Source organism: Taudactylus pleione, unplaced genomic scaffold (assembly GCF_031769625.1).
Source record: "Taudactylus pleione unplaced genomic scaffold, aTauple2 ptg000046l, whole genome shotgun sequence".
Classification (NCBI taxonomy): Eukaryota; Metazoa; Chordata; class Amphibia; order Anura; family Myobatrachidae; genus Taudactylus; species Taudactylus pleione.
In genome coordinates, this window is record NW_028284448.1 from 11,888,503 (window position 1) to 11,960,591 (window position 72,089).

A 72,089-nucleotide genomic window follows, 5' to 3' on the forward strand; every position below is an offset into this window, starting at 1 on the left:
CCCCTGTACAAACTGGCTCTATTTTACCTGAGTTGCCCCCCCTCCAGTGTGTACTCCGAAAGAGTGTTTAGTGCAGCCGGGAACCTTGTCAGCGAAAGGCTTAGGAGGTTGCTTCCACAAAATGTGGAGAAGATGATGTTCATAAAAATGAATTATCAACTCTTCCAGGGAGACCAGCCTCCAGAACATACAGAGGGACCTGTGGTGGTGGATTCCAGCGGGGACGAGTTAATACTCTGTGAGGATGAGGATGTACACAACACTGAAGAGGGTGAGGAATCGGTGGATGAGGATGAGGACGACATCTTGCCTCCGTAGAGCCAGTTTGTGCAGGGACAGATTAATTGCCAGCTTGTTTTGTGGGGGCCCAAACGAACCAATCATTTCAGCCACAGTCGTGTGGCAGACCCTGGCGCTGAAATGACTGGTTTGTTAAAGTGTGCATGTCCTGTTTATACAACATAAGGGTGGGTGGGAGGGCCCAAGGACAATTCCATCTTGCACCTCTTTTTTTTCTTTGAATTATGTACTGTTTGGGGCCTAGTTTTTCAAACTGCAATCCTGTCTGCCACTGCAGTGTCACTCCTAGATGGGCCATGTGTTTGTGCCGCCCACTCGTGTCGCTTAGCATAGTCATCCATCTACGTCGGTGCAACCTTTTGGACATAAAAACACTATTGTGAGGTGTGAGGTGTTCAGAATAGACTGGAAATGAGTGGAAATTAAGGTTTTTGAGGTTAATAATAGCATAGGAGCAGAAAAATCAACACATTCTGTGATTTTAGCTGTTTTTATGCTTTTTTAAAAAAAAATACAGATCCAAAACACAAAACCCAGAACCCAAAACACCGAAGGGTGGTTTTGGCAAAACCAATCCAGATCCAAAACACGAAGAAAGATCCAGATCCAAAACCAAAACACAAAACACGAAAAGTGGCCGGTGCACACCCCTAATATATAGTTATGTGCATAAATATTGGGACATTGACAGAATTTTCAGATTTTGGCATCTATTCACCACCACAATGGCTTTGAAATGAAACAAACAAGATGTGCTTTAACTGCAGACTTTCAGATTTAATTTGAGGGTAATTACATCCAAATCAGGTGAACGGTGTAGGAATTACAACGGTTTCTGTATGTGCCTCCCACTTTTTAAGGGGCCAAAAGTAATGGGACTATCAACTCAAAAGCTATTTCATGGACAGGTGTGGGCTATTCCCTCGTTATTTCATTATCAATTAAGCAGGTAAAAGGTCTGGAGTTGATTCTAGGTGTGACATTTGCATTTGGAATCAGTTGCTGTCGACTCTCAATATGTATGAGAACCAAAGAGCTCTCACTATCAGTGAAGCAAGCCATCATTAGGCTGAAAACTCAAAACAAACCCATCAGAGAGATAGCAACAACATTAGGTGCGGCCAAATCAACTGTTTGGAACATTCTTAAAAAGAAAGAACGCACCGGAGAGCTCAGCAACACCAAAAGACCCGGTAGACCATGGAAAACAACTGTGGTGGATGACAAAATAATTATTTCCCTGGTGAAGAAAAACCCCTTCACAACAGTTGGCCAAATCAAGAACACTCTCCAGGAGGTAGATGTATATGTGTCAAAGTCAACAATCAAGAGAAGACTTCACAAGAGTGAATATAGAGGGTTCACCACAAGATGCAAACCATTGGTGAGCCACAAAAACAGGAAGACCAGATTAGAGTTTGCCAAACAACATCTAAAAAGCCATTACAGTTCTGGAACAACATCCTGTTGACAGATGAGACAAAGATCAACTTGTACCAGAGTGATGGGAAGAGAAGAGAAGGAAAGGAACTGCTCATGATCCAAACCATACCACTTCATCAGTGAAGCATGGCGTGGGCATGTATGGCTGCCAATGGAACTGGTTCCCTTGTATTTATTGATGATGTGACTGCTGACAAAAGCAGCAGAATGAATTCTGAAGTGTTTCGGGCAATATTATATGCTCATATTCAGTCAAATGCTTCAGAACTCATTGGACAGCGCTTCACAGTGCAGATGGACAATGACCCGAAGCATACTGCAAAAGCAACCAAAGAGTTTTTTAAGGCTAAAAAGTGAAATGCTATGCAATGGCCAAGTCAATCCCCTGACCTGAATCCGATTGAGCATGCATTTCACTTGATGAAGACAAAACTGAAGGGAAAATGCCCCAAGAACAAGCAACATTTGCAGTAGAGGCCTGGCAGAGCATCACCAGGGATGAAACCCAGCGTCTGGTGATGTCTATGCGTTCCAGACTTCAGGCTGTAATTTCCTGCAAAGGATTTGCAACAAAGTATTAAAAAGTGAAAGTTAGATTTAGGATTGTTTAGTTTGTCCCATTACTTTTCGCCCCTTAAAAAGTTGGAGGCACATATAGAAACCGTTGTAATTCCTACACCGTTCACCTGATTTGGACGTAATTACCCTCAAATTAAATCTGAAAGTCTGCAGTTAAAACACATATTGTTTGTTTAATTTCAAAGCAATTGTGGTGGTGAATAGAGGCCAAAATATTAAAATTCTGTCAGTGTCACAATATTTATGCACCTGACTGTATATGTATATATATATATATATATATATATATATATATATATATATATATAGATACCAAAAGAGAGGCACTCACGGGACTTTACAGCAATAGTAAAACGGTCCTTTATTCCTACGTTTCGGGAACTTTAACCCGTCATCAGGGACATACAGCAACAAATAACAGACAAAACCCACATATAAATAACCACAGCACTTACCCAATCAACATCCTGATGCACCACACCCGGTGAGAGCAGCCAGGGTAGTCCCGGACAACGCTGCCAGACAGCACATTGCCGTCCGATGACATCACCGTCTCTCTTCTCCCCCACGTGAGCGCAACTCAGCGTTGCTGGGCAACCCATAAAAACAAATAATATATGATATACACGGCACATCAGTATGCCGGTTATATATATAATTGCACAACATTAAGTGCAATACAGGCAATATGAATTCATTGCCATAGTATTTAAAATATGTACTTTAAAAAAATATAAAAATAATTAGCCCAACAATCGATGGTTGACACAACAATCGATATTGATATGCACAATGATGCCCCCTATATTCACATATCCCCTGTCTGCTGACCACCAAAAAATTGTCTGTAGTATATTATGCATAGTATTCCAAGGTATAAATGTTAAAATTTGACATAATTGAAAATACATCTGTACTAGACAGACCAATAAGATATTCCAAACCAATCCAATTCCAATTGATACCCTATTGATTCATAATAAACAATTACCATCACATATGTTAAATACACCACAACATTATACTAAATATTACATACACATAATGCATGATACCTGGAATATTTCATTTCCATGAATCGAGTACCTGTGACCAATTATAATATAAACAGGCTAAATACCTTAAAATTAATTAACCCAACAATCGATGGATGACACAACAATCGATGTTGATATGCACAACAAATGCCACCTATATTCATAAATGCCCTGTCTACTGACCACCACAGAATAATGTATAGTATATTATGCACAGTATTCCAAGGTATAAATTTTACATAATTAAAATTTTACATAACTAAAGGTACATCTGTACTAGACAGTCCTATAAGATATTCCAAACCAACCCAATTGATACCCAGTTGATTCATAATAAACAATTGCCATTACACATGTTATCCTAAATATTACATACATATGATGCATGATACCAGGAAAATTTCATTCCATGAATAGAGTACCTGTGAACAATCATAATATACGCAGGATAAATACCTTTAGAGAAATCATTTCGAACCTAGAGTCTCATTCAGACCTTTTGGTTCCATTGGCCCTCATTCAGAGCCGCTCGTTAGCGGCAGTACGCTCGTTCCGAGCGATGTTTGCACATCTGCGCATGCGTACGGTTTTTAGTACGCATGCGCGAACCAGTCAGTGCGGCCAAAAATCGTTGGTACGCAATATAGCGAGTGCCTGCTATTTTGAATGACAGAATGAGGCGTATGTGGGTGGTAACAGGGGAATGTGTTTGAAAATGGGGAGTGGAGATCCGAACGCAGGCGTGCTTAAAGGTCAAAACGGGCGTTTTATGGGTGTGTATATTTAAAACAGCAGCGTCATTGTTCACGTCACTGGGTTATTTTATAGCCAGAACTGCTCGCAAATTTGTGGTAGCAAACACCAACCACAAGAATAGCGAGCAGTTCATACGCTGGTCGATGTACTCGATTAATCTAATAAATAGCTGACATGACGTAGGATGCGAGCGGCCAGGGGGCGTTTTTAACAAATAAACGAGAGTATGTTTTGCTCGCTCGTTCAGACTTAGAGGTGTGAACAGACTACAATGTGCGTACGGATCATTTGAATAGCCACCCCTTGTTTTTAAACGAACGACCGCAAATAGCGAACGGCTCTGAATGAGGGCCATTGTTCCCAACCTATAAATCCATCTGGATTCCTTCTGTAACAACCTTTTTCCTCTATCACCCCCACGTCTAGATACTGGCTCATGATCAATGATAATGGCCTTTAAACAGGCTACCCCATACTTAGCCTGCAGGAAGTGCCTGGCCACTGGCTGGTCACTATGACCAGACTCCAGGGCCTGTCGAATAGCACTCCTATGCAGAGCCAATCGCTTTTTACATTTCCTCTGTCTTGCCCACATAGTTTAACCCACATGGACAAGACAGGAGATACACAACGTATGTTGAAGTACAGGTTAATGCATATCGAATGTCATATTTCTTTCCTGTATGGGGATGCGAAAAGGTGCCACCTACAGATAAAGACCTGCAGGTGACACACCCCAAGCATCGGAAACATCCTGTTTTTTGACAAAGAAAATGAGAGGTATTAACTTTATTCATATCAGTAATATCTAGTTTTACCACTCTATCCCTCTGATTATGCCGTCTCGTCTGACACGGCATTAATCTAGACCCATGGAGGGCCGGTAAATCCTTATCTGAACTAACAATTGGCCACCAATTTTAGCTCTGTCATTGATTCTCTGGGTACTAGTTGTATATCTATTGGCCCATGGGATAATCTGTTTAGAGCCATTCACTACCAGTATTTTCAGTACTAGGGTTTTCTCCATCGGAATACCCATCACCGTTTCTATTATTTTTTCCAAATCATGTCTTTTGTATCCACGTACCACAAATTTCTCTAGCATCTCCTGCATCGCTGGTTCTACTTGTGCTGGATCAGAGATGATCCTCCGCATCCTCATAAACTGAGAATAAGGGAAGCCTCTACGTAATGATTTGGGGTGAAAGCCGTCAAACTTCAATAGAGTATTTCTATCCGTCATCTTAGAAAATAGCATAGTGACTATCCTATTGTTCTGAAGGGAAATGTTGACATCCAGAAATTGGATACTATCCCGCCTCATATTGTATGTAAATTTGACTACACTAGAGGACTGATTATGTTGATCTAATAAAGCCCTTAGGCCCTCCTCTGTACCCTGCCAAAAAATTAGCAGGTCGTCTATGTACCTGTAGTACAAAATAATATCTGGCAACAACCTACCCTCACTAAAGAATAAACGCTGTTCAACATAGTGCATTAAGGCATTGGCATACGATGGGGCCACATTGGACCCCATCACAGAGCCCGCCCCTTGTAAGTAATACTTACCATTAAAAAGAAAATAATTTCTTTCCAATGTGAGTTTCAGCAGCTGCAAGAAAAAATCTATGGGTGGACCCTCATAGTACAAATTATCAGTAATTAGATGTCTGACCGCCTCAACACCTGCATCATGTGGTATGCAGGTGTAGAGGCTCGTCACATCGACACTACACAGAATCAAGTCAGGTGGCATAGCCCCCATGGTCCCCAATGATACCAAAAGTGTTGTGGTATCCTTTAGATATGAAGGTATTAATTGTATCACAGGATTCAATAGACTATCTAAGTATACCGATACAGGTTGGTAAAGGGACCCCCGGGCAGATATAATGGGCTGCCCAGGTGGGTCCCTTAACCGCTTATGTATCTTTGGCAAGGTGTAATATAGAGGGACCCTAGGATGTGTCACAGTCAAAGCCACTTGCAATTCTTTCGTAATGATGTTAATTTGGACTGCTTCCAATAGTATTAGATATAATTCTTGTTTATACAACATAGTAGGGTCTCTCTGCAATAATGTATAAACCATAGTATTCTTAAATTGGCGTAAGCATTCTTTTTTATAATCCAAAAAGTTCTGGATCACCACACCACCCCCCTTGTCCGCCGAACAAATGATAATATCCTCCCTTTTAGCTAGGCCATTTAATGCAATTTTCTCTTCCCTGGACAGATTCCATTTCGTACAGTGTCGAGTATCTGTGCAACCACTCTCTTCCTCCAATAAGCGGGTGTAAGTTTTAATGGACGCATTTTGTGTGGAGGGATCAAAGTTAGAATGGGGTTGCAACTTTTTAAGTTGAAGAGGTATCACAGAATCACCCTCTGCCTTTGTAGGAGATTTTCCAAAGAATTGCTTTAGTCGCAACATTAAACTGGTATGTATAAATTTTCCATTGAAAGGGATCCATTACTTCCGTTGGTACGAAAGATAAACCCTTAGATGATACACGTAATTCCAACACTGACAAAGGGCTTGAGAAGATGTTAATCACAGATTCCTCTACTTTGCGTGGAGGCCTTTTGTTGGCATTGCCTTTGGTTTTGCCGCGCCCTCCTCATTGGCTGATGGTACCGGAGCTGCTACAATCGGATTTTTGGAGTGCCGGGCGTGTGGATCTATAATTATATATATATATATATATATATATATATATATATATATGTACCCCCAATTTAACTACAGCAATTATTTTTCACCAAAGCAATTGCTTTTTATAATTTTTCCACACTAATGAAAAAGTGCATATAACAGTCATTTGACTTAATTTAAGAACTCAAAATACTTTTATTACAGCTTTTAATACAGTTCTATATTGATTGCCAAGGTCACTTACGCTTTTTGGGGACTGATTTCCCCCAAAAAAGTAGTCCTTTTCGCTAGTTTTGCCATTCGCGGCATTCGCATATCCACGTTTTCACCTTGAATAGGGTGAAAAGCGGGAGCGTGCATTGTGAAAGTACGCAATAACTTTGCCTCAAAACATTGCGCTTATCGCCGATCGCTTATCGCCGATCTCGGCTTTTCGCTGCTAATTGAATACGGGCCTTAGTTGTGGTAGAGAAAATGGTTTTCATGATGACAAATAATTCTAGAAAATAGTGATTTAAACATTGTATCCAATATTTTCACAGGCATTGTGCTAGGGCAGTGTTGGCTAACCTTGACACTCCAGCTGTTGTGGAACTATATATCCCAGCATGCCCTGACACAGTTTTAGCATGCCCTAATAGGAAAACTGTAGCAGTGCATGCTGGGTTATGTAGTTCCATAACAGCTGGAGTGTCAAGGTTAGCCAACACTGTGCTAGGGGTTTCTGAAAAGGGTGTGGTCTATCACACTGGACAGAGGGCCTGATTCAGACCCACTCGCAAGCAGCTGTCCGCTCACAAGTGGGTCGATGGTGCGCACTGCGCATGCGCACGACGGCGGGAGCTCCGTCGTGCGCATGCGCCAGACGCGACGAGCGAAGGACTTTCCTTCGCTCGTTGTGTCTGATCAAAGGGGGCGTGCTGTCGATGTTGATTGAAAGCACGCCCCCTCCTTTGGTGGGCGTGCCGGGGGCGTGTCTCCCAGACAGAGGCGTTCCCAAGGGAACGCCTACCGTCCGAAGCCGGCCCACTGACATCACTAGTGATGTCAGTGGGAGTGATTTTGGCTCTGATAGAGCCAAAATCACTCCGGGCCTTGCGGTTGAGAAACTCAACCGCAGGCTCCGGCTCGCAGTGGCGATGGTCGCGATGGTCAAGACCATCACGGCCATCAACCTGCACGCTCGTATAGGCAGCTATACGAGCGTCCAGGAGGACGCTCCATAATTATGGAGGACGGCCCTCATTCAGAGCGTGCGCTCTGCTCAGAGCGTCCGGCTCTGAATGAGGGCCAGAGGCCCTGATTCAGAGCCGGACGCTCTGACAGAGTGCTCACTCTGAATCATTGCTGTCCTTCTTAATTTTAGAGCGGCCTCCTGGCCGCTGGTATAGCTGTAGGTGACAACCCACAGCGATACCGAGCGGCCAGGAAGATGGTCGCGATGGTCAAGACCATCGTGACCATCGGGCTTGCGACGAAACCCTTGTGGTAGGGTCTCATTGCCGCAAGCCCTGGAGTGCTTTCAGCTCTATCAGAGCCGAGAGCACTCCCACTGACATCACTTGTGATGTCAGTGGGGCCGGCCCCAGATGGTAGGCGTTCCCATGGGAACGCCTCCGTCTGGGCAGCCACGCCTCTGGCACGCTCACCAAAGGGAGCATGCTGTCACTCACCATCGACAGCACGCCCCCTTTGTAACGAGACCCATAGCGACGGCTTGCCCGTCGCTATCCGAGTCTCGTGCATGCGCACGATGGAGCCACCTCCGTTGTGCGCATGCGCACTGGGCTAACATCGACCCGCTTGCGAGCGCTCAGCGCTCGTGAGCGGGTCTGAATTAGGCCCAGAGTCAACTGCTAAAATGGGTGATATTGTCTTTGGTTCTGTGGGGGTGATTCAGCAAGGATCGTAATTGCAAAGCTGCACGCAGGCAACAAACATTTTAGGCCCGTATTCAATTAGAGGCGAAAAGACGCTTGGCGAAAAGTTTTTGCTGATGGGCGGTTTTCGACACTTTCAGTATCGCCCTATTCACTTCCAGAATGTGCATGTGCGAAAACTCCATAGGCTGAAACAGGCGAAAAAGTTTCTCCACCCAAAGACAGGAGAAAAGAAGTACAAATTTCTATTTTGGGCTAAAAATGTGTGGACTTGGGGCCCGATTCAGACCTGCTCGCTAGGAAGCGTTCGCAAGCAGCCAGACTGTTTAAAGGCAGGCATCACGCCACCTGCGCATTACTTATCCAAGCTGCGTTGTCTAACACAGCATCGGATAATCTGCGCAACAGTGGTCAGCTAAGGTCACCCATGGGGGTCACGCAGCCAGCCGTCACATTTGAGAGGAAGAGGTCAGGAAATCTCCATCAGTCGACAGAGATCCTGGCCTCTTTCCCCCCCCCCTCAACGGCAGAGACACGCCTCCATTTCAGGAAACAGAGGCCATCACCGTATCCTCCCCGCCCACAAACAGTAGCAGACTGTCAATCACTGGCAGTCTGCGAATGGGATCACATACCCGTTCTGCACATGCGCAGAACGGGTCATGCACCTGCGCAGATTCACGAACAGGCCCTGTGTTAGTCAACGCACTAAGCATAGCTGTATGGGAACTTATAACCACAAACTTTTTCAAATGTTGTGATCTACTTTAACAGTTACCTCATGCCGCGTATCCACTGTGCGACATTACTGAGCGATTGCACGATTACAACATTGTAATCATGCAATCGCTCAGTAATCGGGCACAAATAGCGCACATCAATGTTGGAAATGACCAGCGTTGTGCGCTCCCGCTGGTCGTTTCCAATATCAATCATCGCCCGAACATGCTGGTCAAGCTGACGATAACGTCAGGTTGAACATGTTAGGGGATGATTGATGTGCCTACACTGAACGACTGTTCGTTCAGTGTAGGCACAGCAGAGACGGTAAAACGACTGCACGATTACAATGTCGTAAACCTGCAGTCGTTTTGAAGTCTGCTAGTGGATGTGCCCCTTGACACTGTACTTGTGGCAGAGGCAAACGCAGGATAATTAAAGGGGGGTTTCCGAATCTCCAATCTCAGAAAAAAAAAAAAGAAATATATATTTTAATAAACTTTACAAATACACACATATATAATTATATATGTATATATGTACAGCATGTGTGTGTATAGATAGATAGATAGATAGATACAGTACACACAGGCGTGTATATATATATATATATATATATAAAATATATTTGAAACTGCACACCTCATAAATGCCAAACTCTAAAACAGATGCAATGCGGTGCCCTCCAAGGTCTGCACTGGAGTCGTGTATCCACAATAGGATATCCAATCGGAGGCACTGAACTAATGAGACATACACCGGTACGTATACCAACGAAAATGCTGAAAGAGCATTGAAACGTTGGTATACGTACCTGTGTAAGTCTCATTTGTTCGAGTGCTGCCAGTTGGATATCCTGTATATATATATATATATATATATATATAGTATGCGTGTGTGTGTGTATATATATATATATATATATATACACCCACACATACTGTACATATATATATGTATATATATATATATTCCTATACTATATATATATAGTGTGTGTGTGTACATATATATGTGTGTGTATATTTATTACCAGTTATTTATATAGCGCACACATATTCCGCTGCGCTTTACAGAAAGAATATTTGGCCATTCACACCAATCCCTGCCCCAGTGGAGCTTACGCTCTATATTCCCTACCACATGCGCACAAAAAAAAGTGGGAGGCACATATTGAAACTGTTGTAATTCCTACACCGTTCACCCGATTTGGATGTAATTACCCTCAAATTAAATCTGAAAGTCTGCAGTTAAAGCACATCTTGTTTGTTTCATTTCAAAACCATTGTGGTGGTGAATAGTGGCCAAAATCTGAAAATTCTGTCAATGTCCCAATATTTATGGACCTGACTGTATATATATATATATATATATATATATATATATATTATATATATATATATATATATGTGTGTGTGTATATATATATACAGTCAGGTCCATAAATATTGGGACATTTACAGAATTTTCAGATTTTGGCCTATATTCACCACCACAATGGCTTTGAAATGAAACAAACAAGATGTGATTTAACTGCAGACTTTCAGATTTAATTTGAGGGTAATTACATCCAAATCAGGTGAACGGTATAGGAATTACAACGGTTTCTATATTTGCCTCCCACTTTTTAAGGGGCCAAAAGTAATGGGACAAACTAAACAATCCTAAATCTAACATTCACTTTTTAATACTTTGTTGCAAATCCTTTGCAGGCAATTACAGCCTGAAGTCTGGAACGCATAGACATCACCAGATGCTGGGTTTCATCCCTGGTGATGCTCTGCCAGGCCCCTACTGCAAATGTCTTCAGTTCCTGCTTGTTTTGGGGGCATTTTCCCTTCAGTTTTGTCTTCATCAAGTGAAATGCATGCTCAATCGGATTCAGGTCAGGGGATAGACTTGGCCACTGCATAACATTCCACTTTTTAGCCTTAAAAAACATTTTGGTTGCTTTTGCAGTATGCTTCGGGTCATTGTCCATCTGCACTGTGAAGCGCCGTCCAATGAGTTCTGAAGCATTTGACTGAATATGAGCATATAATATTGCCCGAAACACTTCAGAATTCATTCTGCTGCTTTTGTCAGCAGTCACATCATCAATAAATACAAGGGAACCAGTTCCATTGGCAGCCATACATGCCCACGCCATGACACCACCACCACCATGCTTCACTGATGAGGTGGTATGTTTTAGATCATGAGCAGTTCCTTTCCTTCTCCATACTCTTCTCTTCCCATCACTCCGGTACAAGTTGATCTTTGTCTCATCTGTCCATAGGATGTTGTTCCAGAACTGTAATGGGTTTTTTAGATGTTGTTTGGCAAACTCTAATCTGGTCTTCCTGTTTTTGTGGCTCACCAATGGTTTGCATCTTGTGGTGAACCCTCTATATTCACTCTTGTGAAGTCTTCTCTTGATTGTTGACTTTGACACATATACATCTACCTCCTGGAGAGTGTTCTTGATTTGGCCAACTGTCGAGAAGGGGTTTTTCTTCACCAGAGAAATAATTCTTTTGTGATCCACCACAGTTGTTTTCCATGGTCTTCCGGGTCTTTTGGTGTTGCTGAGCTCTCCGGTGCGTTCTTTCTTTTTAAGAATGTTCCAAACAGTTGATTTGGCCACACCTAATGTTTTTGCTATCTCTCTGATGGATTTGTTTTGATTTTTCAGCCTAATGATGGCTTGCTTCACTGATAGTGACAGCTCTTTGGATCTCATATTGAGAGTCGACAGCAACTGATTCCAAATGCAAATGTCACACCTAGAATCAACTCCAGACCTTTTACCTGCTTAATTGATAATGAAATAATGAGGGAATAGCCCACACCTGTCCATGATATAGCTTTTGAGATGATAGTCCCATTACTTTTGGCCCTTTAAAAAGTGGGAGGCACATATTGAAACTGTTGTAATTCCTACACCGTTCACCCGATTTGGATGTAATTACCCTCAAATGAAATCTGAAAGTCTGCAGTTAAAGCACATCTTGTTTGTTTCATTTCAAAACCATTGTGGTGGTGAATATAGGCCAAAATCTGAAAATTCTGTCAATGTCCCAATATTTATGGACCTGACTGTATATATATATATATATATATATATATATATATATATACAGTGTGTGTGTTTGTGTGTAAAAATACAATTATATGTATATAGCTAGCACTGGTAAGTAAGAGAAAAAAACCCAACATAATGGTATTTATAAAAATAAAAAGTTGCTTTATTTGTAATAATGCCAGGGCTACTGATGTATTGAAAGACCCTTGTAGAAATATTCATAAGCAATTACTCTAGAAAACACCAAGGTTTTCAAAGAGTTAACTCACCATTGTGACTGTCTGGGTTGTGGAGAGAGCTCTGTGCAGCAGCCAGTGTGTGTAGAGGGGGAGCGTTCAGAAACCTAAGTGCAGAGAGAAGGTTCCCTTCCCTGCCTCAGCGATAGCTACAGTGACAGAGCTAGGTTTTTTGACAGCCCGTGCGGAGGAAGGTTCGGGCTGTCGATATGTGCACAGGGGGGGTTTCTAAGAGCTCAGAAACCCCCCCTGCGTGCGCTACTGTAGAGTATAGTACTAAACCCAGCAGGATAAGGACTAGACCAGCAATCACATCTGTAGATAAAGCAGAGATACATATTGAAACATCTGGTTAATAGAACTGATACATTCAGTGCCTGATGCCTGTTTTAATTCTCAGAGTGCTTTTCTTCAGGGGCTAGTAGCTAGTAGCCCCTGAAGAAAATCACTCTGATCATTGAAACGGCCCGATTTTTGTTATCTGTGTATTCACCCTGACAGAGGGACATGTGAGCCCCGAAACATTGGTCTATTTATATGACATGTCTTTATAAATATTTCAAGTCTCAGAGTGCCGCTGCTATTGTGTTCTCTCTCTCTCTCTCACACACTCTCACTCTCTCTGTACATAACACACACACACATTTACACATATATGTTTGTGTATGTAAACTATAGCTTTATACATTCAGCAAAACGCAAACTTACAAATACAATGTAAAATTATAATATGGCAAAGCAAATTCAGAACTGAAACAATTGACTGCTGCCATGTCTGTTCTACTATGAAACTCGATTGCATTCATGTTGAGATGGTGGCATATGAAGCAAACTACTGAGGGTACCAGGGGAAGAAACACCTAGTCCGTATTCTACAACAGGCATCCCTGTAAACTAGTCATACTCATACTTCAATGACAGTTGGTGAATCATGTTCAACATGAACAGCTGATAGTGGAACTAAATAAAGACTAGTCATTATACAGAAACTTCCAAGTATATGCACCCTTCCCTGTCTTTCACTATACAGAGTAGTATTGTGATCACTTTACTGAACATGCACTTCACCACTGAATGCCTGAGACTTACACAATTGTAGACTGCAAGGGCAGCAAGGCTTGTCACTGAAAAGACACTGACATAATGACTGTTTTTATGATCCTGCAGGATATTTTGTTTTCATTGAATCACCATAAAATATTCCTCATCACATGAGAGGTAATTTCATTTCAATGCTTATATTTGCCTTGCATGTCACATCAGAAATTCAAAGCTATGCAAATATGTTTTCTGCATGCAACTTTAGTAAATATTAATTTAATTTAAAACCAAACACTTAATTGCTTACTACTTAATAATCTGAAGTTTTAATTCCTCGGGATTCTGTTTATTTCTCAAGATTTATTTATGACAATTTTGACCAAACAATAATTGTGTTCAAGCAAAATGCCTGCTAGGAAGTCGTAACAGAATTGCCAATTTAGACCTCTAGAGGGAGCAAGACAATTTGTCACTGTTACATTTGACAGCTCATCATTGATTGGTGGTTCCAGGCTGGTATGTGTTTAGCCTGTGAGTAGTCAGTTTGCTCTCCAGCAAGAAAGACTAATATGGTGCGTACACACTGGGCGATTATACTGAGTGATTGCACGATTACGACATCATAATCGTGCAATCGCTCAGTAATCGTGCACTATAATGTCGAAAACGACCAGCGATATGCGCTCCTGCTGGTCGTTTCCGACATTGTCCATCACATGAGCATGCAGCACAATTTGCCGTTAACAACAGATTGGCCATGTTCAGGAATGAAGGAGGGTGCCTGCACTGAACGACTGATCGTTCAGTGTAGGCACTACATGGAAACAGGAATGACGGTACGATTACGATGTCGTAATCGTACTGTCTTTCCTAGTCGCCCAGTGTGTACACACCACTAAAGTTGTAGCTTTCCATTTCTGCTGTCCTTAGCAGAGCAACATAACCATAGAAGAATTCAGGCACCTGTCCTGCTACTTTTATGTTTGTGCTAAGTGTTCTATCATTGGGCCTCATACATTAACGTTCGCAACTGCGATTACGCACGCAATCGGCCAATTGTTGTGTTCTGCGCATGTGTATGCATTGCAGTGCACGTGCGCGAGCTGACCACTGTGATCAGGACAGTGACTAGGCATACCCATCGCATAGTGATTGAAAGGAAGTGCAGTTTGTGGGTGGTGACGGGGAGGTGGTCGGCGAAACGCAGACATGCCAGTGTGTTTGAACGCCGTTACAGGGGCATTCATAAATTAGCCACTGCGATGCCTTACACAGCCTGAGACCTCATAGCATGCGATGAAGTTAGCAATTTCTGAGTAAGGTCAGGACTTGTGCAATTGTGCGTGAGGCTGCGATGGTACTCGATTGTACCGTTGGTTTCGCAGTCTTGCTAAACAATACGGATGAGTGGTAAGTAAACTGGGTGATCCATGTGTAGTGCTGCGGTGGCATGTCAATTGCAATGAATTAGCATTCTATCGCAGTTCAACTGTGTGCATAATCGCTATTGCATTCGCATTTGCGAATGGTAATGACTCAGGCCCATAGACCCTTAGTTCTGAAGCCATTCCATAAAACCCAAACACAAGCTATATCTATGGCTTTAATAATGTGCACTGACTTCCTTTTAGAATAGGCAGCCCTGTTCCTTGGAAAAAAGAGACAATGGGATAGATGTATTAACCAGCGATATGGAGGAGTAGTGGTATCAGCGCACGTTATGTACGCTGATACTGCTCCCCCATATATTATTGTGGGGTTCGGTGTTAAATGACAGGGGTGCTATGCGCCCTGTCATTGTCGGCCAACTATCTACAAGATAGCCGTGCCGATGTGCCGGGCAATGTATGAACAGTCAGTGGCACTGACCGTTCCGACAGCTGCAGCTTTCAATATCGACAGCTGCAGCTGTCATTGCCCTACCACCACAGCAGGGACAGCACTGCTCCAGGAGCTGCACGCAAGATCTTGCGATGCTTGCAAGATCCTGCACATGCCGATTGGAGCTGGCTGGGAAGGGAGACACAGCGCATCAGCACTAGGTTGATGCGCTGTGTGCTCAGGCAGGGGTCGCCTGAACTCCCCCACTCCAGCAGATGAGATGTTCATACATCTCATCGGTAGTGCTTCCTGCTTCGCCTCAGTAAAGAGACAAAGCAGGAAGAGTTATAGCGGCATGATGCATTCCCTAGCCCTGGCATTATTACAAATAAAGCAACTTTTTATTTTTATAAATACCATTATGTTGGTTTTTTTTCTTTTACTTACCAGTGCATGCTATAATACATCCTCCCCAGTATGGCTCATGCAGATTCCATTTGCAGAGCATGTTTTAGCATTGCTACGGAAGCATGTGCACGCAACTTTGGGTGATGCATAGTTGTAAGCATCTCAGGTGTATGTATCTCCACTTGCAACTGAAGGGAATTAACTAGGCGGCAATGGGAAGATCTCACATACAGTAGGCGATGTTCACTGAGGACATGTCGAGGGAATTGCAGGCTATGCTGAGATGAGAAGAATGCAAATGTTCACTCCCTTCCCTGGCAAGATGTTGATGATGTTCCGCCCCAATTCTGTTAATGGGATAGCGGCAATTGGTGACCACAGTCAATTGTTTAATCATTTGTGATCCCTTTTCACTGCCCAATGCTCCAGTATAGTAAAAGTAGCCAATGCTAACATCCAAGAGCTGTATCTTTCAGGAGCAACTGATAAAAAGATATGATGAGCTGCACACAGAAGGAGAGGAATACTCCCTAATGAATGTGTTTATTTCTGGGCAATGAAAGCCACTACTTTTCAAGTGATGAGACACAATGATCTGACTGATAAACTGACTGATAAATGCTTCACTGATTTGAACCAAAGTTAGTGCAATTACAGGGAGGATTCAGCATGTGATGGAAATTCATGATTTGCAATCACTACTTGGAAACATAGTAGGTTCTCAGTGGTAAGTGGCAACACTTCCATCACCAAACATATCAATAAAGCAAATTTAAACAATCATTATTATATAAAAATAAGCTTTTAACCTGGAAATGGTCAATGGATGGCACCACGGTAAGGCATGGCAGTGGCTAATTTATGAACGCCCCCGTAACGGTGTTCAAACACACTGGCATGTCTGCATTTCGCCGACCACCTCCCTGTCACCACCCACAAATGGCACTTCCTGTCGATCACTCTGCGATGGGTATGCCTAGTCACTGTCCCGATAGCAGTGGTCAGCTCGCGCACGTGCACTGCAATGCATACACATGCGCAGAACACAACAATTGGCCGATTGCGTGCGTAATCGCAGTTGCGAACGTTAATGAATGAGGCCCAATGATAGAACATTTAGCACAAACATAAAAGTAGCAGGACAGGTGCCTGAATTCTTCTACGGTTATGTTGCTCTGCTAAGGGCAGCAAAAATGGAAAGCTACAACTCTAATGGTGTGTACACACTGGGCGATTAGGAAAGACAGTATGATTACGACATCCTGTTCCCCTGTAGTGCCTACACTGAACGATCAGTCGTTCAGTGCAGGCACCCCCCTTCATTCCTGAACATGGCCAATCTGTCATTATCGGCAGATTGTGCTGCATGCTCAGGCGATGGACAATGTTGGAAATGACCAGCAGGAGCACACATCGCTGGTCATTTTCGACATTATAGTGAACGATTACTGAGCGATTGCACGATTACGAATTGTGCAATCACTCAGTATAATCGCCCAGTGTGTACGCACCATATTAGTCTTTCTTGCTGCAGAGCAAACTGACTACTCACAGGCTAAACACATACCAGCCTGGAACCACCAATCAATGATGAGCTGTCAAATGTAATGGTGCATACACACGATCAGATTTTTCCTTCAGATATGAACGATAACGATTTAAAAATCGTTCAGTCGTTCATATCTGAAGGAAAATCGTTCATATCTGACATGCCTGAACGATGGACGATCAACGATGCGCGTTCCCGATGGTCAGATAACGATATCTGACATCTGATGGGTTTGCAGTCAGACTTGGACGATTCCATTCATTTTAATGCAGTCAAAAATCGTTCAATTGTTCAAATCGTTCAAAACTTTGGTAAAATCGTTCAAATAGTTCAATCGTTCAGTCGTTCATCTGACAAATCTGACAAGTCTGACAAATCTGACCGTGTGTATGCTCCATAACAGTGACAATCTGTCTTGCCCCCTCTAGAGGTCTAAATTGGCAATTCTGTTACGACTTCCTAGCAGGCATTTTGCTTGAACACAATTATTGTTTGGTCAAAATTGTCATAAATAAATCTTGAGAAATAAACAGAATCCCAAGGAATTAAATCTTCAGATTATTAAATAGTAAGCAATTAAGTGTTTGGTTTTAAATTATATTAATATTTACTAAAGTTGCATGCAGAAAACATACTTGCATAGCTTTGAATTTCTGATGTGACATGCAAGGCAAATATAAGCATTGAAATGCTCATGTGATGAGGAATATTTTATGGTGATTCAATGAAAACAAAATATCCTGCAGGATCATAAAAACAGTCATTATGTCAGTGTCTTTTCAGTGACAAGCCTTGCTGCCCTTGCAGTCTACAATTGTGTAAGTCTCAGGCATTCAGTGGTGAAGTGCATGTTCAGTAAAGTGATCACAATACTACTCTGTATAGTGAAAGACAGGGAAGGGTGCATATACTTGGAAGTTTCACAATTATTTCTGTATAATGACTAGTCTTTATTTAGTCCCACTATCAGCTGTTCATGTTGAACATGATTCATCAACTGTCATTGAAGTATGAGTATGACTAGTTTACAGGGATGCCTGTTGTAGAATACGGACTAGGTGTTTCTTCCCCTGGTACCCTCAGTAGTTTGCTTCATATGCCACCATCTCGACATGAATGCAATCGAGTTTCATAGTAGAACATACATGGCAGCAGTCAATTGTTTCAGTTCTGAATTTGCTTTGCCATATTATAATTTTACGTTGTATTTGTAAATTATTTTTTTTTGCTGAATGTATAAATCTATAGTTTACATACACAAACATATATGTGTATATGTGTGTGTGTGTGTTATGCACAGAGAGAGTGTGTGTGAGAGAGAGATAGAGAGAGAGAGAGAGAGAGAGAGAGAGAGAGAGAGAGAGAGAGAACACATAAGCAGCGGCACTCTGAGACTTGAAAAATTTATATAGACATGTCATATAAATAGACCAATGTTTCGGGGCTCACATGTCCCTTTGTCAGGGTGAATACACAGATAACAAAAATCGGGCCGTTTCAATGATCAGAGTGATTTTCTTCAGGGGCTACTAACTACTAGCCCCTGAAGAACAGCACTCTGAGGATTAAAACGGGCATCAGTTCTGTTAACCAGATGTTTCAATATATATCTCTGCCTTACCTACAGATGTGAGTGCTGGTCTTGTCCTTATCCTGCTGGGTTTAGTACTATGCTCTATTTCACCATAGTGTGGACCTGGCACCAGACAATGCAGCTTTAGTAAATATTTGTGATTGATGGAGAATGTATGTGCATGTTCTCTATGAATCAACGTTTTTGCATTTACAAGTGTGCTAGCCTTGTGGATTTTGAATAGATCTATAGATCTCTCTCCATACTCTCTCTAAAAAACAAGTGAAGTGTATATGAGAAACAATCCGGATAATAGCTGCAGTGTAAACTAGCCAGTAATACAGCCCAGCCCTATGACTGTTACGTCTGCCCTTCCCAGCCAGCGTTCGGAGCTGCAACCACACAGAGGCGGCTGCTGGGCGGGGCTATGTCACTGCCACGCCCACTAACCAGTCCTCTGCCAGCCAATATGCTTGAAAGCGCTAGAGCCGGTGACGTTGGCGTGGGTATATAAGGCCGTGCTGGCCGCCCTCTCGCTGCTTTACACAGTATGGCCGGCGATATTAGCTAGCGCTCGCTTTACCGCGTTCTCCGTAACCGGGAGAGATACAACGGGAAATAAGAGACTGTACCGGAGAAACTAACAGTATCCATCACACACAGGAACACCCAACACCTGCTACACGGAACGTCATCCTCCAAACACCAACAAATAAACCTCTTTATAAACACTATTTAAAGAAAGTTCTAGAAATAACATCATTAGGAACTCTGAGTTTTACTACAAAGGTGTGAAAAAGCCGAAGATCAGACACGGACGTGGGAGGAGGAGAACACTAATAGGGGTAGATACAGATTTTCAGTTTCTCGTTATTTTCTGCGTTGTCGGTGGGTCTCCGGCTGCCGGGGGAGATGGAGGAGAGCGGGGGGCACTTCTTCGAGGGCACCGAGAAGCTGCTGGAGGTCTGGTTCGTCCAGGAGGACAAGAGCAAGGGATCCGGGGACCTTCGAGACATCCCAAGGTGAGGAGGCGGCAGGGGGTGTAGTCTGTGTGTGTGCAGGGACCGGTGCGGGCTGTCATCCCGCTACATCCGCTCCCCCGTCACTATAAAGCGGCTATGGGGAGGGGGGTGTCATATGGGTGATAGTCAAGGTCAGTCCCCGGTGTGATCCGTGCACCCGGTGCCCCGCTCACCCTCACACCGGGCATCCATGCATCGCAGCCCATGTGCTCTCCAGCCTGGAGGAGGGGGAGGGGATGCGGACACCGCTGCTGGCTGCGAGCATGAGGGAGGCACAGTAGCAGCAGCAGCACCTTCCATTTTGTTTCTGCTCCTCTCAGGGCTCATTACTCAGCCTTCACCGTAATCCCATGTATCATTGGCCTCTTGTACCGATTTATTAACCATTCTAGCCTATGTGTATCACCATGGCGCCTCATTTTTTTGATTAGTAGAATATTTCATGCCCGTGGTTGCTCCACAGCCATTAACTAAGGTCGATCTATGTGTGTCCTGATCATATCTGTATGTTTAAATGTATGGACTCAATCATTTGCTTATTGTGGTACTTTAGCTTCTACTGTACGTGTGAAAAATGGACCAATTTCCCTTGGTTTGGACACCTGTCTCTTTCTGTCACAGCCTAGTTGGACAGATCAGTATTAGAGCAGCTTGTGAGTAACCATTATATTACCCTGTGATCACATCTGGGAGTAACCATTATATTACCCTGTGATCCATAGATCTGCTTTCCTGGTCAGCCATAGTAGACAAGCAGTTTATTTTTGGTACGTGAGAGACACAGGGCTTGTCCTTGTATTGGTGAGATAAATGGCTCTAGGTGTGTTTCAGGTGCACAGCCTGATGTCAGACATGTCTACTGAGGGTGGGGCTGCAGCTTCTGCACCATAGTGAGGTATCAGGGTGACAGCAGCATATGCTTCATTCCAGCATTGCCAAATGGCTTCCCTCTCCTAGTACCCTTATAAGGGGAGTTAGCAGCTGCTTCTCTAAACCTGAGTCGATTGTGTGAGATTGTTTGTATCTGCTTTTGAAATGTCTTATTCGCCTCTGTACTTTCAGTTTGTAGAACAAAAATACACTGTTTACGGTGTTTAAAAGATGTCATATATGTGAGTTCTGTGTGGTATCTAGTGAAGTCATTGCACGTGTGGTAGGAGATGTCGCAGTGCTCCTGGCGGTCGTCATGTAGAGATATATTACCTCTGCAGTCATTCTGACACGGCTATATTGATTTTCTCGCTTTACCGGGGTACCCTTTGCCAAGAAAATATTTATTTGCTTTTATCTTTTGCCTTTGTATACCCATTCACCAATCCCGTCTGTATTAATACAGGATATAAGTAGTAATATTATAGATTTTGTATCTCTAGCTTCCCAAATATGAGAATATGCCTCTGTGGATGAATGGAGACTGCTGAAAATATTAGGCCCTGTTGTGTTAGTGACTTGCAATTCTATGGTCATATAGGAACACATTTTGCCACTGCAAAATGTAACCTTGACCTTTGTAAGACTATACATTCCGTATATTTATTCTGTTATTGGTAACATGACTTAATATATTTCGCCCTAGAAAACCTTTTTGTGCTGGGTTATTAGGAAGGGGTGTAATACTCATTCTTGCTAGCATGTGTCTGCTGCAACTACACGTGAGTCTAGTTCAGCCCCTTTATTATGTTAAAGCCTCCAGCAGCAAATCAGACAAAACGATGCCTTTGGTAATCTGTGGAATGTGCCCACTGCCAAATCCAGACTTTAACTCCTTCAATTTCCAGAAGGAAGGGTCATGGATTCGCCAACCTCTGAAACTTCTAGCATATGTATTTTATATGGAACATGATAGTATTGAATTATTACTATTCAGTGAAATGTGCATGGTGCAAAACTAGCTTTGTACATTGAGGTTTTCCTGAATGGAATTGTAAGAGTAGAAATAATGGTTAGTTAACTCATTATCATCCTTTATATGGCGCCACAAGCATTCCGAAGTGCCTTACAAAGTATATAAACAAAGTACATAAAACAGTTGAACAGAACTAGAAAACAGTGACTTACAGTACAAGACATTGCAGGACAATGCAATGCTATATATAACTGCTATAATTCCTTTGCATTTTTATCTTGGGGTCATGAAATTTGAATTTTTATGTTAATATATTTGTACATTGAGAAAGACCTATGATGTATACTGAATGAGGAATATGTAGCAAAAGTAATTTAATGTGACATTGGTTGTAGTGCATTAGATTGAGTGCACACAGTGACGCAGTGTAAATATCTGCGATTGTACAGGCCATGACCCTGTGGTATGCTTTCACATTTCAGTGATGCATTTACATTTTGAAAATAACATTTTTGAGCTAATGGGGTAAATGGAGCATAAAAGCTAAGTGCAAAGAACAGTAATTACAGAAGCATTTCTAGTGGAAACCGGTTTTTCTTTTTTAAAGGAGTAAAGACTGATGGCAGCAAATGTTTTTTTTTTTTTTTTTTCTTGTGGTAGAGAAATCGTTTTTATAATCTTAGAAAATAGTGTTTTGTAAACATTAACTGGCCCTCCAGTCCCACTTCATTATTTCCTCAGGCAGTGGGTAAGGGATTTCTGAAGTGGGTGGAGCTAATCTCACTGGATAAATTAAATTGCTTGAATGTATGATACGTACTGCTGCTGTAGTTCTGTGTGACAGCACTAATCCATTAGGAAAGACCATGGATACATAGGAGATGATCCCAAACCTTTTCCAGTGGTGTGATATGCATTTTCAATCAATTAACCTAATGCTGTTCTTTTGAGAGCATTCATTGGCAAGTCTGTACTCGGAAACCTAAGTGGATATATATAATATCTGAATTATCAGGTTTGCATTATTGACAGGCCCAGAGATTGGAATGGTATGGCTTACCTCTGAGCATCTGTTTCTAAAGTAACGCTGGCGTTATTCATGGTCCACCTGTTTCTCCAGACTTGCTTTTTTTTTTTCCTAACACCATAAATCAAATGGCCACCTATCCTAAAATAGAATGGCATTAAGAGCTGTTGGTAATGTTAACAAATGTTTCACAATCTTATCAGTTGAACAATAAAATAAGGCCTTGGAGGGTATCTAAAACTGAAGTTACCTTTTTAGAATAAAAAAAACCTGCAGATGTTTGATAGCAACATAGAAAATGTTTTAAGCTGAAATTTAAATGGGGGTGCGAACAGAAATCATTAGTAGAGTGCGCTGAATTGAATAGCTCTAGGAACTCTCTCCCAGTGCTATTCAATTCCTGCTGAATTGAATCGCCTCATTTATTGACATTGGGGGGAATTCAATTCAACGCGCTATTGAATAGCGATGGGAGGGACTCCCGAAGTTATTCAATACACCGCGCTGTTTGGCTGCGTTAATGATTTCTTCTCGCACCCTCCTGGGGATGCGAAGAGAAATCCGACCAAAGTGCCAGGTGCGTGGCTGTTTTTCTGCATAGCGCGGCACTAACAGCCACGCGCCCGGCACTTTGGTCAGAGAATGCAGGTTACACCCTTGTTAAGGCGCGATAACCGGCATTCTCTGACCACACAGCGCACTGAATTGAAAAGCTCCGGGAGCTCGCTCCCCGCATTATTCAATTTGCATTGAATTAAATCGCCCCCATTGAAAGAGCTCCTCCACTGTAGGGAGTATTTTTACTATAGTGCGGGTTTTTAGAAGTGGAGATGTTGCCCGCAGCAACAAAGCAGATTCTCCTTCACATTTATCTAGCACCTTCTAGAAGATAATAGCTAGAATCTTATTGGTTGCAATGGGCATTGCCTCCACTACTAAGACCCGCACTTCAGTAAATATACCCCTAGGTTTAAGTCTTTTAACCCCAACCCCTTATACTACTCCTCTGCTTGCATACTGCACACACCATTTACATAGTTTGGGGCCCTCAGAATGTAGGGAATTTGGTCAGTTGGAAAGACTTCTTGTAAATGTCATGGCAAGCCAGTGTTTGAGTATGGGAAAGGAGTGATTTGGTCAGCAGCACCCGCTCGCCACTTGTTTTGATAAGTGATTGGATGGAGTTCATGTCGCAACTGTATAACTAACAAGTGCCAGTTTTAGATTCTCATTTAACTGCAGGTCTGTTTGGCATAATCAAGTTGCTTCAGATTTGTGCAATTTCCTGCAGAAAAAAGTATATCTCGTGGTTCATGATTTCATTGTTGAAATGCGCATAGCAAAGCTCAACTGCTGCTGCAGGCCAAATGCACCCCTGTATCTGTGCAGTGATCGCGCTGAGCGATCACCAGGGACCCGCCACTTTAAAAAAAAAAAAATTTGGTCCTGCCTGACCATTTCTGGGTCCCATCATCATTTATACTTTAGAGCTCCCCATATGCCACCACACATGCCCACATACCCCTAGAATAACCCCCAATAGCATCGGTTTTGTACCCATCGGTCAGACTGCAGCACCCATTGACAGTAATGGGGACTGCAGTCTGCTGCGGTAGTTAGCCTTCTGTAGGAGATTTATGTGAAATCTTCTGCATTAGACTGTTCTTACATAGCAGTGATGCATATAATTATGCAGAAATTGTAGTTTCAACATTTTTTTATGAAAAAAACACAAACCAATAAATGCATTTTAAAAATATACTAAAAAGATTTTGTTCTCTTACCCCAAAAATCTTCAAGGAATTCACTGCTTCTAGTTGTGCACTCATGCTGCAGATCCTTTTGGCTCCTTGTCTTGATGTGTGGGAGGCAGAGCTGGGTACAGGTGTAGATGGAAAGCCGGTGACAGGAGTAGTAGGTGCGGAGCCGGTGACAGGAGTAGGAGGTGGGGAGCCGGTGACAGGAGTAGGAGGTGGGGAGCCGGTGACAGGAGTAGGAGGTGGGGAGCCGGTGACAGGAGTAGGAGGTGGGGAGCCGGGGACAGGAGTAGGAGGTGGGGAGCCGGGGACAGGAGTAGGAGGTGGGGAGCCGGGGACAGGAGTAGGAGGTGGGGAGCCGGGGACAGGAGTAGGAGGTGGGGAGCCGGGGACAGGAGTAGGAGGTGGGGAGCCGGGGACAGGTGTAGATGGGGAGCCGGGGACAGGAGTAGGAGGTGGGGAGCCGGGCACAGGTGTAGATGGGGAGCCGGGGACAGGAGTAGGAGGTGGGGAGCCGGGCACAGGTGTAGATGGGGAGCCGGTGACAGGTGTAGGAGGTGGGGAGCCGGGGACAGGAGTAGGAGGTGGGGAGCCGGGGACAGGAGTAGGAGGTGGGGAGCCGGGGACAGGTGTAGATGGAAAGCCGGGGACAGGAGTAGGAGGTGGGGAGCCGGGGACAGGAGTAGGAGGTGGGGAGCCGGGGACAGGAGTAGGAGGTGGGGAGCCGGGGACAGGAGTAGATGGAAAGCCGGTGACAGGAGTAGGAGGTGGGGAGCCGGGGACAGGAGTAGGAGGTGGGGAGCCGGTGACAGGAGTAGGAGGTGGGGAGCTGGGACAAGAGTATTCAGGGATGGGAGCTAGGGGTAGGCAGGGGAAGGGGCTGGGTTCCGCCAGGTATTAGAGGGGAAGGGGAGCCACACAGATTGTAAAGGTGAGCTGGGGATAAGAGAAGTGGGCAGGGACAGCAGAAGGTGCTGGGTTCCACTGGGTTAGAGGGGAGCCACATGGAGGTGGAGGGGATCTGGGTATAAGAAGTAGGCAGGGACTGGAGAAGGGGCTGGGTGCCAGGTATTAGATGGGGAGGGGAGCACGGAACAGGAAGAGTAGGCAGGGACAGGAGAAGGGGCTGGGTGCCACGGGGTATTAAAGGGGGTGGGGAGCCACATACAGGTGGAGGGGATCAGGGGACAAGAGGAGTAGGCAGGGACAGCAGAAGGGGCTGGGTGACACCGGGTATTAGGGGAGGCGGGGACTAGAGGCAGAAAGCTGGGGCCAAGTGCGCTGCGGTACACTTTCTCATTCGCAGAAGGCACCTGGCTGGCTGTTCCAAAACAGCCTAACACTTTAGAAAAAGAAAAAAGTGTATGATCAGCGCTAGGGTAAATATAAATATTTGTGATCACTGTGTGTGTGTATATTGTATATGTATATTTGAAATTATATTAAAAAGGGGCAGGGTATAGAAAGGAAAAGGGAGATGGGGAGAGCAGTGCATAGTCTAAAACAGGGGTCTTCAAACTTGGCCCTCCAGCTGCTGTGGAACTACACATCCCAGCATGCACTGCCACCTTTTTGATATAACAGCATGCTAAAACTATGTGCAGTGCATGCTGGGATGTGTAGTTCCACAGCATCTGGAGGGCCAAGTTTGAAGACCCCTGGTCTAAAACATTACATGCAACAATTACAGAAGTAATCTGAAGAAAGCAATTGAGAATTAAAGTTGCAGTTCAGCAAAAAGCGGACCATACTCCGGTTATCTAGTGGTTATTCATAAGCCGTGGGAGTATGGGAAAGAAGTTTCAGTGGTGTTGCCAGGAGGACCATAATGCTGAGAACTTGCACATTACATCAAATACACCAAGGAGATGCGCTACATTTTATAAACAAATGAGGTTTTATCATTGATTGAGCATTCTGCTCTTTCTAGAAGGGCAAGATTTGACAGTGTTGAGCATATGCCCTATCAAGTTGAGTATGCTTATGGACGTCAGGGAGGTGTCATATTTCTGGAACCGCTCCAACAAAAAGGCAAAGCTTCTGGAAATATTTAGTAGTACCGTTGGAGAAGCACTTTTTATCGTGGATGCGCACACAAGAGGACCAGGTCGTCTCAGTATCAAGGGTCTTCCAAATATAGTGTTCCCCAGCTAACTCTTGAAGCTCTTCACTAGGGGTATTAGATTCAGGCCAGTGGAAGAGTCCGTAATACAGCAAAGAGATTCAAGTGCTGTGTGCGAACACAATGGGGGGATTTCAATTCAGTGCGATGTTGAATAGCAACGTGAGGGAGCTTCCGAAGCTATTCAATACACCGCGCTGTTTGGGTGGGTTAAGGATTTCTTCTCGCACCACTTTGGGGATGCGAGGAGAAATCCGACCAAAGTGCCGGGCGCGTAGCTGTTTTTCTGCATAGCGCGGTGCTAACAGCCGCGCGCCCGACACTTTGGTCAGAGAATGCCGGTTACTGCGCCTTAACACCCTTGTTGATGCGCGAGAACCGGCATTCTCTGACCACACCGCACACTGAACTGAATAGCTCCAGAAGCTCTCTCCCGGCGCTATTCAGTTCGCATTGAATTGAATCGCCCCCAATATCTTCAGTGAGTGTAGAAAATGTCATTCCTGAAAATATTGGTAGAAAAAACTGTTCAGGATCTTGTATTACTGCAAAGGAGGGAAATCCCCTGAGCAACAGCCTTTGAGAAAACAGGCCCTGGTTAAGTAAGGCAGCAATTAGTTGTCCCACATTGGTACAATTCAGGGAGCAGATTAAAGCTGTTGGTCTCATTTTTTTAAGTGAGAAAGTCATGGTAAATATCCACTTCAACTCAGGGCCTCTATTTGGTTAAGGAAGATGAAATGCATTTATAACATTCATGTACACGAAAAAAAACTTCCATAGTATAAAACTGCTTTATATATCATGATTCCCTGTATTTTAGTGGTACAAACTTTGATGTAGTATTTTTTTTTTAATTAATACTATGGCTAAATTGCTAATGTTTTAACTAGTTGATGGTTTAATAAATTTACCAGGGATTAACATATGTATATAAAATTCTTGATCATGCAGTATAAATCTCTTTTCTTTTATTGGAGCGATGTGCCTCATGCTGAGTACACACTGGCAGATATATTCGCCGATCGATTGATCGGCCAATATGTTGTGTGCCCGTCGGCCAGTGTATACCCGTGATATGTCTGTGAACAACATCGTTCAGACATACCACGTCGGATGTGCTGCACAGCCGATGGCAGATATCTGTCCATCGTGCTGTGTTGTATGGGCGGCCAGCCAACCGCTCATACACTTGCAGTGGAGGCTACTTGGAGGGGGTCGTGGCGGGACCCCCAGCAAGATGACAGATGGTGGTTGTGTGTATGGACAACTAATTATCTGCAGATATATGTTGGGTGTGAATCCAGCTTAAAACAAATCTAACTTCCTAACCACTACTGACATTCCCATGTTCCTTTTTTGTAGTATTGACTCCTTCAATTGAGCAAGAAGTGTATTTGGTTATGTCTGTGTGAAGTTATCTCCAAGCAAAACCGACACCTTTCTGTCTTCGGAACCTGCTAGATAACAGGTTTCTGGATAATTGATCCCATACCTGTATTTCTAGTAGTAACTATCCTGGCAGGATTAGGTATCTGTGCTTCCTATAGCTGTTAAAGTGAAGCAGCCACATTACATGCTCTAAGCACTGATACATAGATAATCTCTTATAAGGAGAAAGAGAAACAACAAACAAATGATGTATGTACAATATATCATGAGATGAAAAACTCCTTAGGTCAAAAGTATGGCTCACCTAGGAGTATAAAAATCATGCACATAAAGGTATGGGTGGTGAGAGGACCAATACTGGACTGGATAACGCCTGGAGGTGACCAAACCAGGGTATAAGAACTATTCCCTCAAGCGGTTTACAGTGCCTACCTTTTAGGCCCTATCCAGTACGCAGACATACCCTAAGGGGTCTGTTTTTTTACACATTGTTTTGTTATATTCCAGTGTTGGCTAACCTTGACACTCCAGCTGTTATGGAACAACATAACCCAGCATGCACTGCTACAGTTTTGCTATTAGGGCATGCTAAAACTGTGGCATTAAGGTTTGCTGTCCCTTGGGTTGGACCCTAGCAGCTGTGACCAAAAGTGCAAGTTACTAAACACCTTGTTATATCCCACATTACATGCTCTGAATAATTGTGTGAAATTGTCATAGGACAGACCAAGCAGCTAATTTAAATAATGCCCATAACCTTAAGGCATTACATGACTGGGAGGGGGCCAGTTTTAGAACTGAGCTGATGATTGGTATGTGTGTAACCTGTAGGTTGGACTTTGCATTATACTCTGGTATTACTACTATATAAACTACTAATATAAAGCTTACGACCTTAGTATTTCAGTTTTATCAATCTATCAAAGTTTATTGGTGCTTAAAATGTGGTTAATATGGAGAACTCAAAATAAAAATACTGATTTAACTATTTCTGTCTGAAATCCAGTATATAGGTCATGGGTCTCTCAATCTTTGTCCTAAAGTGTCCCTGGCAAGTCATGTTTTTAGTATCTCCCTGTTGGGAGCATGTGCAATATTCAAACTATTTAGTTTTTTTGAGGATTTTCTACATTGCTTGAAGTACTGATCAGTGTTGAGAAGGTTCACTCACAAGTCATTCTAAGTATACCAAAGTAATAGACTAAATTAAAGGGTGGTTGTCAGTGAAATGTATAAGCTATATTTGAGATGTCTGTGTCCTGTTCAAATTTTGACTTCAACTACTAGCACCTACTACCCTTTTGACTTCAATTACTACCCTGTAGCTAAGTGTTGTGCTTGAAGGAGGGGCACTAGAGTAATGTAGGCTTGCTTGATGCAGCTGTTTTTATTCACCATCTGGGTCTGGAGCACAAATTAACTTTGATAACCAACTTTAAATGTGGTTAGGGAGGGAGAGCGAGATGACTATAATCAGCTTCCCCCCCCACACACACACTGGTATTGGGCCATGGCAATAAGAGGAACCGAGGAGCTACGGGAAAGAATAACTGCATGACCAGCTAAAGATTATTAGGGGACATTGACGTTTTGTACAGGATAAAGCTGCAGGATACAGCGTTTTCCATGTCCGCGCATGTCTACACGCATGGTTAGAGCGAAATATCTCTCATCGATTACTTGACAAAAGAAATTCCTATTCTGCTGCAATTTAGTTACTGAAACAAAGTAACTGCGTTTAACAGGAGTTTGTCAAGTAATCTGAGTGCTGCACTTCTTGGTGGAAGTTTGGGAAAATACAGGGCCAGTATCCTAGTTATAGGTTCACATCTGTCATGGTTTCCAGGTGGACAATTGTTTGTCAATACAAAAATGGTTGGTTGTCTTACACCTTTGCATCGTCATAACTTCACCAAAATGTGGAGTCTGTCATCTGCTGCTGTAGCCTAGGGTCCTTAATAAAAGGGGAGTACTTCTGGCAATAGCAGTGCTTTCTAGTGATAGCATGGAGAAGCATATTTCACAAGGATCGTGACAGTACACACGTGCCATAATCACAATGCTATTGACATCCCAAGTTAGGCTATAGGAAATATTCAATGCAAAATGGGCTTTATTCAAATAAAGCATGTTTTTGATTGATTGTGAATTTTTTTTTAAATGGAACTAAAAGCCTAGGTCAGCGTGTTCCATTCTCCTTCACATTCACAAATATACCTAGACTGAATCGGAGAAGCCACAAGCCTGCTACTGCTTCCTTTCAGCTCGATATTTCGCTTAGCTCAGTGGTTCCCCCAAACTATTTAGAATCACGGCGCCCTAGAGTATCAGCATTTTTCTGTCCACGGCACCCCTAACCCAAAAATTTCTTATTGAGAAATTCGGCAAAAATGAGCTGAAGTAAATTGTCACCCTCATGTTCCATTTTGTGGTGGTTGACAGGTCTACGCTTCTTTTTGTGCACATATCTTTTGATAGGCAAAAGCAGTGCTAATGACTGCCAATCACAGGGGGCGATTCAATTCAACGCAAATTGAATAGTGCCGGGAGCTAGCTCCCGGAGCTATTCAATTTAGTGCGCTATGTGGTCAGAAAATTGCCAGTTATGGCACCTTAACAAGGGTGTTAAGGCGCGTTAACCGGCATTCTTTGACCAAAGAGCCGGGCGCGTGGCTGTTAGCGCCGCGCTAAGCAGAAAAACTACGCGCCCGGCACTTTGGTCGGATCTCTCTTCGCATCCCCAGGGGGGTGCGAGAAGAAATCCTTAGCGCGCCCAATCAGCGCTGTGTATTGAATAGCTGCGGGAGCTCCCTCCCGCGGCTATTCAACATCACGTTGAATTGAATTTCCCCCACACTGGCTAAAAATTTGGTACCTGACCACCAACCCAAGGAACCCCTGCAATTGCCCTGTGGCACCCTAGGGTGCCCCGGCACCCAGTTTTTATCAACCACTGGCTTAGCTGCTTAGTGAGATATATATATATTTTTTTTATGGTAATTCATTATAGGAAGTTTTCTAATTAAACCATCCCAATTACCATTTCTAAAAGGCTAGCAATAATGGTAACAGCAAAGGAGAGCCTCCCGACAGCCTACACTCTAGACAGGGAAACAGTTTTGCAAGTATGTCTTTAGCTGAAACTGAAAACCCTAATGGGTTCTACTCATAGGTGTGCACATCACATTACATTAGGGTGTGCATGTCTAGCTCCGCTTATAGGGGGATGTCTAGCATTATTTTAATTTAATCAATAACCCTTATTATAATGGTTCCCCCAATTCTCCAAATATGTCCCACACAATGGGGGCAATTGAATTAAATGCAATATTGAATAGTTCCAGGAATGAGTTCCTGGAGCTGTTCAATTGGCCGCGCTGTTAACCCTCGACTAGAGGGTTTTGGCTCGCTCCCTCCTGAGGTGTTAAAAAATCTGCCTAAACTAGGGCAGCGATGCCGGTTTTGGTCCTAGCGCTTGCATGAACGACATTGCGGCCGGGTTGAGACGGAGAATACGGGTTGCCGACTAACCACTTGACATTAGCCTGCATCTTTCGACTTGAGTGCAACAATTAACTTATTCCTGCTCATATTCAACATCGCATTTAATTGAATTACCCCCAATATTCCCTAATGGCACATCCCCATCTTGCTTATTTTTTTAATTTATACTCTAATTTCAAATGTAGTAGTCGTCTTCATTTTTTTTTGGGGGGGGGGGAGATAAACCCAGGGTGACTCCTAACAGCCAAGTGTTACCTCACTGCCTCAGTCAGACTTGGTTAGAATCATCAGCCTATAGGTGGGTACACACCTGACAGATATATCTGCAGATGGTCGTTCATACACACTGAACGGCCATCATCTGCGGTACCCGGCGAACAGGGTGCGTGTCCAGTCGGGCGGGGGGGCGTGTCCCGCCCCCCTCCTCGCAGCTGCCGCTGTGTGTTTGTACTTTCACCGACATATCGTGGGTACACACTGCCCGACGGGCAGCAGATACATTGGCCGATCAATTGATCGGCCAATGTATCTGTCAGTGTGTACCCAGTTATGGCTACTGCCTGCTGGTAGTTGGAGACGTGGGGTCTATTTACTAAGCCTTGGATGGAGATAAAGTGAATGGAGATAAGGTACCAAACAATCAGCTCCTAACTGCCATGTGACAGGTGTGTTTGAAAAATGACAGGATCTGGTTTGTTGGGTATTTATCTCCGTTTTCTTTATCTCCATCCAAGGCTTAGTAAATTGACCCCACGGATCTGCAATACTCTGAACCCTCCCTAACTGTTTCCCACACTCGCTTTGCAAATCTGTTCCATAGGGCCAGTTATTTGGCTGAGAGGATGCTGTTATAAATGGACGTTTGTAAAAAAAATAATAATAATAATTATACAATTGCATGTTGTCTGTTTTAATGTGATGAGTAAAGTCCAAACTAGACTGCATATACCATTACAAACAATCTTTTATTTTTGTTGGTTTTCACTTTACTTTGTTTTTCAGGTTTGAGTGGGACAAACTTTTGGAGAATGTTCACTGTTTGATCATAAGTGTGACAAAAACTGACAAGCAGGAAGCTTATGTACTCAGGTAATGTGAATGCAATATTTCTCTTTTGTGATCAAGTCTAACCCATCTAAATTACGCAAGACTGCATTCACCTGACACTGCTCTTGGACCTGACCAGAAACTCTTACTATGTATAGGGTACCCTTACTCAACTTATATTGACAAATTACATTTCTTGTTAGGTACAACTACTTACTGTAATAAATTTGTGTACTTGAAATTGCCTCTTTAAGTTGCATGTGTTTCAGTTTGAATAAACTGACTTTACTAGGCATTGAGTATTTATAGGAATCATCTTGTACTAGCTTCTTTCTAATTGTGCAATATGTAGCTCAGAGGTTACCAAACTCTGCCGTTAGTCCAGGTTTTAAGGCTCTCCATGCTTGAACACAGATGACTGACTAAGGTACTAATTAAATGTGATTTAACTATCTGGAGTCAAGCATGGATATCCTTTAAAACCTGGACTGTAATGGCGGAGTTTGGGAAACTTTGATGAAACACTGATGAAAGTTGTGAATAGCTGACTTATTTGTTAAATGACAGCAGTGGGGCTGATTCAGAGTTGAGAACAAAGCCAAACATAACTGCACTTTGGCAAAATCATATTGTACTGCAGGTATGGCAGAGATTACATGTGGTAGGGGTGTGTCCTAGCTATAATATACATTGTATTAATAAAGCTGTACAGCATTTGTGGGCTCCAGGCAAAGGCTGCCAGTATTTACCCTGCATGGAAAAATAATAAATGCATTTGCACTCTTTGCATTACAAAGTTACTACCTTATTTGCTCCCAATCGTACAGTCGTTTGTCAGTCTGTGATGAGCCTGTACTGATAGTGCAGTCGGTCAGTGTAGGAACATCAATCATCTGCAAACATGCTGAACCTGACGTTATCGTCAGGTTGTCCAGCATGTTTGCCCGATGATAATGTCTAAACGACCAGCAGGAGCGCGCATCGCTGGTCATTTTAGAAATTTTTCTGATCGATTTGCAAACTATTTATGAACTATATCGTTATCGTTCAATCGCTCAATTTAATCGCCTACTGGATGGGTACCATTAGTTCATTTAAAACTATCTGTCTTCGAGAGGTCCCGAATGGTTTCATACAGATCAAAGGACATTAAAACAAATGAGAAAAGGTTATTAAAAAATAAAACTCCTATTAGAGGAATTATGAGGTTTCAAGACATTTAATATTGAGCTGGCAATCTGAAGTCCTTTAGAAAAAAATGAGTCCTTTAGAAAAAAATGAGTACCACCAGATATGTCCAGTACAAGCTGGCGCTATCTCTGCAAGAGCAGATTGCCAGGAGATAGTAACACAGGCAAAGCTAGAAAGTATTTGCAGTCTGCACCTTATGGGATGGTGGCAAAAGAAAATTGAAGCACACTGGCATGAAGTCTTGTCTGGGATGGCATAAATCACGTGTGAGAATGTCATTAAGTTGTAGAAGATTCTATAGTCTGAGCCACAGTGAACTACATAGCATAAGCAGTAGTTGGCATGGCTAGAGTAAGCCGAATACTAGCCCCACTACGGAGCATGGCGGTGCGAGCATATTGCTTTATGTATTCAGCTGCTTCATGGACTGGAAAATGTGTCGAAACCAAATGTTAAATTTAAAGATGGACAAATTTAGGAATAAAAACTGCTGTAGTCTGGGAGAGAATTAATTGACCAGTAAATGGTCTGTTGCATACAGCAAGAGCCAAATAGTGGCTTATAAATAAAATAACTGCCTTGGAGTGGCTGGGTCAAGCCTGGTACCCAGTTCCAGTAAATAGGAAATAATTTGGTCTGCGAGATTACTGTGCCTGGCAAAGCAATAAAAGACTTGCCAAAATGAGCTTCTCCTAAGCATCAAAGGGGGATGGACATGTCATTTTTTAAGTCACACTACCTCCAATTACACTATTTCTGCTTCTGTCATACATTTCCCAGCACTTTATGTGGGCAGCATATATCACCCTTTGCATACAATGGGCCTTTCATGTGTCTTCTCCCTAAATATTCTAGTTTGTCTTCAGTACATTCTGTATTGAGAGGTAGTTTTTCTAACTCCACTGCTACCTTGATGGCTGTAATAAGTGATCTGCTGACATGTGACTGTATGGTTAGAAAAGGTGACCTTAGTAAGTTGGCTTTTTGGATGTATGACTAAATCGATATATAAAGAGATGTGTGGATATATAGATATAGCATGATGGCTATAGGTGTGTATGGATGAATGGAGAAAAAAATATATATATATATATATATATATATATATATATATATATATATAATGTATTTTATACCACACTAGACATAGCTATTGAGCAGGTACGAGAATACCTTCCATCTCAGCACTACATATGGAGTTCTACAGGCTCTAAGGCTTCATAATGCGCACAGTACTGAAGGGGAGGGTATTCTCCAACCTACATGTTTTTTGATGGAGGGGGTACACAAAATGGGTGCCGATACTGGTTTCTTCAGGGTCCATATGGTCCACAGAATCTACCTTGGGGTATGTAGTGGAAACGATCCATTGCACCAAACAGCTATAGCTTTGCAGCTCCCAGCATGCATCAGTCCTCCCTATATACCCCGCTCCCAGCCACAGGCTTTCAGTTTTTTTATTTGGTACGTGGCAGGTATCCAGACGCACCTGTTATACAGCGGTACTGCCCAGGCAGCCCCAGGATTCTTTCTTTTATGATTTACTAAGTTTCTGAACTGCCGAGTTTAGCAGTACCAGGCGCCGTTAAGGACACAGGTACTGCGACTCCTACTACCTCCGCCAGGGTCAAACGCACCAGTACCGCTATATGCCCTGAGGTTCTCGGCTGGCCTCGGCGTGGCTTAGCTAGCGCCTGTGCTGAGGTCCGGACTGCAGGTCTGGCACGGAGATGACAGGTAAGTGTGCGGCAGTCCTAGCAATCGGTGTAGTAGACACATCGGGGGCAGCTGCGGGTGAAGATCATAGTGACGTTTCCTTACTAAGGCCGGGTCCTTATCGTCTTTCGCTGGGGATGGGTAGTAGTAGACTCGCTAGTAAGTGTCTACTACTATGAGGCCAGCATACCCGTGCCATCAAAATCGCAGCTTAAGGGAGATAAGGCGCTCCCCTGGCCGCTCCTCTCCCAACCCAGACGCAACTACCGGTACGGATTTCAGCGTCTGGTTTGCTGTATGTGACCACCTCGTGGTGAGACATTCGCAGATTGCGATTGTGTGTGTGTAATGCTGTAGCTGTTGGTCTCAAAGGTTGTTTGGTCTCATCTGTATACCTCTCCTTTGGGTCTGGTATATAGCACTCTATATCCTACCATTACCCCTGTAGGGCTGGTCAGTTGATTCAGAGTCCATTTGCAATAGCAACTGTGGGTATTTATGCATTGTACGTGACTTTAATGCTAGCTGCTGTATTTGTACTGCCTTTTTGTTTCCAAACTGTTAGTTATAACTATCACTGGTTCTCCTCATCCCTCTGAAAGGTGTGGGCGGTTTAGTTGATAGGGGTCACATTGCATTTATACTGTACACCTTATACCATTTATGTGTGTGTGTGTGTGTATATATATATATATATATATATATATATATATATATATGCCCACCATGAATTCCTGTTGGGTTAATTTCTCTACTGCTCACTCTAGTCAGAGTATGCAGCCGTCTATAGCTCCTCAGCGGCCAGATAGACAAGTGGTGGCAAAGCAGGGGCATAAGAGGGGCTCCCATCAGTTGCCTCATAATAACCAGGACTCCTCTTCAGACTGATACTCAGTTCTGGGTCTTACTCAGTAGAAGATCATCAATCTCTTGTGGATGTCCCCTCTCTGGTGAGAGCGGCTAGATCTGTCTCGGTATAGAGGAAGACTCCGACAGCCAAGGTGGTCTTTAGGCGTCAGAAGGTGGCTAAGGATTATTTTCCTTGCTACAAGGAATATAACCTCTCGGTACCCATTTGCACTTGGTGAGTGTAACAAATGGGAAGTTCCCCAACAGTAGACGCTCATGTCACGAGGTTGATTAGGAGCTTTATGTTACCCATTCTTGCAGCATCCTCTTTAAAAGAGGTTACAGATTAAAAAAAAAAAAAAATATTTGACAATCATTAGAAATCAATCTTTTCATTATCTGGAGCTATTACTAGACCAGCTATGGCTGTAGCCTGGGTAGCGAAAGCTATGGAAGAATGGATGACATCTCTGGAAAGTACTATGCCTGAGGCTACCAGAGAACAGTCTTTTTTTCTCTATCAGATGCAATAAGCAGCTGTGTATATGGGGGGAGGCGGTCATTGACTCAGGTATTTTGGCTTCTAGGGTCTCGGTGACTTCAGTTCCAGCTCGAAGATCCCTTTGGCTAAAAACCTGGAAGGCGGATGCAGGATCCAAGAAGGCTCTTGAATCTTTGCCTTTTGAAGGGAAGGTACTGTTTGGACCCGAACTGGATGACAGAATGACTTCTCTGGCAAAACCGAAGTCTGCTGAATTGCCATCTACGTCTACCCCTAAATTTAGGCAGTCGGCACCTCGGTCCTTTCGCCCATAGAGTAGGGCGAAGGGTCAGTCTTCCTCCAGACAGTCAGGCCCGCAAAACACGTCAGCCCAAGAAATCTTGGTCAAGTAAACGTCCTGCCTCCAAGTCTGATAATAAGTCTACTGTCTGATGGGGCGGGCCTCCCCCTGGGGGGTCTCAGGGTTAGAGTCCGACTTTTACAGTTCTCCCAGGCCTCGTATCGGACAACTATGGATGCCTGGGTTCAAGAGCTGTTCTCATCATGTTCCTCTGAGGCATTCCCCTCAGAGGCTTGTGGATACAAACCTTCCTTTAGACCGGTCAGGGCTTCGGCCTCACGGGAGTCTATTGGGGCCCTCCTGAAGTCAGGAGTCATAGTCCCCATTCCTGTGACGCAACAGGAAAAGGGTTATTATTAAAATAGATTGCCCTATTCTGAACTTGAAGTCTCAACGGGTTCATCCATGTGCCAAAATTCCATATGGAAAAACCCTACGGTCAGTTATGCTGGCGATGGAGCCTGTGGACTTCATGGTCTCCCTGCACATAAAGGATGCATATCTGCATGTTCCGATTGCACGATCCCACCAAAGATTTTTGAGATTGGCGGTAGATCAGCAACATTACCAATTCCAGGCTCTACCCTTCAGCCTGGCCACAGCTCCTCTGGTATTTACCAAGATAATGGCAGTTATGACTGCTCATCTCAGACAAGGAGTTCGGATACTGCCATATTTGGAAGACCACCTGATATTAGCATAATCTCAGGAGGATGTTACAATGTCATCTCCAGATGACCATTGTCTGCTTAAAAGAGCACGCCTAGATAATAAATTGGAAAAAGTCCTCTTTCTCCAACTAGGCAGATGGTGCACTTGGTGGCGCTGCTGGATTCTCTGGCACAAGAGCATTCTTCTACCAGAAGACAAGATTGTGGCACTACAGTCTCATGTGCGCAGTCTTCTCTGCAAGCAAAGAGTGTTAATACACTTGGCAATGCCAGGTGCTGGGCTCCATGGTATCCACATCCGACATGGTGGCTTATGCCCAGGTCCCTGCAGAATTGGATTCTGGCTCATTCGGATGGTCAGTATCATCGGATAAAGTCTCAGATGATCCGCATCTCGCCAGAGGTTCGGCTATCCCTCGCTTGGTGTCTGGAGACGACACGTTTAAATATGGGTCCCGGATTGGGTACTCCTCTCCACAGATGCAAGCATGCGAGGATGGGGAGTAGTGACAGGCCATCACACCTTTCAGGGAAGGTGAACAGTTCAGGAAATTCTCCCACCAATAAATATCTTGGAGCTTCGGGCAGTGCACAGAGCGCTTATACTGGCGCACGACCTCCTACAAGGCAGGTCGGTCCAGGTTCAGTCCGACAACGCGACAGCAGCGACCTACCTCAACCATCAAGGAGGCACACAAAGCCTGGCAGCCATGAAGGAAGTGGCGGAACTTCTGCTGTGGGCAGAATGCCATCTTCCGACTATCTCGCCAATATTCATCCCAGATGTTCTCAACTGGGAAGCGGACTTCCTAAGTCACCAGGACATACACGCCGGAGAATGGGCTCTGCATCCGGATGTCTTTCAACTCCTGGTGGACAAGTGGGGATTACCGGACGTAGACCTCATGGCGTCACAATCACAAAGTCCCCAGGCATGCGGTCCAGAACAAGGGACCCCTCAGCCGCCTTCGTGGACGGTCTGGCAGTGAGATGGGATTTCAGGTTGGCATACTGGTTTCCTCCCAATTTCCCTCCTCCCAAGGGTCATCAGAAAGTTCAACCAGTAAGGTGGCAGGATAAGACTAATAGCCCCTGCCTGGCCCAGGAGGCATTGGTTCTCTGAACTGACATGTCTATCCATAGAATGTCCACTTCCACTGCCTCTACGGCCGGATCTGCTAGTGCAGGGTCCCCTGCCTATATCAGGATTTACCTCGACTGGCTTTGACGGCATTGCTGTTGAGTCTGCCGTCCTCAGGGCCAAGGGTTTTTCGGCCTCTCTGATTCAGACAATGCTGAGGGCAAGGAAGCCTGCATCCGCCCGCATCTATCACAGAATTTGGCATTCATTTTTTCTTTGGTGTTCTCACAGAAAATATGACCCTAAGATTTTCAAGGTCGCCAAAATACTTTCTTTCTTCAGGCGGGATTAGAGTTAGGTCTTCACCTGGCTACCTTGAGAGTTCAGGTTTCTGCATTGTCCGTTTTGTTCCAATACAGAATTACCGGATGTTAGAAAATTCTTGCAGGGGGTTCTCTGGGTGCAACCCTCCATTTGTCCCTCCGGTGGCACCGTGGGATTTGACTGGTTCTCAGCAGACTGCTCCCTTTGAACCTTTGGATACGGTGGACCTAAGATGGTTGACAGCAAAGACACTTTTTCTCCTCGCAATAGCCTCTGCTCGTAGAGTTTCGGACTTGGCAGCTCTGTTATGTCGCTCTACATATTTGATTTTCCATCAAAATAGAGCTGTCCTCCATACTAAGGCGGGTTATCTTCCAACGGTGGTTTCCCGTTTCCATATAAATGAGGAGATTGTAGTTTGCGTTCAGATCTGTCTACAGGTGACGCTTCCCTGGATGTGGTTCGAGCACTTCATATCTACGTGGTTCGTACCAGCTCCATCAGAAAATCCGATTAGCTCGGTGTTATATGGGTTTCACAAATGAGGCTGGCCAGCAAACAAGCAGACTTTGGCTCACTGGCTGCGTACGACTTTTTCTCAGGTCTATACACAGGCTGATCTCCCTGTTACTAACAAGGTGACAGCACATTCTACGCGGTCTGTTGGACCATCGTGGGCGGTTAAACATGGCACCTCTGCTGAACAGCTGTGCAAAGCAGCCACTTGGTCTTCCGTCAATACTTTTATCAAATTCTATGCATTTGATACTTTTGCCTCCCAGGATGCTTCCTATGGGCGGCGGATTCTCCTCTCTGTGCAGGAGCGTCCCCACCCTTAAGGTATCTGCTTTGGGATGTCCCCAAGGTAGATTCTGTGGACCCTGAAGAAGAAAATCAGTTATGGTATAACATACCTTAGATAACTATTTCTTCGAGGTCCATAGGGTCCACAGAGCACCCTCCCTGACGCACCTGGCCTCAGTTGGGATCTGTTTTGCTTTTTTCATATCACTGATTCCCTCTTCGTATGTTGAGTATTTCTTGTGTGCGATGTACTTTCTTCTCCACTTTCCGTCTCTTGCCGTTAGCTTGTTTACAAACTGAATACCTGTGGCTGGGGTCGGGGTATATAGGGAGGAGGACCTATGCATGCTGGGAACTGCAAAGCTAGAAGCTGTTTGGTGCAATGGATCGTTTCCACTACATACCCCAAGGTAGATTCTATGGACCTCGAAGGAAGAGTTATCTAAGGTATGTTATACCATAACTCTGATTTTTCCTTAATTATGGACTCCAACGTGTTCACTGATTTAATACTGTATACTTTTTTTATGATTTGGTTGAGGGAGAATAAAAATGAAGTAACTAACCAGTAACTTTCTCTTCCTTCACATAGTGAGAGTAGCATGTTTGTCTCCAAGAGACGTTTCATTTTGAAGACATGTGGTACCACCCTCTTACTGCAAGCACTGGTTCCCTTGTTAGAGCTCGCTAGAGAGTACTGTGGGTTTGACATTCAGGTAAGTTGAGGGTTTTTTTTTTTTTTATAAAGAAAACCCCCTCTGTCCATAATGCCTGCCAAGTTATGTTTATGATAAGTACACATGGTTAATTTTGAATATCTGCTTTGATTTATGGAAAACTTCAGCTGTCACCTTAGAATGCCCTGACCTGTTATGGGGAAAATGTCCTTTTCTTTGATCCAACTCCCTCCTATTAGTCAACTGTATGGCTTTACCTTACATGAAATTAAAGCAATATTCAAACTGGAAGGCCTAGAACTAAAAACTTATTTCTGGAATTTGGAGCACACCAGGTCTCAATTATTCCATAGGTAAGATGAGAACTAATTAGCAATTTCAGTTTATGCGCTTTTTGGGGTAATAAACCCCATACTGGGTTTGCCCAGCAGAGTAAAGTAGTTGGCCTGTTGAGAGCTGGCAGACCCTCCTTTCTCCACCTGTTGCATTGTCCCTGACAGTGCGTAACAACTCTTAGTGCGAGAAGACATTACTTGTCACAAGCGAACTGTTAAAGCTATGAAATATAGTGAAAAATATTTTAGTTCATAGGTATTTGATATTTAATTTTAATGTTACTTTTAAAAATGTCCACTGTTAATAATAATGTATCTTCTCCCTTCTGGAAAAAATAAGCTTGTCTATTTCTGGCTTTTTGTCATTTGAGATCAGTCCTCAATTCCACATTACTACAGAAGAGATTTAAAATAGTGCTGACCATCTTTCATAGCTACAACATTAAAGGCGGGTATCCACTGCCCAATTAAACAGAGCGATTGAACGATAATGACATCCTTATCGTTCAATCGGTTGTTAATCGGGCAGCTTAATGTAAAAAACGACCAGAGATGCACACTCCCGCTGGTTGTTTTTTATATCTGTCATCGCCCGAACATGCTGGTCAATCTGCTGATAACATTGGCCATGTTCGGGGATGAGGGAGGGTGTCTACACTGAACACTCAGTGCAGGCACAGCACAGGCTGAGAAACGACTGCATGATTACAATGTCGTAATCGTTGAATCATTTCACAGTCTGCTAGTGGATATGCACCTTTAGTTTAAATAGTTGAATGTAAGGTGAAATGTTTGGTTTATCATGTAAATTAATGAAGCGGTTCATCTTCTTTTGCAGAACTTTTTTTATTCACGTAAAAACTTTATGAAACCAGACCACCAGGAATACCCACATAGAAATTTCCAGGAAGAAGTTGAATTCCTAAATGAAATTTTCCCAAGTAAGTAGATTATAAAATATTCAGATAATGTAACAGCAAACCTCTAAAAATACACAAGAGCTTAGCTTAATTTGGCAATCATGAAGATCCAAATGAAACTGGAAAGCAGTGTTCTTTCACCTGGCATTGGTGTGGTGACTATAGGGCAGACAATAGATGGTGTTTAAGCACAATTTCTTTTGGGGATTTTGGTCTGCCATGGGGGAGCGCTGAGTGCTACTGTGCTGTGTACACCAAAGGTCCAGCAGGGGTAACGTGCCGGTCTATTGAACTGCACGGAAAGGAGCCCCCTAAAAGGGACAACTCACCTCCCCAGTCTCCACCCACACACACCCCTAAGTGGATCGCTCACCCCACCTGGGTGCCTGGGACCGAACAGGATTAGTACTGTTTTTTTCCAATAAACCCTTTGGCCCCCATTTCTGCCTCTGTCTTCATTTCCTCACCCACCACCTCCAGTCCATTAGACGCCCTTCCCTCCCTACACCCCATCACTCCACACACAACATCGAACACAAAAGACCACAACACACTATTACTCCAGCATTACACCCATAGGGCGAGCGCACCCTCCGCACCCTCTACCCCATTCTATCGTTACACAGGACCCGGTACTCCTGCTTTTAGGAAGGTGCAGCACCCCGACACAAACAATACATCTCACATCCCATCTGCCCATACAGCAGAGCGCAGTTCTAACCCATCATTTGCAGTTGTGTACACCAAGAGGCAATAAAAACTGTATGGTAGTAGAAATGACCGATTTGTATTTCAAAGTTTGGCTTGCAAATAAGGTCTGATAATATTAGCTACACCATTTGTGTTTTTCTCATTTCAGATGGAGCAGCTTATTGTATGGGACGTATCAATTCTGATTGCTGGTATGTAATATCTTTTTGTTTTTAACTCTAGGATAAAAGTGATCAAACTAGAGTTGTCGGCACAATTGGCCAGAAAGTTATATGTACATTGGCAAATGTGTTCTGCCCTTTATTCCTTGTAAAGATGTATTGTCATGGGAAAATCTGCATTATTCCCTTCCTATCAGTGTATAGTATAGATAGGGTGGTCCAGTGAATCCCTTCATCATTGGAGAAGCTAACCTGTTTGTTTTTCATACAGACTAGCTACATGCAGTAATTGCTTTACATAGGTTCTGTAATATGCTAATAATCCTAACGTGCATATAGTGTATGCCATATAGCGGCAACGCTTGGAGGCAGTGTGCACTAACTTGTTCGGTGTTCCTATTTCTAGGTACCTGTATACTCTTGATGTCCCAGAGGGGTTTGTCATCAACCAGCCAGATCAGACACTGGAAATTTTGATGAGTGAGCTTGACCCAGAGATCATGGACCAGTTCTACATGAAAGATGGTGTTACTGCAAATGATGTCACTCGTGTAAGTCTAACACTTGTGGGTAAAACGGGATTATGTCTGTTTTAATTTACTATCTGACTTGTATTAAGCACTGAATCTTTACATTAAGGGATGATGCCTACAAAACAGATAATTAAGCGCGCACAACTTCTGCTCTAACATGGATATCAGCGTCACAATACAGTAGTAAGACTGCAATTACATTGACTGATGCGAACCCCTTTTGTTTAGCAGCCATTTAAATGGCAATTGTGTTTATTTCATAGATGAGTGGAATTCGTGACCTGATACCAGGTTCTGTCATTGATGCTACAATGTTCAGTCCTTGTGGTTATTCAATGAATGGGATGAAATCAGATGTAAGTATCTGTTTGGTGTCATTTGTAGATTGTACTGTGAGGTTTAGTTGGCTTACTTCATCATATTGTATCCTTAGGGAACTTACTGGACTATTCACATCACTCCAGAGCCAGATTTTTCCTATGTTAGTTTTGAAACTAATGTATCGCGAACAACTTATGATGATCTCATTAGTAGAGTTGTGGATGTTTTCAAGCCAAGGAAGTTTGTGACCACCCTCTTCGTTAATCAGGTATAGTGATTGTTTGTATCCTAGATGCCTTTTATAAATATCAAATGTACAGAGAAATCCATTCATTCTCAATACAGAGCTCTTTATACGACCTACCTTTTATTTTGCCACTAGATGTCTTCTCTGCAAAGATGTTATCAAATGTATTGTATCCATTACATCAGCCTGTTCATAACCCTGAGTTTGTTCATTACTCTAAATCTCAAGGGGATAGGATAAGTGGGGAATATCTTTGTATTTACTACTGTTTACATCAAGAATAGTGTCTACATGGTATAGCTGTCAGTTCAACTGGATTTTGAAAGAAACTTAAAATGGTTAAGTGAATATTCGTTAATACTGAGATAGTGAACACAAAAATCAGCAAGTTACTGTTTTTACCCCTCAGAATAATTTCAAAGTATTGATGTAAATTTTTCTGCATGATCGATTCTACAGATATGATCTTGAGTGAGTGACCTGAGTTTGAGGGCATTTTAGGACCATTTTAATGGGAATAGCTTGCAATATTTAGTGAATTACTAACCTGTTCATGTTCGGTTAAAGACTTCCTGAAACATCAGAGCATGTTCTGTTATGTATATAAATGAAGAAACAATTTGCACCCTTATTAACTTTCATTTTCTTAGCAAATACAGGGAAAATAATTTGACTACATTGAATAGTTTAAATCTGCATTAGTGTACCTGACCTTTGCCAACTAAGCCTAAAATGTCTGCATGTCTTTTTCTCCAGAGCTCCAAATGTCGTACAGCATTCACTTGTACTCAGAAGATTGAAGGCTTCAAGCGACTTGATCGCCAGTTTGCGCAGTTCAATGATTACAATTTTGTTTTCACCAGTTTTGCTAAGATTCAACTGCAGCAAAGTTGATTAGGAAAAATGAAGCGAAAACGCAAAAAGAAAACCAATGAAAGAGGTGGTGGGTGCTTGCTAGCTAATGTTGCCGGGGGTCATGTTTTCCAATACCATCACCTAGTAGTTGCAGGAAGCCCTGAATATAATCATAGTATGAGTTTGAATTGTATCCATAATTATATCAAGGAGTTAGATAACTTGCATGAATGCTCTCTCCTGTGTGTAGATAATCTATGCCACTCATGCTGTGAAGTGCATGTGGATAAGTTAAACACATACTCTACTAGACTCTCTAATACTTGTAAAAATGCACATAGTTCAACACACAGCATAAGTTTTCTACAGGTGTCTCCAAAAATTCCCCACAGACAAGGTTTCCGCCCCCACTAGCTTCTATCCCAGAACCAATGCGCATAACAGTCTGAGCTGTGGGCTTACTGCAGTATTCCATGCATGCTGTATGTTCACTGGACCATATTTCTGGCTATATGCAACTTTTTTTTTTCCCTTACTTCACAAAGCTTTATGTATTGTGGACAGAGGTTGGAAAATCCTTCTTAATTCACCATGAAGGCTAGTAAACTGTAGCTAGTCATTGCTTAAATTGTTATGCATGTATTGGTTTTGTTTTAAATTACGTTCAAAATGTCCCCTTCTCAAGAATTTGCTGCTGTTTCATATATTGAAGGGGGTAATTACAGGTGATTTGAAGCCCATGTTATTTGACCGAACCCTGGCTTTGTTGCCAGTTGTGGCCTGGATCTTTCTTTGCAAAACTAACTTTCACAGTAACTGATGTTTCTGATTGTGTCTGCACAATATATTGTAAACCAGTCCAGATCTTAACTCCTTTATTTCAAGCTGAATCAATGGGTTTTCACCTTGTCACTAAAAGGGAAGGCCTGTGACATTGTTCATGTGACTACTATGCTGTATTTAACTCTGCTGTGATTTCATCTGCTCTCCCTTATGTAACGGTGTGGTGGTGATTCTTTTTATTTTACCATGTATAGGTAGCATCATAGAATGTGGGGAGTTAATGAGAACTGTGAACACGTTAATGTCAGTTGTGATCAATGCAGGTTATTCCAATATTTGTGTTACATTTGGAGCTCTGAAGTAACTTGTTACTTTCATCCCTGTCTCTATAATTTTATGTATCCATTCTGGATATGTTGCAGCAATGTTCCTTATGTATTTATACATAAACACTTTTTGTAATGTTATTAAACTGCACTTGATTTGAAATCAATGCATTGAAACATCCATGGTCTTTCTGAGCATCTTTAAATATAAAGCTTCATTCAAGAAGTTTAATATAAGTTTGCTTAGATAGGGTATTTGAATATACCGGTTCTATTCTTTGTACTCATTTTGAGGACCAATATTTAAAAATGTATCATTAAATGGGTTGTATACGGTTTCCTTAATATACCCTGCCCCCACATGTAGCAGTTAGGGACCACCTGCACTACAGCTCGCTAACTTTCACTGTAGCATAAGTCATTCTTCAGTCATTGCAGTCCTCTGCACTCCCAGGGGATTGAGTACTCAAACAGGGAAGCTCCCCAGTGGGGAGACCTTCCCTATATGCTAGCTACACGTGGAGGGTGAGAACAGGTAATATTAGGTTGTCCATCAAGTAGAAACCCTGTTTATTGTGCAGAAATAATTGAAGCCTGTTAACTAAATTTGACCCAGGTATATAAAAATGACCTCATGATAAAGGAAAGTGCACAGTAATAAATATAATTATACTGTTGACCTGTTTGAAAAAGATGGGAGATGAATTCATTGCATTATTAGGTGACTTTGATCAATTGAACTGTACTGAAAATGTATCTGTACCACAGACCTAATGCTTCAATAAAATGCTTAATTCATGAACTGTTTGTCCTGTGATCTGAACATGGTATTGTTTTCTAGCCCTGACACATTGGTTAAACTTATTTGTGAACATCTTTGAACTTGGGAACATTCCTGCCAGCTGTGATGCTTCTTTCATTGCTGAAAAACAAAACATTTGTCACTACAGACTTATGGTGCATACACACGGTCAGATCTGTCAGATGAACTACGAGCGATTTTACCAACGATTTCATGAACTACGAGCGATTTTTGACAGTTAAAGTGAATGAAAATCTGACTGCAAACACATCAGATGTCAGATATTGTTATCTGACAAACTGGAACGCTCATCGTTGCAGGGACACACGTCAGATTTTCTTTCAGATATGAGCGATTGAACAATTTTTAAAATAGTTAATGTACAAACCTGAAGGATAATCTGACCGTGTGTATGCACCATTACCCTACCTAGGCTTTCTCTCAGACTTTTATTAACACTTTAATGTTATGAAAAATATTACATTTTGTTTGGCTGTATAGAGCCATTACAGCTCAGCCGACAATTCTTGGAAATGATTCTTAAGAACCAAGAAAAGCCTCCTTTTCAACATAGTTTGGTCATGTCAAGCGTTTGTTTTACCCTCTGAGCCCAGCAACTGTAGTACATCCTTTCCTTAATTACATAAACTTGGTAGTTTAAATGGTAAGATATGTAGCCTATTAAAGTTGTGCATTTTCATAGGTCACTAGGTTCTGTTTGTTTTTTGTTTTTTTTCTGGAATTTTTATTTGTGACTAATTGAGAACTAGAGTATCCCAAACCTGCAAACAGTTTTTCTAGCTTCAATAGGTATGCCTGACAAATTAGTTCTATATAATATCCAAACCCTTGTGTCACTTATCCACAAGTAACTTCCTCAAAATGCCACCGCTTGAAAAACAACCTAGTTGTAGGAACTGTGCAATGAGGTATAATTGGTGTATGCTATAAGGCAATGACATCCAGAGATGTCTGAAAAATAAGTTTGTGTTAAAGTGGTATAGCGTATAGGCAGCCAAATAAGGCCCGTCACCTTGATTGAGTCCGGCCCCCCTGCTGGGATTTTTCCGGAGGTGGCATATGTCTGGCTCTTTGAGTTAGAGCCCAGTAGGCTTGTCCTCTCTGCAGCTCTGCCTCCAGTCTGCCCTAAATCTCCAGAATCCGCAGACGTGCCAAAGTGACTGGAGTCCCATAGACGTTACTCGAGCCAGATATAGACAGTCGACAGAAGGATGTGTTTTCTGTAGGGTAGGAAATGAAGAGGGGCACTGGGCTTGGCATGTAGAGGAGCATGACTGAGGGGGCTTTACTCTTTGAAGCTTCAAGTCAAGCCCCCTGTTTAGTTTTGGGCATATCATTACCATGGTCTTGTATATTTTGTTTTCATTTGTATGAGCACGAGCTCACACTTACAAAATAATAAAATGCAATGTCCTTCATAGACTGAAGTGGAGCTGCAAGTAGCCCAACATGCAAAATTCACTGCTTCACGCATCACATTAACAGTATATATACAGGTTGAGTCTCCCATATCCAAATATTCAGAAATACGGAATTATTTTGGCATGACTGAGATAATGAAACCTTTTAATTTTTGATGGTTCAATGTACACAAACTTTGTCTAAGGCACAAATTATTACAAATATTGTATAAAATGACCTTCAGGCTGTCTGTATTAGGTGTATATTAAACATAAATGAATTTCATTTCTGTACACAAACTTTGCTTGAGCCACAAAATTATTGAAAATATTGTATATAATTACCTTCAGGCTGTGTGTATAAGGGGTATATAACACATAAATGCATTCTGTGTGTGTGTATATATATATATATATATCTATATAGCAAAATTAGGTTATAAGAAAGGTAATACAGGGTAATAGAAATATTTAACAATACAAACAAAATGTCTCAAATAAAATCGGACAAACAAGGAGATCTATTGTCTCAAAATATATTAACAAAACAGCATGGCTGCGGTTCAGGGGGTATAGTCGTATGATCCAAATTCAGGTACAACACACAGGAGGGAGCACAATAGACAACCTATAGAAATATAATCCATTAAATCAAGTCCCCAGGGGGATCCTACAAAATTACCCTAGTACAAGGTGTGACGAAAGCAAGTATTGTCTCAAATTAGGTGACAAATTCTCCCACACCTTAAAAAAAAATAAGAGACTCTGCTCTTTATGTATGGAGTATTCTAACCAATCCATTCTAAAGGCAAAAAGTTTGGTCTTAAAAATCTGTAAGGTTGATCATGCTGACGAGTAAAATCAGCTTCTTGGCTTCTGTAGTTCTATGAGAAGGGGTGGTGAAAATACCAAACCGTGCCCTTTCATAAATGCATGATAGCAAAATAATAAACCTGCCACCAACAAGTTTGATATACGGACTTTCCCACATACAGTAGAAAAAGGAAGCTCCAGGGGCACCACATTTTAAGACAGTCAGCCAAGCCCATGAAATACCTTCGTTATGGAGAACCCCTAAGATAAATGTTATAAAACGTGAGTAAGAGGGCCTTAAGGATGGTCTCTAATGCATAAGGAAAGTCAACCCAATGGGACAAGCCAAACATCGTAACAGTAGTCATGGGTCGATTGCAATAGTTTATAATGGATATAAATGGCACCTTTAGCCATGAGAGTGCCATATCCAAAGTTTCTACTTCAGGGTCCACAGGGTGACCTTGGGGTATAGCTGGATCCTCGGGCACCACGGAGTTAAAGCTTTTAGCTGCTCCCAGGATGCACTTGGGTCCAACCTCTCAAGCTTTTAATTTTTTATTTAACTTAGTTAAATTTATTTATTTTTTACTATAAGTTTTTTCTCTAGAGCAGCAGCGCTGGGCTGTCTGTACAGACGCCCATGCTGCCGCTCCTTCTCCCTGCTGGCGCCACGACGCCAGCACTGAACTGGGGATCGCGGCGGGGGAAGCCAGAGTCTGTACTAGCTGGACTCTGGTTTCCCCCGGGACTGCTGCCGGAAGACGCCGGGGAGATCAGGTAAGCCGCACACCGCTGATTAGCGGCGGTGCGCGGGTTCCTTTCAAATGCAGTCCCATGCCCCCGGTCTAGGGGACAGACCGGGGGCGCTAGCGGTGGCGGCGGGCCCCCCCTCCAGCGGAGGCATACCCCGCCAGACCACTAGACCACCAGGGTTAATATCGCGGCAAGCGGGATGCCGGCAACCCGGGGGTTAATATGCTAGCCAGGGGAGGAAGCCTTCCCTGTCTAGCGGCTCCTCCCCTCAGCTCAGAACGCCTTTCAGCTCGGAGTCTGGCGTCGCTGAGCTGCAGATACTCGGGCCACTCCTCCTCTGAGGTCTCCAGCGGCCATTTTCTCTGTGGCAGCGTGGATACTCTCAGGGAGCACGCGGACCGGTCCCCCTGTGTACCTCTCCCCTGCAGAAGGACAGTGTACACAGCGCTATAGCCCTCCCAGACACTGAATCTGGGAGGTTGATTGTAGTGGAAAGGTGCAGTGAGTATATCTTCCTGCATGGTATGTGACTTTTGCTAGTGCTGCCTGTCTGTGTCTTTTTTCTACTTACTGTCAGCCTGTACCTATTCCTTTCCTTCTCCTACAAGCCCTACAGGTGTGCGGGGGAAGGGTGTTTCTACTGACCTCACCTATATAGATCACGTATTTGTGAGGTCCGTCACATACAGTTGTGTGCTACACGGTGCCATATTGTGGGCTGTTGTTCAGCACACTGGTGAGTGCGCACGTTTTCTTCCTAAGTCATGTCTGAGGAGGAGATTGAGCACTCCGGGGCTCCAGCATTGTTCTCCTGCAGGCGCTGCTCTGCAGGAGTGGATAGGGAGGATTTGTCACAGGACGGCCTGTGCGGACGGTGCCAGGCGGTCCCTGGTACGTCTAAACCTCCCATTTCGCAGGAGCCACCATGGGCGATGTTTTCCCAGGTGCTGGTGTCCATCGCGGACCGTCTGTCGGTCCCGACTGCCGCCCCTACTAGGGCGTTGCCCCAGCCTGCCATCCCCCATTCCCCGGGTGTCCCACAATTATTGCAGACTCCCCCGGGGTCTCAGCCTGTTGGTCCCTATGCGGGGTTGCCAATGTATATTCAGTCCACCCCTGTGGCACAGCCGGCTGTGGTGCCGTTTCAGGCTCCTGTGACAGCTCCTCCACCCTGGGTGGATGCGCTTTCCCACACTGTCCAAGATTTGGCGGCAGCATCTTCGGCTTTTCAGTCGATGTTGCGCAGTGACGTGCCCTCCAGGGCGTCTAAACGCTCAGTCATGGCACAGGCTGCGCATCTTTCGGATTCTGAGGGGTTCTCGGATGATGGTGAGGTACAGGATGACTCAGCCTCAGATGCCTCAGTCCAGGAGGTAGACACTAAGTCTTCCATCAATGTGCGGGCTCTGGTTAAGGCGGTGCGGGCTATTCTTCTGATTGAGGATGAGGCACCCGCTCCCAAGTCAAGGTATCCTAGTTTTAAAAAAGCTAAGGTTACTTCTACAGCGTTCCCCTTGTCTGATCAGTTGACTGATCACATGGCGGTGGCCTGGCAGACGCCCAGTAAGCGTTTCCTGCCACAGAAACGCTTGGCGTCCAATTATCCATTCCCGGAAGCGCATTGTAAGAAATGGGAAACTCCGCCTGCAGTCGATTCCCATGTAACACGCCTCATCAGGAGTGCTACTTTGCCATTGCCGTCTATATCCTCGCTGAAGGATCCTACGGACAGGAAGGTGGAGACTTGTTTAAAGTCTATTTATTCTCTCTCAGGGGCTGTAGCCCGGCCGTCCATGGCCATCTCCTGGGTGGCCAAGGCCATTAAGGGGTGGGCCAACGCCTTGGAGGACGCGTTTACGGATGAAGCTCCGGACGTCCAGAGGGCGTTGTTAGGACAGATGATAGATGCCACCTCCTACATTGGAGAAGCATCTTTGGATGCTAGCCTGTTGACCTCTAGGGTTTCGGCGGCAGCAGTGTCTGCTCGTAGATCCTTGTGGTTGCGGTCTTGGAGAGCAGACGCGGATTCAAAGAAAGGCTTGGAGGCCTTACCTTTTAATGGGGAATTACTATTTGGTCTGGACCTGGACAAAATAGTAGATACCCTGGCAAAATCCAAGTCAGCCTTCCTCCCTTCAGCTACTACACCTGCTAAGGTCCGGAGCTCGGCGTTTCGTTCCTTTCGGGTTCAGGGCAAGGCAAAGGGTCAGTCCTTCCCGAGGCAGTCCGCACCCAAGACCGCCTCAAAGCCAAAGAAGCAAGCCTGGAGTGCTAGGCGCCCTTCTTCCAAGCCAGAAGATAAGCCTTCTGCGTGATGGGACGGGCCTCCCTCTGGGGGACCCCAGAGTGGGAGGCCGACTTCTTCAATTCGCCCAGTGCTGGCACAATACCACCACGGATGCCTGGGTGCGAGAAGTGGTCTCCCAGGGGTACGCCCTGTCTTTTCGGCACAGGCCGCCTTGCCAGTTTTTTTGCACAAGTCCTTCTCAGGACAAAACCAAGGCCTTGCAGGTTCAGGAAGCCATAGAGGCCTTGCTGACGGCGGGGGTCATTATACCCGTACCACAGTCTCAACGTGGGATGGGGTATTACTCTACGCTGTTTCTGGTGCAGAAACCCAATGGCTCTCATCGCCCCATCCTCAATTTGAAGTCCCTGAACAGGTTTCTCAGGGTTCCCAAATTCAGGATGGAAACTTTGCGTTCCATCATACTGGCGATGGAACCGGGGGATTATATGGTCTCCCTGGATATCCAGGACGCCTACCTCCATGTGCCTATAGCAACATCGCACCAACGGTTTCTGCGGTTTGCTATTCTCCACAACCACTACCAATTCAGGGCTCTACCCTTTGGTCTCTCCACGGCACCAAGGGTATTTACCAAGGTGATGGCGGTCATGGCGGCTCACCTTCGGAGCCAGGGGATACGGTTGCTACCGTATCTAGACGACCTCCTCTTGCTGGCAAGCTCCCCGGAGGTACTGATCCAGCATCTCCACCTGACGGTCGCTTGTCTACAGGCGCACGGCTGGTTGATCAACTGGAAGAAATCCTCCCTCATCCCATCACAACGGATGGTTCATTTGGGGGCCCTGCTGGACTCTCGTCAGCAACGGATTTTTCTGACTCCAGAGAAGGTCTCCTCCTTACAGCTGCGGATTCACAGTTGTCTGAGCAGTGGCAGAGTGTCGGTGCACTCAGCGATGAGAGTTTTGGGGTCCATGGTGTCGGCATTCGACATGGTGGAGTTTGCCCAGTTCCATTCCAGGCCCCTGCAGGGGCTGATTCTTTCAGAATGGAACGGATTGCCACACAGGATCCGCTCTCAGATGCTGGTGTTGTCCTCGGAGGTGCGTCTGTCCCTAGCCTGGTGGCTGCAGACAGCGCATCTCCTGGAGGGGCGCCCCTTTTGGATCCCGGAATGGGTTCTGCTCACGACAGATGCCAGTCTCCGGGGTTGGGGGGCGGTGACAGGCTCCTTGTCACTTCAGGGTCGTTGGTCGGCGGAGGAAGCGATTCTTCCCATCAACATCCTGGAACTGCGGGCAGTATACAGAGCCCTGCAGTCGTCCGGCACCGCTCTTCACGGAAGGGCCGTTCAGGTGCAGTCAGACAACGCCACCAAGGTGGCGTACATCAATCACCAGGGAGGGACTCGCAGTCGAGCTGCGATGTCGGAGGTGTCCCGCGTCCTGGCTTGGGCGGAGCGCTATCTTCCAGCTCTCTCGGCAGTTTTCATCCCAGGAGTCCTCAATTGGGAGGCAGACTTCCTCAGCCGTTACGATGTGCATCCCGGGGAATGGTCGCTTCATCCAGAGGTATTCCAACTACGCGTGGACAAGTGGGGGCTGCCAGAGCTGGACCTGATGGCGTCCCGTTACAATCACAAGCTGCCTGTGTACGGGTCAAGGACAAGGGACGCAGGCGCAAGTCTGATAGACGCGCTGTCGGTGAAATGGCTGTTTCAACTGGCTTACTTGTTCCCTCCGATATCTCTGCTGCCTCGGGTCCTGCGCAAGTTCAAACAGGACGGAGGCACACTGATCCTGGTGGCCCCAGCGTGGCCCAGAAGGCCGTGGTTCTCCGATCTGCGGAGCCTGTCCATCGACGCTCCGTACCTCCTACCTCAACGGCGGGACCTGTTGTCTCAGGGGCCCTGTCTTCACCCGGATCTGGGTCGACTATCTTTGACGGCGTGGCTCTTGAGACAGCCGTCCTGAGGTCTCGGGGCTTTTCTAGCTCCGTTATTACCACCATGCTGAGGGCGCGCAAGCCTGCTTCCGCGAGGATCTATCATAGAGTGTGGCACACTTACTTTCAGTGGTGCGAGGCCAGAAACTATGATCCCCCAGGTGTTCCGAGTTTCGCGTATTCTGGCTTTCCTTCAGTCCGGTTTGGACTTAGGATTACGTCTTTCTTCACTGAAGGTACACGTGTCTGGTCTGTCGGTGTGGTTCCAGCGCAGGATCGCTGCTATGCCGGACGTACACACCTTTTTCCAGGGTGTTTTGAGAATCCAGCCTCCCTTTGTGCCACCTGTGGCCCTGTGGGATTTGGCGGTGGTTCTTAGGGCCTTACAGGGTCCTCCTTTTGAGCCCTTGGAGTCAGTGGAGCTCAAGTGGCTAACTTTTAAAACTGTTTTCCTCTTGGCAATTGCTTCTGCCAGGAGGGTTTCAGATTTGGGGGCGCTTTCTTGTCGTCCCCCTTTTCTGATTTTTCATCAGGACAGAGCGGTGCTTCGCACTCGTCCTGATTTCCTGCCTAAGGTGGTTTCCAGGTTCCACATTAATCAGGAAATTGTTGTACCAGCCTTTCAGTCACCTGATCTTTCGGCTGGGGAGACTTCCTTAGACGTTGTAAGGGCACTCCAGGTTTATGTGGACCGGACTAGTTCTGTGAGGAAGTCGGATTCTTTGTTTATCCTCTTTGGTTTTCACAAGAGGGGTTGGCCTGCCAACAAACAGACTCTAGCCCGTTGGCTTCGTTCTGTTATTATTGAGGCTTATATGCAGGAGGGTTTACCTGTTCCAGCCTCTGTTAAGGCTCATTCCACTCGGTCCGTGGGCCCTTCTTGGGCTGCTAGCCGTGGCGCCTCTGCTGTTCAGCTCTGTAAGGCGGCCACCTGGTCTTCCATTCAGACCTTTTTGAGGTTCTATGCGTTTGACACCTTTGCCTCTCAGGATGCATCCTTTGGGCGCCGGGTTCTCCTATCAGCACAGGAGCGTCCCCGCCCTTAGTTGGACTGCTTTGGGACATCCCCAAGGTCACCCTGTGGACCCCTATGGACCCTGAAGTAGAAAACAAGAGATATGGTAAGAACTTACCTTTGTTATCTCTGTTTCTACGAAGTCCATAGGGTCCACAGGGCACCCGCCCTGACGCACCTGGCTTCATATGGGCTCTGTGACTGGTCACCGGTTTTCCGTCTCCCATTTCTGTGAGTATGGTTCTTGTGTGTTCCAGTCTTCCTTCTCTCTGTTTCGTCTCCTCCTCCGGCCTGGGCTGCTTACCAACTGAGGTGCCTGTGGCTCGGGGGCGGGGTATAGGGGAGGTTGGACCCAAGTGCATCCTGGGAGCAGCTAAAAGCTTTAACTCCGTGGTGCCCGAGGATCCAGGATCCAGCTATACCCCAAGGTCACCCTGTGGACCCTATGGACTTCGTAGAAACAGAGATAACAAAGGTAAGTTCTTACCATATCTCTTGTTATTAGCCCAATCAGTAGGTGAAAGATGTATAACCGTTATGCCTGAGGTATGGCAAATGTGTGGCTGGGAGTTTGTTCTACTGAACCTTAAGAGATGTCATACCCCTAAAATGAACCAATATTCCCAGTCCCACTGCACAAAAGTGGAGGCAAGCAATTACACAGTTAGCCTTACATCAGTAATAGGGACATTTATGGAAGAGTTCTAGAATATCCAGCAACTTACAGGATCCCAAACATCCCGTGCTTTTTAATATTTTTATTGCTGACTTTGCAAATGGTATTGAAATGAAAATATGCCTTTTTGCAGATAACACAAAGGTATGCAAGAGGGTAGACTCACCAGGAGGGGTAAAACAATTTATTGATGTAGTTAGACTAGAGAAATGGTCAAGAATGTGGCAACTACAGTTTAATACCAAAAAATTAAAAACATGCACTATAGTCTCAAAACGCCAAAGGCTAAATTTAGTATTGGAGACACTATAATGGACACTACTGAGGAAGAAAGGGATCTGTGAGTCACTATTTCAGGTGACAAGGCTGGTAAGCAATGTAACAAAGCAATGAGAAAGGCAAGTCAGATGCTTGGTTGCACAGGGAAGGGAATTAGCAGGAAAAAAGGTAACCATGCCAATGTATGTCATTGGTACGGCCTCATCTAGAATACGGTGTTCAGTTTTCTAGGTCACAACTCCAGAAGGATATATATATACATTAGATGCTGTACAAAGAAGGGCGACCTACATCACAAACTTAGCTGGAAATACTAAAAGATCTTAATATGTATAGTTTGGAGCAGAGAAGGGGGTACATGATATATATCTAATAAAATCATATATATATATATATATATGAGAGAGAGAATTAGATATGTTTTAAGGTACAGGAGGGAAACGTTCTTCAAAGTAAAAGAACCTGCGGGCATGCACTGAAACTGGAGGGAAGTAGGTTGAGGAAACATTACTTCTCAGAAAGGGTGGTGGATAGGTGGAATAGCCTCCGAGGGGTGGTAGAAGCTAATACAGTAGAGCAGCATTTACCATAAACTTTGCAATTACAGTCCAGTTTTTAAGGATATCTGTGCTGGAGTCCAAATTGATACTAATTAAATACCTGTGCTCCAGCATGGCAATCCTTAAAACTTGGACTGTAATTGCAAAGTTTATGAAACTGCAGTAGAGCAATTTAAACATGCTTGGGGTAGACTTACAAAAAACAAAGGATCAAATAGGGCAGAGGTTCCCAAACTCTGCCATTACAGCACAGGTTTTAAGGATATACATGCTTGAGCCCAGATGGTTAAATACAATTGACTGAGGTGCTAAATAAGTCACCCCTGCTGAAGCATGAATATCCTTAAAACCTGAACTGTAATGGCGGAGTTTGGGAACCTCTGCTTTAGGTTGAGGCAGTGGCGTATCTATAATGAGTGCCATGTGTGCACACAGGCCCTTGGGTCCAGGGCGGCCAACATCTTTAATAATATATTCAAAGACGTAACCGGTGCCAATTAATCTGTGGAACTGAATTACCTGCTGCTCTCAAAGAAATAAGGTATTTACTCAACCCTCATACACATACACACATAGAAAACTAAAATAAATAGAACACTGGTAAACAGTATGTAAAAAAAAAAAAAAAAAAATCATTACTTTTCTATATTTCCCTATTAAAAGGGTTGTTACCCGCCAATTAGTGTAGTATATCTATCTCAAGCAAACATACATTCATTACACATTAGACATTGATTAATATAAGCCTTTTCATATGCAGCACTTCCAAGAAGACCTCAATATTTATTATATCTTTTTGTTTAGTTTTCAGGCAGACTTTCTTCAGAGAACATTATGGAATTCTCAGGTGCAACGGTTTCTTTTTTCTCTTTGGCAAATTTAATGGCATCAACAATATTCTGATCTTATTAGTAGAACATAGTAGCAAATAGTGCAGTTGCAACTTTGTTTTTCCCAGTGGTTTGTATTTAGCCACACAGTTCGATAAGTGTTGTTTTTGTAACTATGTTGTAAAGCCGCAAGATAATGTATTTAAATACAAGCTGCTGCACAACATCTTGCTGCTTTACACCATTGTTACAAAATGTACATTAAATACTGAAGAAAAGGCTGCCTGTGGTTTTTATCCTAAACAAAAAGATATAAATATTGAGGTCTTATTGGAAGTGCTGCATATGAAGAGGCTTATATTATCTTTAATACTTTCACAGAATACAGCAGCGCTGCACAAGTCTCTGGGAAAATGTCCATTGCACATGAGCAGTATACGCTAGCACGGTGCCAGAGCCTACTCTGTGTGCCACCGGCTAGAGGGGAGGCGGCCTGAACAAAGACTGCAAACAGACTCCCTCCTTTCTTAACCGCCTTTCTTAATATGGCCCTGGTTTGAGGTTAAACAAGGGGGGGGGGGGGGGGGTGACGACGACTAGATTGGCCAAGTGGTTTTGGCCTGATCTGTATCTATTCTGATGGACATGTTGTAACGGGAAACGGACCTGTGCTTTCTGGAAGTCTGGGTTGCCTGCTAAAGGTAAGTAAAGAGTGTGATGACTATTTAGACCAAGTTTGTGGCAAGTAGCACCCAACACCTTACAAAGCAAAACAGACAACAGTTGTAGGGTTTAAATAATTTTGGAATTAGAATAATTTTTAAAGGGATTGCTCACCCCATATAGAAGAGGGAGATGTGACCAATGTCTTAGCTCTTCAAATGCCTGCCTCATTACCCTGCCCATGTTAATAGAATAAAGTTCATAAGCATTTCTTGGGAACCGGATCCCCAAATATGTAAAGGAAGGAGAAGGAACAGCCCAGGGCTCCACTTAGGTCTCAGATCAGCACCTAGAAGCATGGCCACAGAGTTATCCTTGTTAATTATAAAACCGGAGATAACCCATATTTTGACCAATACAAGCAGTGTGAGAAGAGGGTTCGATATAAAAAGTAAAAGATCATTGGCAAAAGCCATACATTTTACCACCTTGTTTCCGATCCAAATACCCTGAAAAGTGGACGACTGAATGGTTTTCTTGTATCTATATGATGCTCCATTTCCTGTTTGTACATGTTGTAATCTTCAAAAATTTTAAATATAGAATTTATTTTAAAAAAGTGGACCACTGAGGGAAGGCTGGGGCAGGCACAGGGCACAGAAGACTGGCTGGACTAGGGGGTGCACAAGGCAGGGAAGGCTGGCTGGACTAGGGGAGGCATAGGGCAGGGTGAGGAACTACATACCTGGCTTTTCAGTGGCTGCTCCTGATTGGCTGCCATTCCGCAAGCTCTGTTTGGCACCATATTCGAAATGCCTCCGGTGCTGTTTCTCCATGGCTGCCGGTGCAATCCGCACCGCTTCCACTCAGGACCCCCTCTCTCTCTGGGCTCAGCAGTCCACCCCTGATTGCGGCACTGTGTGCATGTTTTACAGATCTAGTTGGTGCACAGGTGTATCCATTACTGGTTGACGCATTTTAAAAGACCCACAGGTGGAGCTAATTATTTCAATTGTGATGCTGAGGGAGATCTTTTAAACACAATATCATATAATTTATTAACTCCTTCAGCATCACTAACAACCCCATTCAACAACATAATTAACCCCTTTATAATCATTAACTCTCCAGTAAACCTCTCTAACAGGGGTCACTGGCCACAGGTACCCTCCTATACTTTCCCTCATAGCGCTCTCTCATTTGGGTGGATACCGGTGTCTTTTCCTGCAATGCCGATTTGGTAACAGGAATAAGACACGGCTGAATTCCCAGCAAGCAGAAGTGCTTCTGTTTCTTCCAGGGTCAGCGATCTCTCCTATCTCTCATCCCTTGTTTGATTATTGACTAGGGACAGCAGAATTGGTCAGTCGCTTTTCTTGTCACCCTGAATCTTACTTTTTTCACTCACTGCCACATATACTCAGTATATAACTCCCTATTACATCTCATATGTGACTGTGTCTCAATATAATTTTTGCATCTATTGTTGAATTTACAAGATATGTTATAATGGAGATGGGTGATCATATCATTTATTTCTTCCATTAGGTTATTACTGCATTTCTGTTGCCCTACTATTTGTCTATTCATTTCTCAGTAACCACATGCATTAGATTGACCTTTGCGTATGCTCATTAGAAATCCCTTTGAGGACAGATACTATTCAATCAAATTAGCTTATTCCAATATTTGTCCAAAGGAATATCTTTATGTTTCTACATACACTGTACTGGCATCCTAAGTGTATCCTCATTTCCAGCCAGGATCCCCTGACAAATTAGGTTATGTGATGCTATTGTAGTTATATATGTGATTTAGATGTTTCATCCGTCTTTATGTACTTATCTATGCTTCCAGAGAGGGTATTTTGGCTTCAGTATATTGTATTGACACATGTGTATACTTATTCCTATCATTATATTTATTGTGTCATATATAAGAGGTCTTTATTAGCGTTTGTGGAGTGGTTTAGTCCTGAGGATTTAAACATATTAGAATTCAATATATGTATTTATCTTTTTCCTCAGGCTCTATTGAAGCAAGCATTTTGATTTAAAAAAAATTTCGGCTTCTTTATATATCATCTGTGATGTCTTATTGTTATATGTATTGTCATTCGTCTTAATATTAGAGTGCATCAATATCACCCTTTTTTTTAGAGGAAATATAATAAAGGTTAAATTTTATCTATCATTTACTTTTTGATAATAATTATTATTTTTTCAAGAGTGCCCCAAAAAGCAAGTTTTTGTCTTGTGTTGTCTCTTGCAACAATTTTTCAATCAGTAATGCACTACATCTGGACCACCACGGTCTGCCCTCCAATCTACCCACCACTGCTCTGATCCTTCTCCCTAAAAAATCCTACATGTGATAAAAAAAAACAATTAAACTGCTGTCATGTTATGTGTGCTCCTCTTTGTTTTGTTTTTTTGTGTTTATTATTCTGTATACGTCTTTAAAAATATATATATACTGTATATGCCTGGTTTAAAATCATTTAAAAAAAAAAGTTTACATTTTTTACTATTAATAATAAAAATAATTAACTGAAATATAAATGAAGAACAGTTTATTTAAAATAAAACACAGAAATATAAGAACCACAATGACATACTCTCTTTTGAGTAATCCTCTGCCTGGGGACTGATCCATATTTAACTCATTTTTAAACCTTGCCTAACATGACCTTTATATATAATGTCTGTTGTATTTCTTTTAGCCGTTGCATGAAGGTCAATGGGAGATGAACACTTGAATTTTTGAGCAACGGGGTCCAGGGTCATTGTCCCCTGTAGCATCTTCTTCATTTTTCTCTGATTAATCTGGAAATGCCACTGGTGACCACTTTATACAGAATTATGTCAATTCAATAAAGATACAAATCTACTCTTTCTTATATTGATAAGGTACTCGTAATACATGCATTAAATCTGCCATGTAATCGTGTAGTTGTGCTTTTGCGGCCTCATTATCTCAGTCTGAATTATGTCAGTCACCAGGCTCCTTAGGCTTTCCTCTATGCACTGCCACTCTTAACCAGTTTGTAATTATAGCTAGATATACGTTTCTTCTGGGGATGCAGTCATAATACCAACAGATGGGCTGCTGGCGCTTAGAATGCTGGCTCCGGAATATGAAACTCCTGTCAGAATCCCGGATCCTGCATTTGAACCGACGTAATTCCTGACGGTAAGTACTGCTGTTAGGGGGGAGGGTTAGAGCAGAGACATGCAGGTTAATGGATGGGGAGGCACTGGCCAGTATCAGAGCCAGATTTATACAAACATATATGAACCTGCCCCACTTGCACAGATTCCCCCCCTCCCCCCCCCCCCCCCCAGATTACCTGTAGCACATCCTCCTCACACATATCTCCCACTAGCACAAAAGATTTCCTCCTCACCTTTTTCTCCTTTGGGTGTTTGTCTGCATATTGCCATTTCCTTCCCTCCTCAGTGTTGCTACTGAGCTTTGATGCCTGAGTCCTTCCTGGACTGGTCACCTGATCATCAGAGGTGTGCATCAGAGCTCAAGGCATGCCCCCCTCATAGTGAAGTATGCCTCCATTAACTATTTTCTCTGTGTTTTATTTGCTGCTTTGTGGCCCAGCCCCCAGCTCCAGGCAGTGTCTGAGCTATCAGAGGTGAGGCTGAGCTCTTTCTGCCTCATCTATCCCTGTATTTCCAGGGAGTGCTGCAGTTTTAGTGAGTTTTGCCTATAAAAACGATCAGAATAATACAAAGAAGATGATATTTATAATTCTAATAATTTTTATAGTCAAAACTCTGCAGTCTGACAGGGAGTATGCCAGGAGAGGCTATGCCCATACGTGTACGCAGGGGGGGTTTCCGAGTACCTAGAAACCCCCCCTGCCCGCCACTACATCACAGCGCAGCTTAGCAATATATATATATTTTTTGTAAAGCGATCTGAGTGAGTCGGCAACTGTTCCTGGCTGAGCTGGCTGTAGGGGAAGCTGCAGCAGTAGCGCGCAGCTCCTCCCGGGCAGTTTCCAATTCCCATGGGGGCACCACATTGTGGGAGGCTGAGAGATCATGATTCGGATCCTCCCCAGTGACAGTGACCGGCGCTCTCTCCCGCAGGTGGGTGTAATGTATTACATGTGGGGGGAGACGATCTTTGATAAGCCATACCAGCGCTGTATTTATATGACTGAATTTGTGTCACGTGAGAGGTGTGTTTGTGTCAGTGTGTATTTCAGTGTGTGTGTGACTCTAGACTTTCAGTGCAGTGTGTGTATGTGTAAAGGCTTTATCTGTGTGTGTGTGTGTGTGTGTGTGTGTATAGGCTTTGTCAGCCTGTGTGTATGTATGTGTCAGTGTGTGTGTATAGGCTTTTTGTGTGTCTGTGTTTATCAGTGTGTGTCTGTAGGCCTTGTAAGTGCAGTGAGTGTGTGTGTGTAGGCCTTGTCAGTGCAGTGTGTGTGTAGTGTAGGCCTTGTCAGTGCAGTGAGTGCGTGTGTGTCAGTGTGTGCATTTAGGCTTTGTCGGTGGGTGTGTGTGTGTGTGTGTGCGTGTATATGTCACAGTGTATGTTTGCAGTGCCGTCTTTTTTATTTCTTCGTGGAGCTGAAAAGCTCCACACAAATATAGTCAAGTAGACGGCACTCCAAATAAAGTTCAACAGCCGGGGTGCAGACTGCTCAGTCTTGATCATACAATCAGATACAGGCAGCACTCCTCGGGTACTCAATAATCCAAGCTTGTTAATGCAATTATTACATATTTCGTCAAGGCTTTGCCAAAATATGTAATAAATTCATCTGAAACGTTGTACAGTAATGGATTAACAAGCTTGGATTATTGCGTACCCGAGGAGTGCTGCCTGTATGTGGTTAGATTTTTTGCCATTGGTTTTGTAACCAAGTATTGGAAACCCCCCTTTCAAAATCCTGCATTTGCCACTGATGCCTCCCCTGTCTGCACGTTCTTGGGTTAGAGTTAGGGTTAGGCACTAAGGGGGAGGGTTAGGACACTGACAGACAGATGTCTCTATCCTAATCCTGTCGGGATGTCGGCATCAGGATTCTGAGCGCCGGTATCCCGTACCCAACCCTTCATGTATAATAGTTAAGAGTACATTAATAGCTTATCCCCAGGTCTGTGTGTTAGGCAGCTAGGATTCTTCTCAAGAAAAATGTTTTTATACTAACAGTTGCTTAACAAAGTATATGATTAACTGTACATTTTAATATGTAAGTTTTCCTATTTAATACATATGTAACTTACAATTTTTCAGTGGTTTGTTTGAATTATTTTTTTTTACAAATGTTGCCTAGCATATCTATAATTATACAGCATTGTATGTTTCTGTTACCATATCATCAGTAGATTACTAGTTACAACTGACTCACTTTTATGATGTCTTCTATCAAGTATATCACTGAATTGCATTCATCCCTTTGGCATGTCCTGTAACTTCATAGTATTAGAATTATGTCAGTTAGATAATGGTATGAAAGTAATAAAGCAAGTTACCAAAGTTGTGAAATTACCAACAACAGTAATAGAATAAAAATAAGAGTTCATAGGGTCCACAGGGATACCATGGGGTATGTAGTTGGAGTAATCCATTGCACCAAACAGCTACAGCTTTCAAGCTCCCAGCATGCACAGGACCTCCTCCCTTTATACCTAGCCATAGGCATTCAGTTTGTAAACAAGTCTAACGGAAAGAGACGGAAATTGGAGAAGGAAGTACAATGTACACAAGGAACACTCTCAAAAAACGAAGAGGGAATTAGTGACAAAAAAGAAAGGAACAGATCCCAACTGAGGCTAGACGCGTCAGGTTGGGTGCCCTGTGGGCCCTATGAACCTCCAAGAAAAAGTTAACAAAGGTAAGTCTACCATAACTCTTATTTTCTTCTTCGGGTTACATAGGGTCCACAGGGATACTATGGGGATGTCCTAAAGCAGTTTCCTTAAGGGTGGGGATGCTCCTGAGCAGAGAGGAAAATCCACTGCCCAAAGGAAGCATCCTGGGAGGCAAAAGTATCAAATTCATAGAATTTGATAAAAGTGTGGACCTAAGACCAAGTCGCCGCCTTGCACATCCGTTCTGCAGAGGCGCCATGTCTGAACGCCCACGATGGTCGGTCCCACAGACCGAGTACAATGTGCTGTTACTGTGTTCAGAACAAAGAGATCAGCCCGAGTATACACATGAGAAATAGTCATACGCAGGCAGCGAGCCAACGTCTGCTTGTTAGCTGGCCAGCCTCGCTTGTGGAAACCATATAATACAAAAAGCGCATCTGGTTTCCTAATGGAGTTGGTACAATCCACGTAGATACGAAGAGCTCGAACCACATCAAGTGAAGCTTCACCTACCGAAAGGCCAGAAGACTGAAAAGCTGGGACTACAATCCTTTCATTCATATGTAAACGGGATACCACTTTCGTAAGGTAACCCATCCTTGTACGGAGGACAGGTCTATTTTGGTGAATAATCAAAAATGGAGAGCAACAGGAAAGTGCTGCCAAATCAGAAATGCTGCGAGCTGAGGAGATGGCGAGTAAAAAAAGCGTCTTCGCTGTCTACCATTTGAGGTCCAATGTGTCCAAGGATTCAAAGGGGGGAGCTGCAGCGCCCTGAGGACCAAGGATAAATCCCACGGTGCCACCGGAGGGACATAAGGTAGCTGAAGGTGGTGAACACCTTGAAAAAAAGTTTTAACATCCGGCAGGAGAGCGATTCTGTGCTGGAACCAAACTGACAATGCATAAACCTGTACTCTCAAAGACCGAGCTCTAGTCCAGCCTGCAGAAAAGAACTCGGGAGACCCTGAGAACGTTAGGGTCATATTATCTGTGGGCACACCAACGAAAAAATGAATGCCAAATCCTGTGATAGATGTGGGCCGAAGCAGGCTTCCTTGCCCCAAGCATCGTCTGGATCACAGAAGTAGAAAAACCTTTTGGCCTTTAAAACGGAAGACTCAAGAGCCATGCCATCAAAGCCAGCCGAGGTAAATCCGGATAGGCAGGGACCCTGCACTAGAAAATCCAGCCATAGAGGAAGTGGAAGGTCTATGGATAGACATGTCAGATTGGTGAACCAGGCCGGAGCTATTAGTATCATCCTGCCACCTTCTTGCTTGAATTTTCTGATGACCCTTGGGAGGACGGAGATTAGAGAAAACAGGTATGCCGACCTGAAGTTCCACCTCACTGACAGGCGAGAGCGTCCATGAAGACGGCTGAGGGGTCCCTTATTCTGGACCTGTACCTGGGGACCTTGTGGTTGTGACGTGATGCCATGAGGTCTACGTTTGGTAGTCTCCACTTGTCCACCAGGAGCTGAAAGATGTCCGGATGAAGAGCCCATTCTCCAGCGTGTATGTCCTGACGACTTAGAAAGTCAGCTTCCCAGTTGAGGATTCCTGGGATGAATATTGCCAAGATAGCTGGAAGATGGCATTCTGCCCATAAAAGAATGTTCGCCACTTCTCTCATGGCTGCCTGACTTCGTGTGCCTCCCTGATGGTTGATGTAGGCCACTGTGGTTGCATTGTCGGACTGAATCTGGACAGGTCTGCCGTGAAGGAGGTCCTGCGCCAGAATGAGCACCCTGTGCACTGCACGAAGCTCTAAAATATTTATGGCCAGGTGACTTTCCTGAGCTGTCTATCTTCCCTGAAGTGTGATGACTTGTCACCGTGCCCCATCCTCGCAGACTTGCATCCGTGGTGAGGAGAACCCAATCTGGGATCCATAAAGGGCTACCCTTGTTTAAATGAGTCGCCTGCAGCCACCATGCAAGGGAGAGCCAAACCTCTGGTGAGATGCAGATCTTTTTAGGCTTTATCAGATGACACTGACCATCCCAATGAGATAGAATCCATCTTTGCAGGGACCTGGAATGGAACTTGGCATAAGCCACCATGTCGAAGGTGGATACCATGGACCCCCAGTACCTGCGTTGCTAAGTGAACTGACACTCTCAGATTGCGAAACAGTTTGCACACCTGTAATTGTAGGGCAGCAATCTTGTCCACTGGTAGAAGAATCCATTACCCTAGGGAATCCAGCAGTGCCCCCAAATGTACCATCTTTCTCCAACTCAGCAGAAGACTTTTTCCAATTGATTATCCAGCCATGCTCTTGTAGACAGGCAATAGTCATTTGGGGATGGTGTTGTAAAACCTCCGGAGATTGCGCCAATATCAGGAGCTCGTCCAAGTATGGCAGTATCCTGACTCCTGGTCGTCTGAGATGAGCCACCATGACTGCCATTATCTTGGTGAACACTCGAGGGGCTGTGGACAGACTGAAGGGCAGAGCCTGAAATTGGTAATGTTGCTGACCCACAGCAAACCTCAGAAACCTTTAGTAGGATCATGCAATAGGTACATGCATTACGCATCCTGTATGTCCAGGGAAACCATGAAATCTCCAGCCTCCATTGCCAGCATAATTGACCATAGGGTTTCCATACGGAACATGGATGAATTTGTTGAGAAACTTCAATTCAGAATAGGGCAATGAGACCCATTTGGTTTCAGAATCAAAAACAAATTTGAATAATAACCCCTTCCTTGTTGTGTCACAGGAATGGGGATTATAACCCCTGACCTCAGGAGGGCACAAATAGCCTCTTGGAGGGCCAAGGCCTTGGCCTTGACTGGGTCTGAAGGAAGAGTTATACAAAAAACTTCTGAGGGAGATGCCTCAGGAATGTGGTAATGTATCCATGAGCGACCACTTCTCGAACCCAAGCATCCGTAGTTGTCTGATGCCAGGCGTAAGAAAACGGGGGAAGTCGGCCTCCTACACTGAGATCCCCATCAGGCAGCGAGCTTATCGTCCGGCTTGGAGGCTGAACGTCTGACTGACCAAAATTTCTTGGGTTGTAGTTTCTTGTGGGAATTATCCTGTGTGGAGAAAGACTGTCCCTTTGCCCTTCCTTGCAGGCGAAAGTACCAAAATTACGACTGCCTATATATACTTAGGGGTAGTCGTAGATGGCAACCCAGCAGATTTAGATGCTGCCAGAGTAGTCACTATGTTATCCAATTCCGGTCCAAAAAGTACCTTCCCAGCCAAAGGCAAGGATTTAAGAGCTTTCTTGGATGCAGTACCTGCCTTCCAGGTTCTCAGCCAAAGGGTTCTCCGAGCAGCAACCGAAGCTGTCGACACTCTAGAAGCCAAAATACCTGCATCAATAACCGCTTCTCCAACATACGCAGATTCTTCTCGCATCTGGCAGAGAAAAGACAGCTGTTCTCTGGTAGCATCTGGCATACTATCTTCCAGAGATGTCATCCATTCTTCCATAGCCTTGGCCACCCAGGCTACAGCCATATCCGGCCTGGCAATGGCTCCATATAATGAAAAAACTGATTTTAAATAGTTTTCAAGTAACCTTATTGAGTGAGGATGCGGAAGGAATAGGCAATGTACAGTTCCTGATCAATCTTGTCACATGAGCATCTACTGTTGGAGAAACTTCCCATTTGTTACATTCACCAGGTGAAAATGGGTACAGAGAAGTTTAATTCTTAGTAGCATGGAAACACCTATCTGGAGTATTCCATGCTTCAGATCCGTCAGTTGTTTAGACTGAGGAAAATAATATTTTGCCACCTTCTGTTGCCTAAAGACCAGTGTCTTAGACTTGGGCTGTACCTCCTCTTCCTCTGTATTCAGGACAGATCCAACCGCTCTCAGGTGCTAGTGAGCTGGATTGGAGAGGTGGCTGTTTAAAACAGGCACCACACGAACAGTCTTGCAAAAAATCCTGCTCTGACAGGCCTGCCAAACAGGATTTACATGCTACCAGCACAGGAGGCTCAACCTCCTTCTTCCCCTTGCCTTTATACATAACAATGTATAACAGGTATAAGGTATAAATGCAATGTGACAGTCTTCACAAGTAAATGTGAAAAGACAATGAAAAACCCCACACACTTGTATTCAGAGGGATTAGGAGAAACAGATTGATAGATATATCTGACAGTTTAGAAATAAACGGCAGTGTGAATACAGCAGCTAGGATTAAAGTCACATACAATGCATATATAAATGAAAATACAAATGGGCTCTGAATCAACTGACTAAACCCCCGGAGGCTTGGTAGGATATAGAGCACTTATATACCTGACCCAAGGGAGAAGTACACAGGGAGACTGACCCAAACCTTCTGAAAACCAACCGCTTTCAGCAGAGCACCATAGGTGGACTGTGAGCGTCTCAATACACGAGGTGGTCAGAAATAACAAACCAGACACGGGAACCCACAGGAAGTTGCGTCTGGGTTGGGGGAGGAGTGGGCGGGGGAGCACCTATCTCCTCTAAGCTGCTTAACGGCACAGGTACGCTGGCCTCACAGTAGTAGACACTACTAGTGCACTACAAAAAAAACAATATAACCTGCGTGATTATAGATCCTGCTGCCAAAAGTCCACCTCAGGATCACCACACCTTTAACACTTTTAAACAAACACAATGAGATGGCCAAAAGGCGCCAGAAATGCGTCTCTATATTTTCTTCCAAAAAAGAAATAGAGACATAGACAAAATGGTGTTATACACAATTCCACTACAAAGTTTGTTTGTGGGCTGTCCTTGATGTTTCCTCGCCTGTATAAGGAGATAAGTGTGCACATAAAGGTATCTTTACTTTTTCGTCCAGGTCTTTTTCTCATGCTCGATGGATCCTCTCCATATATAATTAAAGAAAACTGATCATGGTGTTTAAAAGTTTAAACATTTATTAACAAACAGATCATAAAAAATTACTTTGTACCATAAATGGCCTTTCCAGAAAGGCACGGTATAAGATGTAATGCCAAAAGTAGAGAATGATACCCGGCTAAATCACCTCACTTCTCCCGTCCTCCTCCCTGGAAATGGTCACAGAAATTTCAACAGCACTCCTCCCTCACCAACATGTTTCGGACACACACAGTCCTTTTTCAAGGTGTATAAGGAATGCTGCCACTAATTCCCTTTTAAACCCTCCACCTTAACTTAATTGATCATGTGATCACCAACTTTTAATTGCACAAATCCCATGAATACATTAAAAACCTAAAAAATAATAATCCTTTGACAACTAGTGCACTACTACATGTCCCCGGGCCCTCACTAGCAGCAGCCTCCGATGCGTCTCCTACACCGGAAGCCAGGACTGCAGCGCACGATTCCCCGAAAATGAGGAATTGCCTTACCTTGCCATCTCCTTGGATCCGATGGCAGTCCAGGCCCCAGCATCGCTGCTAACTAAGCTTCACTGTGACCCAATGAAATCCCCAGGACATATAGCGTTACTGGCTTTTCGGCATCAGCGGAGGTAGAAGGAGTCACCGTACAAGCGTCCCACGGACACTTAGTACTGCTTAACCAAAAAAAAAAAAAGCCTGGGACTGTCTAAGCAGTCCCGCTGTTATAACAGGTGCCTCTGGACACTTGCCAAGCACCAAACAAGAAAACTGAATGCCTGTGGCTGGGGGCGGGGTATATGGGGAGAAGGTCCTGTGCATGCTGGGAGCTTGAAAACTGTAGCTGTTTGGTGCAATGGATTACTCCAACTACATACCCCATGGTATCCCTGTGGACCCTATGAAACCCGAAAAGGAAATAACATTTATGACAAGCACAAGCCCATGAACTGAGAATAACAGAATGGAAGAGACTGTGGGAGGACCTTACTAAGCAGCTACTACTTTGTATGCGCTTTGTGTGGCGAATTGAAAAGTACTAAACTGTATGTTGTTCAGGAATAAATAGTCAAACAGCAAATATTTCTTAGATATGGTTCTAACCATACTTGCCGACTATCTGGTTGCTCCTTCCAGGAGGGAGCAGCCAGATCGGCAGAACAAGGGGCGTGGCCGTATGGGTTAAGGTCGGTTTGCAGGTGTGACAGGGGCGGGGCCACGCGATCATGTAATTTTGGCCCCGCCCCCGCTACACGATGCTGAAAAAACAGGCATTGTGAAGCAGGGGGTGGGGCCAAAATTATGCGACTCAGTGTGAATCGCGTCAGCAGCCACCCCCCACTGCGGGGGTTTAACAGGTTTTGGTGGGGGGTGGATGGGGGATCGGCGGGAGGCTTGTCTGCCTTTCCAGGGGGGCGGGAGCTGCACCCATTTATCAGGAGGCTCCCGCCCAAATCAGGAGGGTAAGCAACCCTGGTTCTAACAGACAAGATAGCTCAAATCTCCCATGTAAATGCTGCCCTGTATATGTTACCCTCATTATGAAAGTGTTGCCCCATCATAAATTCTCATTGCGCCTATTATAAATCAAATAGTATTGTCCACCTTAATAAAAAAAGAAACTTGCATTGCCCCTGGAATAAAATAAATTAATATTGGCTTTGTAATAAATAAATCACTATTTACTCCATAATACTGTACCTGACAGAGCAGATAACTAAGATAGCTGAAACTGCATGCCATCTCATTTGTCAGAAGAATATATAAAAATCCTGCTGTTTTTCAAGCGGGATTGATACATTGGGCCTGATGGAGAGATATACGCTAATGCGATCGCAGCTGCAATTTCGCACGTAACGCAACTACAAAAATATGGTAATAGTTCCAAAGCATTCCCAAGCATAGGGATGCCCAACACTGCCTTCTCATATGTGTACGACGTCGCTTGCCTGTGTAAATATCAGTAACATCGACGCACATTGAGCAGGCATCTTGGCCTTGCAGCAGGTCTGAGCAGCCGCAGACTCGGCAGCTCCCCTGACATGAAGAAGGATCGTAAGGGCCCACGTAACAGCGTTTAAACGGCCAGACATGCCTGTGGATTATAAAGCTACTGTAACTTTAGTAGTTCTCATTGTAAGCGCGCATGATTAAGCGTCACTTTGTTTCCTGTCTAGTGATCATCACATTTTACCTTTTTAATATTTTCTTGTTTACGTGGCACACTCATGCACTGGTGCTATTCCAGAGAGGAGGGCAGCTAACATCACATCATGAGCGGTTTTTGGCTGCTCGATGAGTTCTGCACCTGGTTTAATAGACAACCAAAAGGGTTGAATTGTGTCTTGGGCCTGCTTTTGTATACACTGCAGTAGAAACTTATGTACACTAAAAATCATTGCTTTGGTTAGGGTAGACAGCATGTGGGACTCCAACTGCTATGGAACTATACAACCTAGTATGCCCTGCCACAGTTTTAGCATGCCCTAACAGCAAAACTGTGGCAAGGAATACTGGGATGTGTAGTTCCACAGCATCAGTAGCGCTACATGTTGCCTAATCCTAGCTTAGTCACAGCTGCTCATGACCATAGAGGGCAGTATATGTATGTTGGACAGAGATGTAGCTTGGGAGAGGCTACAACCAGTTTAGCCTATAAAAAGCCCTAGTTGTCATATGATCTGTGGCTTCCTATGAAGACTGAGATACTGAATGGTAGTGTCCAGAATTGATCTGAATGACTGTCAGGATCTATGAAGGAGCACCCTGATATAACACTGGAATTTCAGTCTGGATTACTGTGCACGAAATACCAGATATGACCTTTAAAGCTGCATACACACACAACGATGTTAGTAACCAACGATTTTAGTTCAGATTTTCCCTTGAAAAAGTGAACGAAAATCGTTCACTAAAAATCGTTGGTTACTAAAATAATGAACGATTTTCAAAAACGATTAATGATTTTTTAATCATGCATACAGTGAATGGAAATCGTTCATCGTTCATTCTGCACAACATGAACGATTTTCTGAACGAAAATAGTTTGTTGGACAGTCAGAATGGACGATGAACTACAAACTACAAATGTGAATGCGCATGAACAATTATCGTTCATCATTCAGCTTAAAAAGATGAATGATTTTACAAACGATTTAACGATAACGACGTCGTCATAGTTAATTAATTCAAAAAATCATTATGTGTGTACGCACCTTAACTTTTCAGTATCTGAGTTTGCTGGACTGATTGTCATGCACTA

The 72,089-nt window shown here is 43.9% G+C and overlaps 1 protein-coding gene across 1 annotated transcript; it reads left to right on the plus strand.

Moving 5' to 3' along the window:
- Nucleotides 1–19,602: 19,602 nt before the first annotated feature.
- On the plus strand, nt 19,603–46,935 carry AMD1 (adenosylmethionine decarboxylase 1). Its single transcript, XM_088460485.1, has 9 exons — nt 19,603–20,091; nt 32,742–32,828; nt 40,857–40,980; nt 42,115–42,217; nt 43,056–43,098; nt 43,475–43,619; nt 43,865–43,957; nt 44,035–44,190; nt 44,926–46,935. Exons 1-9 carry the CDS (start codon nt 19,982–19,984, stop codon nt 45,061–45,063), a joined length of 999 nt encoding a protein of 332 aa, XP_088316611.1. The 5' UTR covers nt 19,603–19,981; the 3' UTR covers nt 45,064–46,935.
- Nucleotides 46,936–72,089: the final 25,154 nt, after the last annotated feature.

Coding starts and splice junctions, on each gene's coding strand:
- AMD1 (XM_088460485.1), top strand. CDS start 19,982: ATGGAGGAGAGCGGGGGGCACTTCTTCGAGGGCACCGAGAAGCTGCTG. Junction 32,829..40,856: donor CAGGAAGCTTATGTACTCAG/GTAATGTGAATG, acceptor TCCTTCACATAG/TGAGAGTAGCATGTTTGTCT. Junction 40,981..42,114: donor ACTGTGGGTTTGACATTCAG/GTAAGTTGAGGG, acceptor CTTCTTTTGCAG/AACTTTTTTTATTCACGTAA.